This window comes from Balaenoptera acutorostrata, chromosome 5 (genome assembly GCF_949987535.1).
Source record: "Balaenoptera acutorostrata chromosome 5, mBalAcu1.1, whole genome shotgun sequence".
In the NCBI taxonomy this organism is placed as follows: Eukaryota; Metazoa; Chordata; class Mammalia; order Artiodactyla; family Balaenopteridae; genus Balaenoptera; species Balaenoptera acutorostrata.
The window spans coordinates 51985670-52046617 of record NC_080068.1 but is presented as its reverse complement, the minus strand read 5'-3'; the positions used below and the strand labels follow the sequence as shown (position 1 = coordinate 52046617).

General features: G+C 37.4%; 1 protein-coding gene across 1 annotated transcript; it reads left to right on the top strand.

Moving 5' to 3' along the window:
- Positions 1–7231: 7231 nt before the first annotated feature.
- EREG (epiregulin) lies at positions 7232–26561 on the top strand. The gene is made up of 6 exons (XM_007179824.2): positions 7232–7358; positions 7753–7986; positions 19714–19800; positions 21345–21468; positions 22097–22246; positions 23988–26561. Exons 1-6 carry the CDS (start codon positions 7232–7234, stop codon positions 24067–24069), a joined length of 804 nt encoding a protein of 267 aa, XP_007179886.2. The 3' UTR covers positions 24070–26561.
- The last annotated feature ends 34387 nt before the right edge of the window (positions 26562–60948 follow it).

The following is a 60948-nucleotide window of genomic DNA, read 5'->3' as shown; positions in this document are numbered from 1 at the left end:
GGCCAACCCAATATCTCCCTGTACCCCCTCACCCTCACACACAAATAGTGGAATAGGGATAGGTAGGAAAGGAATAAGAGGAGAGACCAATACATTTAAATAAGGAGTGAGTGAGATAGTATGTATAGAATCTCAATATGTATGTATAGATCACTTTGTCCCTAATCCCTCTATTAAAATATATAAGGATACCTTCTTAGAGCTATGTAGAAGTGAAGAAAATTATTTTTGATATTTCCCTCCAAATTAAATAAGCAAGAGATAAGAAAAGCATGTTATAGTAAAGCCCACCATAAGCAGCTTCCTTATCTCGTTCATTTGAATACTACATGAGTTAAACAGAGGCCTGCCTGGAAGAATGACTCATCTCTACTACATGAGTTTTACACTTAGTTTTGATTACTTTTTGGGAGGCCTGTGCTATGAATGTTCCCAAGCTGAGGCTCACTGATGACTCCTCTGATAGTAATATTTAGTATTAGAAGAAATACAGGACATTATGTGCCTGTAATCTGACTTCTGTCCTCTCCATTCCACTGAACTTTCTCCTGAAAGGTTACCAGTGACCTCATTCTTGCCAAACCTCTTCCTCCATTCCTATTGTCTTGACCTCATTGTTCCACCTGTTACTGGTACCTATGCCTCCTCTTTGGAACGCCCACATTTTGCTTTGGGAATCCAGCACTATCATGGTTGCCCTTTTAAATTTTTGACCCTCTTATATATCTTGGCACTAAATAAATATCTGAGATGAATGAAAGGAACAATTATTTCCAGGTTTTACAGATGAGGCTACTGCAGTATAAACAAGCTCATAAGGTCAAAAGACTCACGAATGATAGGAGCCAGGATTGCAACTTAGTGCTTCTAACTATTATTGATTTAGTGTCTTTCTTTTTCTTTCTTTCCTTCTTTTCTTTTTCTTTCTTTCTTTCTTTCTTTCTTTCTTTCTTTCTTTCTTTCTTTCTTTCTTTCTTTCTTTCTTTCTTTCTTTCTTTCCTTCCTTCCTTCTTTCCTCCCTTCCTTCTTTCTTTCCATAAATTTTTTTTTTCTGATTTTTGGCACATTTATCATATACCCTTTTTTCTCTCAGAAAAAGTGAAATTTTTGTCATAAATGTGATTTGGTTTATACTACAATACAGTCCTCTTCATCTGCAACAGGATCAAGATTTTCAAGTTTCTAAACCCCACGTAGTTTTTGTGGAGTTTATGATTTGTAAGTTGTAAGCAAGGGGAAGAAAATGACCAAAACACCTAAGCAAAAATACTACGGGAGATGAAGGCAAGATTTAGAGAACTGGAGTAGCCCGTTTAGAAGATAAACTACTTTTTCAAATCCTGAGGACATTATCTGTGCTATCACTCTAGGATAATTTAGCCAATGCCTAAAATTGCTCAATGCTTAAAGCACATACAGTCAAGAGATAAAAAGCTGCGGTTGCATCTTCTCAGTACCAGATTCAGAAGTCATAGAAAGCTATACCATTGGAGATCATGTGGTTCAAACCTGCATTTTACGAATGAAAAAAATCTAGCCCAGAGCTGTTCAATGAGCTATACAAGATCACACAAGAGTTTATGTTCAGTCAGGACTAGAACTTGGATCTAAGCTATGTGGTTCAGTATTCTTTCTTTTTTCCATGTTTTGGTTAAAACATCAAGCTTTCTGCTTATAAGAATACATTCATTTGAAGCCCTTCCCAAACCAAATGAATCACAACCTTTGGGAAAGTAAGACCCAGACTTCAGGAATTTTTTCTGAAACTGACTAAGTGAGTTTAAAGTGCAGCCATGGGTGAGAATTGGTGTCTAGCCAGCCGTACAATAAATTATTAGCAATTACATAAATCATTCCTTACAGAGTAAGATGCATTGCAAGATAGAATACAATCTCATTTGTGTGTAATTTTATTGGGGATAATTTCTAAGTCAAATAGATATTACCAGCAATATCCAATGCAATAAAAATGGAGGCTTTTAATAGCTATTGTTTTATTGCCCTCACTAGCAGGTTTTTAACCTGTCTGTTAGTGGTAGTGATAAACTGAGAAAAAATATTAATCATAAAACAATTCCTAGGATTTTTAGGGTACTCTATCTTCTAGATATTTTTACCCCCAGGGTCTGCATAAATTAAGCAATCCTAGGTAATGTTTATTGAGACATAGATTTAGAAAGCAATTCAGATACCTTTGAAGAGACTGACAGACAAGAAAGTTTCAAGCTCAAGTATCTACTGTGTCCGTTTTGTCCTTTTTCCACACCTGATAATGACATTAACATTAAATATTTATGAAACTACATAAATCCATAAGCAATCATGCAATAATCATGCAGATGATTTAGAAATAAATTGCAAAGTTTCTCAAAGGCTGATGTGCGGTTGTATGAGACATAAAATACTCATTGAATGATTGTTGAATCAATGACTCTGAAAGTTAACCTTTTAACTGTAAAATGTTGTTTAAGGAGTAGAAGCACCAACGTAGGCAATGTATGATCACATCCTACTAGGCGTTAGCTAAACACGAAATAGCAGTGCTTTAAATAGGGATAGCTACATTCCTAATTCATCATCACTACGTGTGTAATTAATGCTCTGTGGGTATAAGCGACAGAAGGGGAGGCTCTTCTATTACTAGGGCACAGTTCACGGCAAGTACAAGAAGCAGCAGCTTCAGATATCAGGTTCCTAATATCATGTAGTATCTGTCTTTTTCTTGCATTTTGCGATTACTGAATGATTTTTTCAGAGGATTCTGTTGATGAAATTCACAGGTGACATTTCTGATGGGACATTTGTAGAATAAAATGTTTTACATAAGCACAATGAACCATAAAAAAGTAAGATTAACAAATGCTTTGGCAATGGAAGCTGGGAGGCTGGCACACCTAATTTTCTTCCTAATAGGATAACAACAACATAGGACATTCATCTTAAGGAAGTATAAAAACTATCTGCAAAGGGATGTGAATGCTCTTTGCAAATAATTTGAGACTAGAAAACTCCAGAAACGTGGATTTTAATGACAATATCTGAGAGCGGCGCACATATAACAAGCACTGCACTTTCAGTGAACCAGGTGTTGCTATGGGTCAAAGCAATACAGTGCGATGGTGAAAGAGTCTGGTACCACCTGGAGTCAGGTTGCCTGGTTTGAATCCCGTCTCTGTTGTTTATGAGCTGAAGGGCCTTGAACAAATTCCTTACTATTTTGCCTCAGTCTCATCTGTAAAATGGAAATAAAAATGTACTGACCTCACAGGGTTATTTAGAGGAATAAGTAAGCCATTATATTTTAAACTACCTAGTGAGTTAAAAATGTTAGGTATAAATAGTAGTTGTCATTATTATTATTATTATTATTATTATTATTATTATTATTATTAGGCACATCCACATTTAGAGTTAAGAACAAATATCCACTACTTTCATGTTCCTTTCCACCTATAGTTCTGAATCTAAACAGAACCACAAACAGAAGATAGCGTCTTTGAGTGAATTCACTGATCTAATCAGTTAATCAGCCATCCACACCATTCAGTCAACATTCAAATGGTACATAAATTTTTAAATGTTTTGGAATCTTTTTTGGTTTCAGAAAACTCCTCAAATTATCAGGTCAATCAGTAAGAAATAATAATTTACTATTTACTGGACTTTAAAGCTTTCTAAACTTTTACTTTCCTCTACCTCTGTATATACTGAAAGAAAAACAAGGAAATTTTCCTTTTTGAATTCTTATACTAATTCTCAATTACGAATGGATTAGTCTAGAGGAAAATGACTTTTTAAAAAAAGTTTATCATAAAGGCTATTTAAAAAAAGGGAGGATCACTACATTCAATATATGTTCCTCCTTTCTCTATTTTTGTCTCTAACTGTATATGATATGAATAAATAAATCAATGAGAGATGGCATGGCAATCTGTTGATTTTTGGTCAAGGAGAAAAGCAAAGCAGTCACTTTCCCATAAAGGTGATATATGGGGATATAGAGAGCCCAGAATTTTGCTTGGAAATCTGTGTTGTATTTGTAGTTTATAAGACACTATTTAATTTAACACACGTTTTAAAAATTATCCTGAAGGACATAAATTCTTCATTCAAGTGGAACTTGCTAAAAAGTTCCCATATGGTTAATATTTGGCTAAATTTAGAATAAAATCAGGTATTTTTTCAGAAGTTAGCATCTGATAGAACAGAATCACGTTCTAGGACTCATATTTTGAATGTCAAATTTAACAACTTGATCTTGAACACTTTCCTATATTTTTCAACACCTTCATTGTAAAAAAAAGTAATCCAGCACCACTCCATTGTAGCAGTTCTTGCTAAGGATTAGCTAATAAAAGACTTTAAACATTTTGTGTTATATAAAAGCTAATTCACCAAAGCAGGTATTATCTGCTGTTAGTTTGAAAGGCAGTAATTTCATAATAAACAAGTGCCCATTGCAGTCCCAAGGAGCACTGACTTGAGGAAAAAAGCAAGAGATGGAAGAAGAATTGTGAGGTTTTATCCATTCTTGTCTGAGGCTAGATGCTAGTTTTTTAGGTCTGGCCCAGGGCTGGATTTGGCTATGGTCTGTAATAGGTTTACTGCTGATACCCATTTAGGCCTGTATGTGGATGCTGCCAGCCCAGGGTTTCCTAACTCCCCTAAGAAGACCCCTTTCAATGTAAAAAGATTATTTTGCCACATCTCCCCACCTTACAGAGGTTACATGTCTGTTACGTATCAATTAAACTACCGGTGCCACCAAGCCACCTTGAATTCATTATCAATTTAAAATGAATACATTTTAATAATCACAATACTCAATGTATTAGATAGATATTTAGACTATAAATATTATTTCTATTTACAAACCATTTGACAAAGAAAATCCCCAAACCTCTCAGATTGGGAATTGCTGATCTGGTTGATGTCTTTAAGTCATTTCCTAGTTGGAAAATTCTCTATGACTTGATTATTTTCTTCCCAAACTGTCCTATCTTCAAATATATTTTGTGCCTTTAAGAGGAATTATGATTGTACTTCATACTATGATACGTTTAAATGAAAGATTAATGAAAATTGTTTCCAATTATTAAAAAAAAAAAAGAAGAAGACGGCTATTTCGCGGATGCAGTGGCAAATCTTCCCTGATGTATCATGATGGAGTCATTCTCGAAAACTAATGGCTAGAAAATTGAGTAAACATAGGACCAATAAAGAAAAGATTTCTTCACACCATGTGAACTTAACCCGTAGAGGAGTTCCTTGCTGTGGAAAATTTTGGGATAAGCACAAGGATTTTTTTTCACGATGATGATACCTCATGCTTGCCGGCATTAGCTACAAAGTGCCAAAAAATTCCTCTTCACATATCAATACCAAAGAGTTGACTGTTGCTGCATGACCCCGTTTTCCCCAATGTGTTCCCACCCCCTCCTTCTTTTGAGCACAAACCACAACACTGTATTTGTTGAAATACGACATTAATTAGGACTAAGACATTCTTCTTCCTGTCACTCCTCGTAGGTAAATGACAGGCCATTGTGCAAAATAAGGAAATGCTCCCAGTTGACCCCTCATTCTTTCCAATGAATTCTGTTTTAATTTTTCAGACACTTGAGTTATTTCTTTTCCAGATCCAATTTGTAAAACAAAAACTATTACGAGCCAGCAGTCCCTTTTCCTAATTCTAATTTACCAAATTTGTGAACCCTGTCAATTTTCCATAAAACTAACCCATTGCCAGGATCATCTTTCTTGGTTCCATTTATTCTTTTACAAAAGAGCAATTAAGTGACAAGTTACTTACTGCTTGTTTTCCAGCTGGATTCAGAAGTTAGACTTAGGAACCCATAATCCTACCTCTATCTTACCATGCATTCATTCATTTAGCTCATGAATACTGCCAACCTATTAAGTACCATCATCCTAACACGTATTTACATATCATAACAGGTATTTTTAATGAGTGCCGACTCTGTACTAGGCATTACGGAAAGCACATTCATTATCTTCCGATGAGTTAGATACTGTTATTATCCCTATTTTACATATGAGGAAACAGAGAGAGGTTAAACAACTTGTCCAAGGATTCACATGCAGACAATCTAAATCCAGAACCCATGATCTTAACCACTGAGGGAAAGATGAAGTGTTTGTTTGCAACATGAGAGTTCTGGTGAAGGAGAAAGAGGGAGAAAGAAAGGAAGGAAGGAAGGAAGGAAGGAAGGAAGGAAGGAAGGAAGAAAGAAAGAAAGAAAGAAAGAAAGAAAGAAAGAAAGAAAGAAAGAAAGAAAGAAAGAGGAAGGGAGGAAGGGAGGAAGAAAGAAAGAAAGAGAGAGAGGGAGGGAGGGAGGGAGAGAAGAGAGAAAGAAAGAAAGAAAGAAAGAAAGAAAGAGAGAGAGAGAGGGAGGGAGAGAGAGAGAAGAGAGAAAGAAAGAAAGAAGGAAAGAAAGGAAGAAGAGAGAGAGGGAGGGAGGAAAAGGAAAGGAATAATAAGAAGAAAACAAAAGTAGAAAGGTAAGGAGTTAACCAACATCCATTAGATTCCATTTTCTATTCAACTATGCTGTCAGTACTGCTGTATTGACACACTGTTTTCAGGCCCTACAGGGGAAATACAATAACAAGTAAGGCAATTTATGTATTCATACAGATCTGAACATATGACTGACAAACAATAAAAGTTAAACAATTCAAAGTAGTTTCATCAGGTATGAAGTACCACATCTAGAATTCTGAGTCTAGGGGAAAGATAAACAATACAAGCTGTAAGAGATCAGAATGGAGAGAGATCCCTGTAGGGTCAAGAAATCCAGGCCCTTGAGGAGAACCAGGAAAGTGAGTAGGATTTGACCAGCTCCAGTAAAAGGCATCCATTTCCCCAAACTGTGACTCCGCCAGCACAGGGAGGAAAGTGGGAATAAGCAAAGGCAGAGTGAGTTTCCCAGCCTGGCTGGGGCGAGAAAATTTGTCCGGTGAACTAGTGGGAGCTGAGGTTGAAAAGACTGTTGGCTTTACATTTGCGTCTGGCCTTGTCCAAAAGGCAACGGGAAGTCACTGAAAGATTCTGTACAGCGGAGTGACAGGATTAAGGCAAAGTTCAGGGAAGTTAAACCAAAAGCAGCAGGCTGATGGATGGGGGAAACATCATTTAGGGGAAGAAATGATGATTATGAAGAAATAATTATGATTATTTCTTCATAATCACTAGATTTTGAAGCCATAAATGCCTGTACCACGTAGGAAGCGGAGGGGCTTCGAAAGAAGCTGTAGACACAAAAAGCAACTCTGGGCAGTGGTGGGTGTGAACACAAAGAAAGTCCTTGAGCCACTGACAAGTTTCAAGAATGTCCGTAAGTCACTCACACACACACACAGCTCTCCAAATGCACGTACTGGGAACTCCAGCCCTGGCTGGAAGACTGGCTGACTCAAGTTACGCCTGTCACCCAGAGCAACTAAAACCACCCACTATCCAGCAGGTGGTCCCACAGAGCAAACCGACCCGTCTGGTCCACGCTCCCCACCTCCCCCCGCAGGAGCCCGAGAGGGAGCTGCAAAAGTTTGGGGAGTAGTCCCCGGCTCACCCGAAGCGCATTGTTTCGTTCCTCAGCCACTCGCAGGTGTTCGGAGAGGGAGGATAACTTCCGGACAGTCCTCCGGCCACTCCTCCCCCGGGGGCGATTATGAAACTCCGGACACTCTAGTTAGTCCTCAGTCCCCAGGCCCCTCCCCGTACTTATAAAGGTCTCGGCGCGGGGCTGTGGAGCTCACTTGCCCTACAGACCGGGTGTCGGAGGGAAAAGCTGCCGACGCGTGGCCCCCGCAGCTCCAGCAGCGCCCGCAGCCGCCGCCGCCGCCGCAGCCCCGCCGGCCCCCGCCCACCGCCCAGGCCACGCCCGCGCCCCGCACACGCTGACGCGGGGAGGAGGATGGAGCCGCGCCGTGCCCGCCGGGTCCCCGCGCCGCTGCTCTGCTTGGGTGAGTCCCCCCGCCCCTTCCCGCCGCGGAAGACGAGACTAAGGCGGCCCCGGGGCAGCTGTCCTTTGACAAGTACCGCGCTTTCCACCAGACTCAAGTGTACTCCGTTTCGAACGACGTCTCTCGTTAAGCGAGCCCGTCTTTCCCTCCAGCGGGCGATGGAAGAGGGTGGGGTAGGGGAAGGGGCTGGTGTTAAAAATAAATACCTTGCACGGATAGATGAACTTGGTCTGTGTGTTCTGCATGAAGTAATATAGCTCCGTATCAGGCGAAATAAAAAGTTGAAAAGATTTCGGGTTTGTTGTTTGTTTCCTTTTGAAAATCTGACAGTTCTAGAAATCCAAAAGACGGGAAAACCGGGCTGGGGGCGGGGACAGGAGGCGGGAGTAGGGACAAGACCCGCGCCTAGGAAAGACCTTTTGGAAAGAAACGCTGTTCCGCCTGTCTTGCCTTCAGTTTTCTAAATCAAGCCGGGTTAAGCCTCCGGTGGCGTTGGCGTGCGGCGGTGCCAGCTTCGCTGAAGCTCCAGAGGATGAAAAGGCTGTTTGCGTAGCCGGAGCGGGAGGGACACGCGCAGGTCCGGGTGCTCCTGGAGGCCCTTGGACGCCAACACCTGCTGCTTCCGGTTTCCCCCGCGGGCTGGTCGGGCTCTGTTCGCTCGCTGCTACTTGCACCCTTGTATTCTGTAATGGCTGAGCGTACTTTAATGCTTGTCTTCTTATTTGAGATAATTTAGTTCTTGTGGACAGGGAAAAAAAAATCGTTCACTTTCCTGGTTTAAAAATATATATTGCGAATTCCTAAACTTCAAGAGGAATTTGGAGCTGTATATAACAATTTTAATAAGGAAATAAAGGTTGCCAATCTCGCTTTTTTTCTGGAGTTGCAATGAGGCGAATTCCCCTAACTCACTCTACCTGTGCCGGATGTGACAGTTCAATTATTATTTCGACAGGCCTTATCTTACGGGTTGGGAAACCTAATGAAATGCATACTACGCATAGGTGTAACTTACTTGTCCAACTTCAAGGACATAGGTGGAAACTGGATCTGTGGTTTCTACCAAAACTGTACTAAGAACGACGTGCTAGAAGGTTCTCAGTAAATAATGTGGCTTTGCTATCTTTGTTTTGAAGTCTCCGTGAAAAAGGTGACAGTCTTCCTAAAGTTAGAAATTAACCTAGAGATCAGAATAGCTTAGCACTTTTTTTTCCACTTGTAAGGTTGCTCTGAACAATGCGAGTGTCTGTTCTGGGCCACTCACTGAATATGCTAATTTGAGACAGGAAGAGCCTCTGAATAACCTGCTTACTACCTACCTAGCATATGTGTTGTGTGTTTTTGTTGTCATAAAAGTGCTTAACTCCTTTATTGCATTACTTAATTATAGTTCACCTATTTCATCAGCTGCCAAGCCCATTTCCAAATGAGCTAGGTCAGTTTCTGTTTTCCCAGTTTGTTAAGATATTTTCCTGCCACTAGGAAAGTTCCTGTTTGAAGTTCTGTATCATATCTCTGTACTCTATTCAGGTATGCAAGTTCAGTAGTCTTATTCCAAAGCACATGGAAAAAAGGCAAGGCCACCTGTTACTTCTGAAATTGCCATTTCCCCCCCAAACAAAAGATTACCTAGGAATACTTTTCCCATATGTCTAGCCTTCAAATGAAGGAAAGAGTTATTTTAGATTTCAGCAAACATTTTATTATCGCTTTTTTTGTGGAATTCACATGTATTTATATCTGTGGAAAAAATACAGACACTTTCATTTCCATCCTCTGTCTCCCACAGATGCAGATTTAAATTGCTACACACACCCCACAATCATTTGGTTACCTTTACATTTTATAAATATTTGATATTGATGTTCTTGCTTTATATATGGGGAAACTATTACCCGGTGTCCCATAGAAAAGCAAAGCTACACTGAAAAAGTTCGCACCCAGGTTTGCTGGCACTTTTAGCTTACTCAACGTTAAGTAAAAGGGTTGAGATACCTCAAACTAGATAATGCATTTCTAAATAATAAATAATTTTAGAGTTAAATGATCATTTCTAATCTTTGATTGTTGCAGGATGAACAGGAGAAATTTTTCTCTTGAGTTCTGCAATTAATGTTTAGGGGCTCTTGATCTAAAAGTCAGACATGTTCATTGATACCCAAACGGGCTTTTGACCGTGTTCCTGAATGACAGATCCAAGACAATTGATGCCCACTTCATTGCACAATGACAGAGAATTGAGCAGAATAAGCATTCTTTCTTGAAACCTGAGAAGCGCGGATCTCAATGAGGCAATGGCTCGCCTCAGATCTTTTCTTTTGACCCTGAGAGTTTACGAGCTGCCTGGTGCTGGCACAACCTGAGATGACACATCATAGGTAGAAACAGGATGACAGGCCTCTCCGGTCTGGGTTTTGGTCCAGGTATTCTAGCTGCCTTCCGCATCATCTTGCCACATGAACAACTTGGGCAATTGGGGTGTGTGGTTCAGCACTGAGGCCCAAATCCAGGAGCTGGGAAGGGAGCTAACAGTTACCAAATGCCTCCTGTGAGCCGACCATGTCGTGTGTTAGGTGTTCTCCACGTATCATCTCCTTTGCTCCTTAAAACACTATAGGAGGTAGGTATGATTAGACCAGTTTGACAAATGAAGAAACTGAGGCTCAGTGAAGTCAGGTACCTTACAAGGATTTAGAGATGGCAAATGTCAAGGTCATTCTGGAGCAATGTGTAAAGAGCCAGAGGTTCTCAGAGTTATCAGAAGCATAATAAAAGTAACAGGTTCTAATAGAGATGTTCCAGAGTAGTCTCGGGACTGCCCCAGGGCTTAGAATCTGTTATGGGGACTGGTATTTGTGCAAAAATGGTACTTTATGGTATCAATCACAATCAAGCACAGAAAAGATACAATTATTTCCTTAAGCTCTACTGAAATATGTTAAATTTTTACTTAACCTATATTCAGCATGTTTAATACCCAGGAAATGACTTTTATTATGAAGCCATCATTGACATCAGTTGACTGAGGCCTTTGTTTCTATTTTTATACTTTCCTAGATGTATAGTAAGTAAAGCAATCAAGGAGAAGGAAACCCACATCCTTTTTGTTCCCCAGATCATTCACAATATTGTGAATTGAATGTAGTATTGATAAGGGATCAAGTTGGAATCTACAGCACACTTTTATTAACAGTGAGGAAATAGACATACTTCTTCTTTGGTTAAAAAAAAGTGCAATATTCACATAATCACTTTGGAAAAATTGAATTTGAATGTCTTCTGTTCATTTTTTGCCCAAGAATCTCCCATTTCCTGGTTAATAATCACCCAGGAGATGCAAATGTCAAGTAAGAAATCCTTTCTAAAGAGACTGTAAATTAAGGTGTGGCTTCCTCATCTGTCAGTCTTCACTCTGAATATAGGCCTATGCAAATTGTCTAATTCATATGGCTGTAACTGCTGTTGAGAACATTCCTTCAGAAGACAATGGGAAGACTCCCTAGAGCTGTAATAGGAGAGGTCCTCAGGGAGGAGCAGCCTGACAGCCATTGCCTTGGTATGGCAATTCTGGAACCTTTGGAAAAATGAAGTAATGCGACAGACTCAGTGTCCTCTGGCAATGCAGTTTATGTAAGAGTGCATGTCTGGTTATAGGGCAAATAAAGGTTCAGTGACATTCTAGGTTAAAGTAATGATTTAATTAACTAGAACACTATTTATAACACACAAGACAACTTGATAATTGTCCAGAAAAAAATGTTAACCCTTAATTACTTAGGTCCAAAATCCTGAATTTTAAATTTGAGGTGTGAAAGTGAGTTAAATACAAATCCTCTTGAAAGTCCTCAGGATAAGGGGAAAAGCCTTTCTTCCTCATATATATGTATAAATATATATGTGTGTATATATATATATATATATATATATATATACACACATATATATGTATATGTTTATATATACACACACACGTATGTGTGTCACACTGTATATATTTTTTTAACGTTTTTATTGGAGTATAATTGCTTTACAATGATGTGTTAGTCAAACTGTATAGTTTTGAATCAAGAGACATAGTATATAGAATATAGGTTTCACACCCCAGTTCTTTTATTTCATACTTTTGGAAGGATTTATTCCTCTTTGAGCCTCAGTTTTGTCATCTGTAAAATGGAGATCATAATAACTATGTTGTCAGGTTATTATATATGGACATTATAGATATCATAATATTAAAATAATAAAAAACACTTTTGAAATTAGAGCTGTTATCAGTAGCAGCAAGTGCTTTTTTAGAAAAATGCCTCATTTGATCTTTATAATAACTCCCTTAGCCAGGAAAAGTGTTACTATTCCCAGTTTACAAATGAGAAAACAGACTTAAAAAGAAGTGAGTTACCCAGAGTGTAAGTCTCCATTTATGAATATGCTGTATCGTCTACTGTGGACGCTCCCAACTCACTCTTCACTTTCGGTGAAATTTCCCCTCATCCTTTAAGACTGAAGAGAAGTATCAAGCCTTCTCTGATAACCCCTTTCATCTTTCCCTCACCACTGGAAAATAAATGTGCAATCTGCCCCCCACCCCTTTGCATCCCTCTGAATCCTTCGGTGCTACCCTTTTCACGTCACACTGTAAGTGTGTATCTGGCCCTGTCTCTCCTAACTGGTGCTGTACTTATCTTTTATCATTCACATTGTAACAGACTTACGTTAATCACTCAGTAAATGTTGTTGGATGGGTGATTAGAATGGTACTTTATTTAGAGTTCTCAGCACTATGTTTTGACTCAACCAGCTGTTCTTTGAAACTGTGCTTGAGAAGCAAAATATTATGGCTGAGCAATAGTTTTTGAAAATTCAATTCTATTTAATAATAAAGTTGAATACCTTTTCTTCCCTGTTTTTCCCATTTCTATCTCTTAATGTAGTCTGTATTCACTGATGGTATGCCTAACAAAATTTAAGTATATCACAGTGTGTGTGTGCATGTGTGTGTGTGTGTGTGTGTGTGAGAGAGAGAGAGAGAGAGAGAGGGAGAGAGAGAGAGAGGTCGGGCAGTGATATGACTGAATGACGGATAGTCAGTAAGAAAAAGAAAAGTATTGTTTTAGAAATGAAAGGAACCTTAGCGTAATCTAATCTAAATTCCGTCTCTGCCTCCACTCCACCCCAAGCCTAGGTGATATTTTCAGAGATAAGGAAACCTAGCTTCAGAGGGATAAGCTTAGTATCTGAGCTAGAACTGGACTCCATACCTCACGGGTCTACTGCAGGGTTTTTCAGCCTTGGGTCTGTTTACATTACAGACTGGATAATTCCTTTCTGTGGACTGTCCTATGCATTGCAGGGTGTTTAGCAGCAATCCTGGTCTCTACCCACTAGATGTCAGTAGCACCCCACCCACCCCGAGTGGTGACAACCAAAAATGTCTCCAGACATTGCTCAGTGCCCCTGGTTGACAAAATTACTCCAGGGTGAGAAGCATTAGCTAATGTGTTTCCCATTGCTATAACGCATTGCCACTCATAATTCACAGTTTGAATAATCAGTGCTTGAGTTACCAAGACAAATAAAATTCATATTAATGGTAAGCTGGATGCAAATATAAAACCAATTCTAGTGTTAAAAAAATCAACTTAGCAATTTTTATTGCTGATTTTAACACTATTTTCCCTGAATAATGGTGAATCTTATTTACGATGCAGTCACTCATACTTTCTTCAATCATTGCATTGCTGACCACCCCATGCCTCCTTTTGTAAATCTGCTCTCTTGGCTCCCGCAAGACTGAACTTCTTTTTTCCCCAGATTCCTTGGCCATTTCTATCCACTCCTTATCACCTATTTCCCAAAGTTCTATTATTTTCCATTGCATACTATTTCCCGTGGAACATTTGAATGACCCCTATGCCTTTAAAGATGATATTTCCTCATACGATTTTCAAATAGACTCCGTAACTCCATTCTTACTTTTTTACTCAAGATGTGTTTTCCCAAGTGCCTCATAAATATAAATAGATGATATATGAACTAAAAACTCAAATTCCTTCTCTTATTATGTCCTCCTTCCTGTCTACTAGCTGCAGATGCCACCACAAACCTGCTGTCCTGCCTATGTTATCGACTCTTTTAATGACACCACCTTCCTTGGTATTTTCTGGCCAGAAACTTGGTGTCATCTATGAATTCTCTCTCTCGCCACCACCTAGAGTCTATCCTCATTAACTCTAGTTAGAACAGGAGCTATGTGCTTTGCATCAGTTTTCCTTTCAGCAGCTCGTTCAGTATCTTGCATATAGAAAAATCTCAGTAGATATTTATTGAACAAATATTCTTAGAGACATGTAGTTACTAAAAGTAAGTATAAGAGAGCTAAGCTGCTCTCCTTCTTTCCCATTTATCAAGTATAATTAAGCCATTCCCACCCTACCATCATACTACAGATGAACTTGTGCTTCTCACGAAAGTTGAAGTCTCCAGTGTTAACCAAAAGAATATATTTTCACAAAATAAAATTTCTTAGCACCTTCCATTATGCTAGGTGCATTACACAGATTCTCAGAATGAAGTGTAATTAACTTTAAGGCTTTTAAAATTATCTTTTATATACTCATTTTCTCCTCTTTTTTTTTTTGATGATTACTGATTAAAACTCTATCCTTTTGCAAATTCATTTTTGGCAATAGGCTTCTATAAAGAATGAATGATATCATAGACAATATGCTTCTAAAAAGTCATTAAGTTTTCAAAGCTGTAGTCCACAATATGACCATAATGAAAAAAGGCAAATGACAAACACTTATAATCCAAACTGTTGCTCCTTTAGAAGATTTTTTTGAGACAATAATGTAATAGTAATTTAAATTTCTGAATTGGATCAATAGGGATAGTGTGAGAAGCATGATGGAAGGGAGTGAAGACAGAAAAGGTTCTAAAAAGACCCTCCTGTGTAACATTATCTTAAAGAAAAAAAAAAGTTTCAATAAATCATTTGAAATAATACTATAGAGATGAATCTTTGGTTTTAGGGGGGGCAAGTTCCATATTTAGAGCTTTTAGTCACAAAATTCCAAAACACCCAGGTTAGTACAAATTGTATCCTTTATACAGTAGTTGATAAGATTTCTCCTGCATTATGAGAACATTAAGTATAGTATTGTATGGTCACTAAAATATATGAGCACTTTGAGGTATGATTTAGAAATTACTACCAGAATTGAAGAGTTTAGTTTAATGTCTCTGAACTGAAAAACATGGCGTATTAAATCTTTTCTTGACACTTGACAAGGAAGATCTTATGGCTATGTTTGAAACTCAAACTTAAAGACTTATTTGTAACCCATTATTATATCAACCTCTGGTTTCACCCTGTTATCCTGTTATCATCTCAAATAGTTGTTGGCTTTTACTTTAATGAAGCTTAGTGATAAGGTTAATGTTGAAAAACTGTCGGAAGAAAATGATTGCTGGTAGGAAGCAAGATTTATGATATATAGATATATATTATGATATATATGTATATACACACACATATATATACTACTCTCTGAAAACATAGGCTGTTACTAGAAAGTACTGACAATAGTTATTTTCAGCGTCTGATGTGATAGTTTACAGTTATTTTAACGAAGTGGAGCAAGACTTTATCTAATAGTGGATTTGAGACAAAAAGGCATCTGGAAGTGGTAAAGGCATATTCACTCCTTGAAAGTATACAAGACCTAACAAGCCTACTATGTTACAGACAAATCCTAAAATTCCAGACTGCCCTGGAAGAAGGTAGAAAACTAACAGTCCATAAAGAGGTAGGCGTGTGACCACAGCAAAAGTGTGAACAAAGCAGATTTTGCTGCCTGTTTTGGGGTTGGGCAAATACTATGATTCATTATGAATTTGCTGTTCCAGTCTAAATAGCCTAAAAGGTGAAATTGGGAAAATAAGGTGCATCCTTTTCATTCTGTAACCTATCTGATTTTATTTGGGGTCGTTTTTATTTGCTTGATTGTTATTCAGGAAAGCCACTTTATCTCTGAGAATTGCAGTTGATTATTGAGGAATAGGCTTGGTTAGCCAGTCACCAAATCTCAGCCTCCTTCGAGATGGCCCCTCAGTGTGGCCGTAAGGAAGCAAGGACAAAAGAAACCATATACAATAAAAAGGATGCTTTCTACATCTGGCATTCCTCCTGACTATCAGGCAAGCACTTCTTACTTAGTGCCCCGAGGCCCACGACATTTAGTGCTCCCCCCACTGGGGTGATGCTACTCAGCCCCTCCCACGCGCTGTCCCCAGTATCGTGTAAGGTGTAGGCTCGGCCCTGACTCACGGAGCAGAGGCGATATGTGTCCTGTGAGTCACCGGCGCCACTTCCTGCTGGCACATTTGAGGTTTCACGGAAACAAATCTCTGAAAGATGAAAGTAGAGAGATGAACAGGTGAGCTTCAGATTCCTGAAACCCATCTGGAAATTTGACAGAAATAATGGCCTCCAAAGGGAGTTTTGTTTTCATAACATTATTGAAACAGAAGTTCCAGTGGCCAGTTTTGAGTTTACAGATTATCATTTAGCACGGAATTCCTCTGTATCTTAGCTACCAATGTAGAGCTTGCTACCAGATCTGTTTTCTGACACACTGACCCTAACTAAAATCTTTAATATCACAGGGAATTATTTTCTTAGCAGGGACCCATGGTCAAGATTGAAAACTCAAATATAAGATTTGCATTTGAATTACAGAGAGATCATTATGTTCAAATAACACTAAAGTCATGAAAAACTGAAAGATTAAGGAAATATATGGATAGGACTTTAGCATCTATTCCTTCCCTGTATGACTTTAATGAGTAGTGATTTATAAGGGTGACAGGGTGCTGCATATCAAAATTCTCCATGGGTGGACTTTTTCAGTCTTTTGATCATTCCCACTTACTCCTCTACACCATTTTGCAAAGCCCTGGGCCAGAGGTGAGGTTGAGAAAAACTTGAGGACCACTGCTTTTAGGCAATAGAGCTGTGTGGATGGACACACGATTTAGAACCAATTTTGATAGTTTATTGGCTACATACATCTATGATGGAACTGTAGTGTAAACACTTTCATTTGAGAATAGCATTTAAAATTATTTACAATTCCATCTGTAAAATACCCGAATGTTGGATTAATGTACCAAGTCTCACAGAAACCATCCTGAGTGATGGACTATGTCCAAGAGAGTGTCATAGGTTAGGATAGCCCAGTTTTTGTGGAGGCAGGCCCTGCCCTGAATATTCTTTAATTCACAAAGGCAAATATTTCACTTGTGGCCTAACTGGAACAAAGTTTCCAACAGTGGAAAAACTAACAATACGAAAAATCTTTGAGGAAAAAAAAAAAAAAAAGACTAATAAACAACACCTCTAAGCAATTAGCTGGATTCTATAATAGTGGCAGGTTGCATTTGTAAGCAATTCGGAACAGAAAAGGCTAATATCTGATTTCTGCAAAGGATGAAGAAACGATCCTTTGCAAAGAGAGAAATGTGCATTTGCACAATGGCCCTTTTGCAGTGGGAGAATCGGTAATATCTCCTCTCATTAGTTGAAGAAGCATGGAGGCATAGGAGTGTCAGTGATATAAAAACACACATCTAGAACTCCACTTCGTGTTGAGCAGACTGTATAAATTAAAGGGGGTAATTCTTCAATAGTGAAAGTGTATGGCAAAATTATATTGAGAAGTAGAACAAAATTGGCTTGGATGAGAATCTAGCTAATTCACCCTAGAACGCTATGTGGACAAAGTTATTCTTTTCCATCTCTGTTCAACTGACAATGGAATCCAAACTTTAGCCATTTTTTTGTCATTTAAAAAAGAAGCTTTTTTTTCCCAATAAGAGCAATTGAAGCATCATTTATATTGTAGGAGAACTATGGAGTGGGGAGGAGATAGTTCTAAACTTTTCAAAAGATATTTTCAAATCACTGAAAGGTTATGAGGCCTGATGTCCAAAGATGGACTCCTAACTCTTATCTTCTATGGTCGCTAGATGATTGGTCTTGGACCAGACATGTAATTTAACACTGAGGTTGTCTGGGGCTAATAACTACTTCACGGGATTGTTATCAGTGTCAAGTTTGAAACATTAAGAAATTGCAAATTCTGATGCTTATGTGTAGTTCAGTTTTTAATTTTAGTTTTACCCAAATCATATGCAATTTGCTTAACATATACATACCTCCTCTGATTGTGAAAAAATAAAATAAAATTCTTTATTACACGGATTAATTATCCTTTAAAATACCAAAGTACAGAGAGATTTACAACATTGTTATAGACCAGTAGAGGCCACTACCCACATATACTACTGCTAAAACCAGAGGCTACATGTTGAGTGGCATGGAACATTCATGAGTCTCTGGTATGTTAGATGTTTCAGAAAAATATAATTTCATTTAATTCTCCCCAAAACTCTATAAACTAGGGAAAATGGAGATCCAGAGAATTTAATTAATTTGTCCAAAATTACATAGCTCAAGTTTTCTCCCAGATTGCCTTTCCACATACTTTGTTGCCTCCTTATGGGGTTAAATACTCTGCTTCAGTTACATTTATCTGAGTTTGTTCCCTGTGATGTCCATTATACTCTAGTATTATTGCCTGTTGCCAGATTCTGTAATGCAGCCCATTAACAACATTGTTATGTAATCTTGGGAAAGTTACTTAACTCACTTTTCTCATATGTCTAATGGGGAGAACAGTAGTATCTTCTTCAAAGAGTCACTGAGTGGATTAAATGAGATAGTATAGGTAAGGAGGGTAGAACCATGCCCACATACAGTACGTGGGCAAGAAATGTTAACTGCTACCTACTACTATCACCATCACCAGTAATGTTTCCTATATAACAGTTACTCATATAGCCTGGAAGAGTGAAGAGCAACTACCTGACTCCTAAGAAGAGTAAAACTCTCTTCAGTCAACATCCGTGCAATTAAAAGGATTCTCTTATTCTTTCTACGCAATTCAGAAAACTACTTGAATCATTCTGGTGCCTGTTTCCCAACATTTATCTTTTCAGTGGGGAAACACCATGAAACTCCTTGTTTAAACTCTTACTGGGCTGACAGAAACTGGATTCTTGGTCACAGTGTGGTTCATCGAGCATGTGTGTTCCTTTCCATATCAGATAAGATATATTCTGACTTTACTTAGATTACATTTTATTCATTAAAATGGATTTTAATGTGTAATGCAAAGAGTAACTTAGGTACTTAAATCAACAACTGATATATCTTAGGTTGAGAGTCCTGTTTAGTTGTGACCATAAATAGAAGCTGAGTTTTATTTGAAGCCTTCTTTGTGATTGTTTCTACCTTGGAGCATTGCTCTGAGCACATCATGAAGTAAAACGGTGGAAATTTTCCAATTTTCCAATTGCTAAGCTTCTTAAGAAATCAGTCTTTAAAATCAGGTCTTTGAAAAGGTTACCGTGAAATGTTTAGAGTAGGTCAAATCTGTAACTCTGAATGTAATGCCAGGGCTTTTACCCTTGGACAGAAGAGCTGGGGGTTCATTTATTTTCAATGATATGCCTGTTTCCATGAATTATTTTTTTATGGTTTCAATGGCTCAAAGACTTGAAATAATTAAAAGAACTTTATAAATACTGTAATTATGTGGAAATCTGGTTAGGGTTTCTTTCCCTGAAGCATTAGTTATATATTTGATTTTTCTCCATAAATAGGTTTCCATCTTCTACAAGCAGTTCTCAGTACAACTGTGATTCCTTCATGTATCCCAGGAGAGTCCGAAGATAACTGCACAGCTTTAGGTAAGCCCAGCTTTGTCAATGTTGCATCAAAGAATTACACATTCTTAACAGAAATGTAACTCAAAGACTATAAATATGTGATAGTGGAAAAAAAAGGGGGGGAAATAGCTGCTGTATTAACAAAAGAACCCAGTGAACTAGCGATCTGGAAAAATTATATAAAGGAATAACTGGAGGCAGAGGGACTGAGCACCTAGTTATATATATAAAGATTTGATCTTAAAGAGACAGGGAACAAAGAAAATCAGATTCCCTTTGGTCATTTCAGAACGTTGCTGAGAAACCATTGTGAGGAGCTGGATCCCAGGCAAAACAGGAAAATTTAAACTTTGTACACAGTAGACAGTCAATATATTTTGTTGTTATTTTTTGTAAAAGGAGAAAATGATGTCTTTTATTTTGAGTTACAGCATTCATTCAGAAAAATCTACAGAGTCCTTAATACATGCTAAACACCGTGCATGGTCTTCTCTTTGGGGCCCAGAGGACTCTGAATGTGGTTTAAGAGAGATCCGCTTTAGAGCTGATTCACTTCGCTGTACAGCAGAAACGAACACAACACTGTAAAGCAACTACTCCAGTAAAAAAAAAAAAAAAAAAAAAAAAATTAAAGAAATAAAATTTAAAAAATAAAATAAAAGTAATAGCACCCAGGCACCAAAAAAAAAAAAAAAAAGAGAGAGAGAGAGAGAGGTCTGCTTTATATTCACTCTGAGTTATTGAGTCCAGAGTTTTCCTGAGGAACCAGAGTATTTCCTGCAACAACTTCATCTCCATTCTTGTCCTTCCTCTTTGTGCTCTCTAGAGGTTTGGTGTGCTTCACTCCCTATTTTTGGCTATTTGAACAAGAGTATTACAATCAAGATGATTTGTTTGGTTATTTCATAAAGATCCTTCACATTTTAGTAATTAAAACGTTCTAAAGTGAATTTTATGTGTAGGTTGCAACACTATTCTAAAGAGGCTACTATTTTCATTGTTGTATTTGTGTAACCGAGACATTTATAACTCAAGGTTGGTCTAGTTCATGTCCAGGTCTCATCGTTAGAGACTGTGATTGATTTCCCAAACCCGAAAGTTTGGGAATGCACACCAAAACAAGCCTTGCTGGCTTAAAACCCACTATAGATTTAAGCTCTCTTAAATTAATTAATGGATTCAGTTTGCAATTGCTTTGGGAATAATGAATGTCAGAATTATTTTGAGATTTGAAAAAATTATACACACTTTGGATAAATGAATAACTGTGAAGGAAAATGATTTGTGTGTGTGTGTCTTCAGCTTACCCTTTCTATCCTTAAACATTGTCGTTTGGGAATTTTACCCCCAGGTTTTATTTTGTTTTGTTTAGCCTGTTGGCCATTTTCCTTTGGGGGTCCAGAGTTTGTTTATTGGTCTAGGGAACGTGACAACTAGAGTGACTTTTTGTCCTGAAAATACCTGACCTGCTTTGTTCCAGTAGCTCAGTGGTTACTATTATGAAAGGGTGATTAATTCTTCAAAGAAAACAACAGACTATATTCCACTTTCTATTTCTTTCACAGTTCAGACAGAAGATAATCCACGTGTGGCTCAAGTGTCAATATCGCAGTGTAGCTCTGACATGAGCGGCTACTGTTTTCATGGACAGTGCATCTACCTGGTAGACATGAGTGAAAATCACTGCAGGTAATATGCCAAATACAAGCAAACAAAAACAGTTTTTTAAAAACCCACATTCTCTCTCTTTTTTATTTTTGTAATAATTACTCTATTGTTTCCATGGGCTGCCATTTATATGTACTATTAGCATGCAGTTTATATGTACGATTAGAAACTTTATTGAGTTTTTTTTAAGTTAGGGAACAAATGGTAGAACGAACAGCAGTTATCAAATTGTACGGATGCTTCAGGGCTGCAGAATGGGGAGGGCTTCACATGCCTTCCTCTCATACTTACTGCAATAGCAGCTTAGCCTTTAATCTTTTCACTGGACTTATATGTCAGCCATTGTTATAAGAATCGATTCCACTGACTTAGACAAAAAGCACTTCAAACTTACAAACCACCATTGTCAGCCAGCCTGGCGGCCGAACCAGACTATCATTCTAATACAGCAGTTGAGCTTGAGAGCAGTGTGGGCCTCTTTTATCCAAGTTGGGCCAGCTTTAAGGTCAGTCTCTAAATTCATCTTTACAACTTTTGGCAAACCTTGTCAATATCTTGCATTTCATTGTAAGATTAGCTCTTACAAAACTAATTCAGAACCATGATTTCTTTCTTAAATAACTGATCCTTCTCTTGCATTGTCCTTTAGGTGTGAAGTGGGTTACACTGGTGTCCGATGTGAGCACTTCATTTTAACTGTCCAAAAGCCTCTGAGCAAAGAATATGTGGCTTTGACTGTGATTCTTGTTATCTTGTTGCTCATCATAGTTGCTGGCTCTGTATACTATTTCTGCAGATGGTAAGCCAGTGTTTTTGTTTTTGTTTTTTAACACTCTGCTTTTGTAAATTACCTTTATACAATCTACACTTACAAACTGGGTAAAAATATGGCAAAGTATTATTTAGTGGGATAAGATAGACTCTGCACTAATGATATTTATAAAGAAGTTTAAGCAGCAGAACATCTGCACTAGTAGAAATGAGTGTCCAGATAATTATAAGAGCTGACTTTTAAAAATTGGTTCATGTCAGTCCCCCAAAATTCCATCTTCAACACTCCATCTTCATGTACAGTGCTGTACTGATATATGCTGATAACTGAGAAAATATAGAGTGGGCACTGAGCTACTGACAGTATATCATATTGGCCATTTTTTAGGCTTAGGACCAGGGTATAGGAATAGAATGAGTTAGTTAATAATAGCTGCCTTTAAAATGCCTCCATGAAATCCTTCTTATTTTGGAAGTGCTGCTGATTTTTCAGTGTAGATTTGAGTGAATTTTATTTTATTTTTGCTGACAGTAATGCACTCCTACTTTTGAAGCTCCAAAAGTGTTACTTTTATAAGATTAAATTTATTTGGTCCATGCTTGAGTCTAAGTATTCACCAAATTATAATGCCTTTTTAATTGGTTATGATCACATAACTGAATATTATTAAAACTGAAATGCACCTGAAAGGTCTTTGACTACAATCCTATCTTTTATAAAGATGGGAAAGTAAGATCCAGAGAAGTAAATTGACATGTCCTGGCTCATCTAGTTGACAAATAGCTAAATCAAGGCTAAACAAAGGTTTTCGAATCATATTCTTCTACTAAGCAAAAACATTATGCAGTTTCCTTAAGGCTACATGCTTCATCTTCAAAATGGGTAGAAAATGAACTCAAAATTTTAGGAAGATAGCTTTAATGAATGAGTGAATGAAGATTCTGAATCACGATAGATTTATGAATCCTAGCTGGGAGAACTTGACCAGGTTATGTAACCCATTTGTACTTCATTTTCTTCATCTGTAAAATGAGGATGATAGTGGTAAGTGTGAGGATAAAATAAATAATGGATATATAACATTTAGAACATTGTCAGTCACTTAATAAGTGCCTGATTTATTTTCATTATTATTGGTGATATCATTATATCAATGTGATGGGTAGAATGTAAGAAAGAAAGAAAGAAAGAGAGAAAGAAAGAAAGAAAGATAGGGAGGGAGGAAGGAAGGAAGAAAGAAAGAAAGAGAGAGAGAAAGAGAGAAAGAAAGAAAGAAAAGAAAGAAAGAAAGAAAGAAAGAAAGAAAGAAAAGAAAGAAAGAAGGAAGGAAGGAAGGAAGAAAGAAAGAATGAAAGAAAGAAAGAAAGAAAGAAAGAAAGAAAGAAAGAAAGAAGGAAAAGAAAGAAAGGAAGAAGAAAGAAAGAAAGAAAGGAAAGACAGAGGAAAAACAAAAGGATAAAACAGACCAGGATTAAACGTGGTCACATGCTCTCCTGGAATTTTACAATTTTCATGATCATGTGAAAGCCTTTGAGAAGTCCTTTCACAGCATTTCACCATTTCCTCCCAAAATTATTTCTTCAGAGCAACTACCCCTTCCTCCCTCATTCTTCTCTAGCATCCAGCCTAAACCTATTCACCTGTGTCATTTTGGAAACACTATGCTAATATACCTTTAGCGTCCATATATTTGTTTCTTTTGTTAACATACTTTGATCCTCATACTGTTAACTTCAGTGTTAACGGTTTAATTTCTGAATATTTCTAGGTACAGAAATCGAAAAAGTAAAGAACCAAAGAAGGAATATGAAAGAGTGGCCTCAGGGGATCCGGCATTGCCACAAGTCTGAATGGTGCTATGAAGCTTATAGGCAGGGATGCACTGCATACCTGGTTATGGTAATATTCCCATTTTATTAATAATATTTATGTGGGGTCATGTGTTAAGTCAACAATGATGTATTTTAATAGACTAAGAAGAGTTTTTATTTTTGTTTTATTTTTGACAGACTGTTTGCTAATGTATAATGTACACAAAATATTTACTATGGAAAGAAAACGGATATTTTTGTAAGAAATCATTTCCTGGGCTAAATGCTCTATTGAAAGCTTTTTTGCCTTCTGTACAATGCATAGGAGTGAGCAATGCCCAGTTCATTGTTCAGGAAGTGTCAGCAAGTGACAGGTTTCTGTAAGCCTAAATATATGGTCGAATCAATTGAATAAGTATACATTTCTACTCCTCAAATCAATGATAGTTGGTTTGACTATATCATAGTCTGATGTTTGAGTTAGCACCACTGTGCCTGTGCCATGTGTCAAAACAGTAATGCTGTGGGAATTGGGGAGAAGCAAATATAGATCACGCGCTAAACACTACATATTTGAAACAAACTAAACCCTGGAGGGCTCTGCTCCCTCCACACACATCCTTAGCTATAACTCACTCTTTCTTTGCCTGGAGAGAAGGTGCACGATTCCCTATTCCCAACCACAACTCCTACAGATACTAGTCATCCATCTAACAGATTCTTCTTAAGAAAATGAATTGAGAACTTAATTTTATACCATCTTTTATGTAAATAGTAGATAATTTATAGCTTCACAATGTTCTCTGTTTTAGTATGACATTTATGCTAGGTAACTGCTCATGAGGCAATTACAGAAATCCACACGTGAAGTCAAAATCTATGCTTCTTTTCAAGAGTATTTATTTCTGTAGGGACTTGGCTGAAGATTTCTAAGATTAAATCATAGTCCAAAATTTGATGGACTAATTACTATTTTAAAGTGTGACATAAGACAATAATTCTATACACGGTCTAAAGAGATCTAAAAGGATATTTCTGTTTCCCACTAATACAGCTGAAGTCAAATGTGCTGTGTAAAAATACATTTTAAATCCTACACATACTTATTGACATCTACTGTATGTAAAGGAGGTCTGCATATTTGAGTGACCTTGATTGCTTCAAAGAAAATTTATTGACTAACCAAGAAATCAGCTGCAATCCATTTATTTTGTTACAAAATGGAGTCATATTGGTTTATCTTAAGCATCTCAATTCATATTACATAACTAATTGTAAATAATAGTTTGGGGTGTTTTTTAATCTTTATTTAAAACCTAACCCCTGTAAAAGTTAAATTTTTATTTATAAATGCATATTAAATAATAAAAAAGGTATGACACAGATTGCTTTTATGGGAGGAAATTAGTAAAAAAATAATTGTTTTAATGAGGTTGATGCTGAACAAACATAAAAAAATGATTGCTAGCAACTCATGTTTCCTACAAACAATGGAAACATTTTGGCTCACATTTAGTCTATCTTCCTTATTTTACAGATTTCTCGCTGTATATATTTCTAGAAAGGGCTATCTATACCCACCGTATTGAGAATAAATGCAAACCCAATGCATAAATTCATAGTTTGTGGCTTCCCACCAAGGCCACAAAGTAAAGTTCTAAGATTGGTACTAAAGATATAACCTCATAATTAAGATTTGTGTAATATATTAAATATTAAAAATACAATCAAATGCTACTATTCTTTTGGACATTCTTTTGCTCTTATCTCTCTGCCAGAGTCAATGCAAGGGGAGAAATGGTGCACTGGTAGGACAGATTTTTATTTTTGAGTCCTTGAGACGAGAATTAGCTAAATTCAACTGCCGTGAGGTATCAAATCAATTTTTATGTAGCAAATACATGATACTAGCTTCTAATTTCTGTTGAATTCAGTAATGCAGTTTAAAAAACTTATGTCTGATCCATTTTGCCAGTTTTGCAGCAATAGTCTGTCAGTAGACTTTTGGAAAAAAATGTGTTTAATTTGCTGCCCAATACTTCTGATTTTTTTCTACTCTTATTTGTATGGGAAAAAGGGGGAGTAACAACTGGTATATGCAGTGCTGCTGGAGTACATTTTACTGTTTTGACTGAAGAATAATTTTATCTAAAACATATCTGTTATTCAAACTGGATGAGGTTAAATGTAAGATAGTGAATTTCTCTCCTCTTTTTTTGCACTCTGTAATTGCACTTTTTAAGTTTGAAGAGCCATTTTGGTATACAGTTTATATTAAAGATGCCATGGAACATAAAGTTGTATCGCATGCAGTTTAAAGTAACTTATTTGACAATGAATTTTATCAGAGTACTGAATTGTATCAATTTGTTTGTGTTCAATATCAGCTTTGATAATAGTGTACCTTAAGATATTGAAGGAGAATATAGATACTTTACAAGATATTATTAATTTTTATTTATTTTTGTTGGAAACTGGAAAAAAAACAAAATTGAAAAATAAAAATGAAACACCTTGCATTAAAAATGTCACTGATAAGTTTAGTCTCTTTCTTTCTTTCTTTTTTTTTTTTTTCCATACTACATTAAAAGGCTTAAAAGCAGTGACAGGACTATAATGTGGTTAGACATAAAGACATATGGTTTTAGTTTGGGAAAGCATTATATAAATTTATCATATTCTATGGCCTACCATAGTGAAGAATCTCTTTGAAATATAAGGAATCACATCAATTATAAAATTCTGGGGGTTAGTATTTTTTTAAAAGAATATTTTTAAAGAGTATTTTAAAAAATATTTCTAAAAAGAACAAATATCCTATTGAGAAATAACTTTTGGAAGGACACATCAGCCAGAAGCATGTCCCATGGTTCCCTCAGCATCTGCCAACCAAGAGGCTTGGCTTTCCCAAGCCTTCAGAGCAGGAAACATCATTCCTCTGAACCTCCATCACAGTAATGGTTTCCGAAGTACATGCTTCAAAACCTATAGAGTACTTTGCCCATTTATTAGCTCCTTGGACCACTTCATTAGCCTGTGGATAGGGCAGGTAGGCATAGCTATGACCATTTTCCAAGGAGGTAAACCAATTTGTCCAGGGTCACAGTGGTAGTAAAAGATGAAGTTGGCATGAGAAACAAGGTCTTCTGATCCCCAATTCTACCACAGCCCTGGCCATGTCAAGGCAGCAGAACAAACCATCATGTGGAGTTAGTCTGAGATTTAGTTTGGAATTTTGTGGGGGAGAAACAGAAATTCCTGTAAAATGAAATTCCTGGGATCTCACAGAGCCATCCGACTGACTCTATTTGAAGTCTGAGAACCCAGAGGGTTAATTAAGGAAAAGAACTCCTTGAAACACTTCTCACTCGGCTTACAGGATGTCACACTCATCTGGTTTTCCACCTGTTTTCAGTCTCATGCTGGATCTTCCTTAATATGTTCCATCCCCCACCACTGATTTGTAAATGCTGGAGTGCCCCCAGATCTCAATTTCAGAACTTTTTCTCTGTGTATCCACTCCCTTCTTTATTTCATACAGTCTTCTGCCTTTAATAGCCGTCTATATACTGATTATTCCTAGGCTAGATACTTTCCCTGATTTCCAAACTTCATTATCCAATGACCTATCAAACTACCCATCCACTTGGATATACACTGGACATTAAAACATAACATGTTCAATAACTGACAGTCCCCTAAAAAGTCTTTCCTTCCACAGTGTTTCCATTCAACTAAATTCAACTCCATCCTTCTTGTATCTCAGACCAAAAATCTGGTATCGTCGTCTGGAAGGTGCAGAATGGCTCACTTTCAAGTGATTTCAGAGAGGATTACCCTAAACTTTTTACAACAGTGACAGAATTGGCCATTTTGAAGGCATTATGCAGAAGGAAAACAAATTCCAGAAAACCAGACTTCGAATATCACAATTTTTTAAAAAGAAGAAACTGTAGGCATTGAATTTGGTCAATTCTAGAACATATTTCTCCCCAAATGGTCACAAGACGTTATAAAACATAAGTGCTGTTCATTAGGATCCAAACATGGATTCATTAAGGAGGAAACATAAAATATGGATCTTTTAAAAAAATCCTGTCTGATAACCAGCTAATGGTAACTACCCATCATATAAACCAAACACAGGTACGACATTCAGTTTATTTGAATTCAGAGAAATATTTGGGAAAAGTCTTCCAAAAATTTTGTATGAGCCTGCAGTACCATGTGCCTATTAAGAAATAGGCACAGCCGAAGCTAATATAATGCAGGTATTGTTAATGGATCCAACACATGCGAAATGGAGGCCATGTGACAGGATGATACAAAGCTTTGGGTAAGGGCGTGGTTATACTCATTGGAAATATAGAAAATATACCTTAAAATATCAGTGGAATGGTGACTTTTCCAGTCAATCTATCAGAAGGGAGCAATGATTTTCTATTTACTCTCTTTTTCTCTGGATGGCAGGATAGATAGCAAGGAAATATATGTCATATTCCTGGCCCTCAACTTGCCATCAGGAATAATTCACATTCTGGGAAAAAATGATAAAAATTAATAGTTTAGGGCTTCCCTGGTGGCGCAGTGGTTGAGAGTAGGCCTGCCAATGCAGGGGACACGGGTTTGAGCCCTGGTCTGGGAAGATCCCACATGCCGCGGAGCAGCTGGGCCCGTGAGCCACAACTACTGAGCCTGCGCGTCTGGAGCCTGTGCTCTGCAACAAGAGAGGCCGCGATTAGTGAGAGGCCCGCGCACCGCGATGAAGAGTGGCCCCCGCTTGCCGCAACTAGAGAAAGCCCTCGCACAGAAACGAAGACCCAACACAGCCATAAATAAATAAATAAATAAATAAATAAACCCAAAAGTTAAAAAAAAATTAATAGTTTATGAATCAGTCAATCAATATTTATTGAAAATCTTTTTTTTGTATCTAGTAATGTATAAGGGGTATAGATATTCAAAAGAAGTATAAAATGTACTGTGGTTTTCAAGAAACTTAGAAGAGGAATTTGAAGTTATGGGGATATATAAAGAATAATGCAAGTCTTTAGTAGTTACAGTTCTTTGGGTTTTAGGGAACAAAAACGACTCTCACTTAACCAAGAAGAAATTTGTGAGAAAGATATAGGGGGTTCGACAGAGTTAAAATAAAAGCCAAAGAATCAGAGAAGTTCTAGTGATTTAGTCAGCAGTGCACTGCTTCTAGAAGGTGTGAACTCCAACTATTTTTAGTTCTTGGCTGCATGTGGTCAAGGGAGACAGCGTCTGATTACTTAGCTGGGATCACAGGCTCACCTCTTGGCCAGGCGACCAGTACATTGTAGTTGAAAAGCCACCGAGTTTGTATCTAATGGGAGAAATTTTTCTCACAGAGGAAAATCAGAGAGCTATTACTAGAGGAAGGATAAATGAATTCTGAACACGCAAACAACAGAAGTCCACCATAGATACTAAATAGTATCAGATCAAACAATTTAGAGAAAGGTGATGTCAATGGGGAAGCTTTTATTGAGGAAGTGAGACTTTAACTTGACTTGGAAGATTGACAGGACTTTGATAAGCAAAGGAGGGACTGTAGGACATTTCAAATGGAAGAATAATCAGGACAATCATAGCAAGTTAAAAGTATGTAAGGGAGACCACCCTGACAGTAGTATAGGATCTTTATTTGGGAATAGTTTAGAATTTAGTTTGAAGGATCTTCAAAGCCATACTGAGAAGATAAACTTCACATTAATGGGTAAGAGGCAATCATTTAAAGTTCTTGATCAGGGGATCCATACCATAAATTGGTATGATAAACAGAATAATGCCCCCCGTGCCCCAAAGATGTCCATGTCCTAATCCCTGGAACCTGTGAATATGGTGCCTTACATGACAAAAGGGACATGGCAGATGTGATTAAATTTACAGACTTTGATCTGGGGAGATGATTCTGATTAGCCCGGTGAACTCAGTCTAATCACATGAGCCCTTAAAAGCAGGGAGCTGTCCCAGCTGTGGTCAAAGCTGTAGTCTGAGAAGGACTTGGCCCACAGTTACTGGCTTTGAGACAAGGAAAGGGGCCATAAACCATGAAATGCAGGTGGCCTATAGCAGCTTGAGAAGACAAGGAAATGGATTCTCCCAGAGAGCCTCCAGAAAAGAATGTAGCCTTGCCAACACCTTACTATTTACTCAGTGCTGACACCCTGATCTTAGCCCAGGGAAGCCTAAGTTGGACTTCTGATCTACAGGATTGAAAGATCACCAGTTCTATTGGTTTAAGGCACTGAATTTGTGGTAGTGTGTTACAGCAGGAATATAAATTGAAGATAAATGGTGTTTTGGGAAAATTGAAATGAGCTTATTTGAGAAGACTGATTGAGAAAAAATACACTGGTGACAGAGATCCCAGCTAGTAGAGTGTTGTAACAACCTAGATATAAATTGAAGAAAGCTTATGTCTGGGAGAACAGAGAGCAGGAGGAAAATTTTAGACACATCACAGAGAGAAAACTGGACGTGTTTAGTGATTGAATATGCGAAATAAGAGAAACTGGAGTCAAAAAGAATTCAGTTTGGGAAAAAGGAAGTTAATTTAGTTTAAATATGTTGAATGTAAGAATACAGCAGGGTATATTTGTAGAAATAACATGTTCAAGGTATTTGGTAATACCTCAAAATTATATATACTATTTTACAATTTACAGAATACTTTCACATCTGTTAACTCTTTGTTTAAATGCACTCTCTGAGATGGAAGGAAGAGATTAATAACTATTACCTATAAGAGAATATAGTCTCCTGAAAGGTTGTGGTTTGCTCTGAGTCACAAAACAAGTAAAGTCACAGAACTTACATGTTATTCCAGGTCTCCTGTGCCCCAAATTTCCATCTGCTTAAAGATGCCTCCTTGATGTGGAACTTGGGGGTGTGGTGTGAGCTAAAGATGTAATGGGAACTCCCATCACAGAGACTACAGTTGATTCCAGAGAAACGGTTCAAGTTAAAAACTTCAAAGGAGTGAGGGTAGAGGAAAAATGCCAAGAAAACCAATGATGGACGCCAAGGAAACGTCTTCACCCGAGGAATTGGTAAAAGGAAAAAGAGCCAGTGAAGGCAAAAGGAATAGTTAAATATTTCATTCATTCATTCAGCAATTACTTACTGAAGGCTTAGTATGTGTCTTACTGTTCTACATCCCAACAGTAAGTGATGAACAAGACAGATAATGCCTGGAATTTGTATTTCTAGTGGGAAAAGAAAGAAAATAAATAAATACTAATAACAATAATAGTATCAAACACATATAGGGCTTACCATTTACTGTAAAGCTTTTAAAATGTAATAACTTATTAAATACTTATAACAACCCTATGAGGTATGTAACTACTTTTATAAGACTCAGATGAGGAAACTGAGGCAGAGAGTAACTGCCCAAGGTCTTGTGGGTAGTGATAAAACAAGGTAGTAATACATAATATACTCTGGTTTTGGGGCTGCTTTAGCTAGGGTGGCCAGGGAGGCATCTATATGGAAGTAATATATGAGCATAGATGTAGAGAGATGTGGCAAACTCGGCGATGCAAATTTGTGGAGCCAAAGTATTTTGGACCTGGAGCAGGAAATACAAGGACTCTAACGTTCAAAAGACAGTAAGATCAAGGAAGAACTTCAAGATGGTGGAGGAGTAAGACATGAAGATCACCGTCCTCTCTACAAATACATCAAAAATACATCTACAGGTGGAAGAGCTCCTACAGAACACCTACTGAACGCTGGCAGAAGACCTCAGACTTCCCAAAAGGCAAGAAACTTCCCACGTACCTGGGTAGGGCAAAAGAAAAAAGAAAAAACAGAGACAAAGAATAAGGACGGGACCTGCACCTCTGGGAAGGAGCTGTGAAGGAGGAAAAGTTTCCACACACTAGGAAGCCCCTTCACTGGTGGAGACAGGGGGTGGGCGGTGGGGGGGAAGCTTCAGAACCACAGTGGAGAGCGCAGCCACAGGGGTGCGGAGGGCAAAGCAGAGAGAGTCCCGCACAGAAGATCGGTGCCGACCAGCACTCACCAGCCCGAGAGGCTTGTCTGCTCCCCTGCCGGGGCGGGCAGGGCTGGGAGCTGAGGCTCGGGCTTCGGTCGGATTGCAGGGAGAGGACTGGGGTTGGCGGCGTGAACACAGCCTGAAGGGGGCTAGTGCACCACAGCTAGCCGGGAGGGAGTCCGGGAAAAAGTCTGGAGCTGCCAAAGAGGCAAGAGACCATTGTTTTGGGGTGCGTGAGGAGAGGGGATTCAGAGCACCGCCTAAATGAGCTCCAGAGACGGGCGTGAGCCGTGTCTATCAGTGCGGACCCCAGAGACGGGCATGAAACACTAAGACTGCTTCTGCAGCCACCAAGAATCCTGTGTGCAAGCACAGGTCACTATCCACAACTCCCCTCCTGGGAGCCTGTGCAGCCCGCCACTGCCAGGGTCCCGTGATCCAGGGACAACTTCCTCAGGAGAACACACGGGGCACCTCAGGCTGTTGCAACATCACACTGGCCTCTGCCGCTGCAGGCTCGCCCCGCATTCTGTACCCCTCACTCCCCCCTGCCTGAGTGAGCCACGGCCCCCTAATCAGCTGCTCCTTTAACCCCGTCCTGTCTGAGCGAAGGACAGATGCCCTCAGGCGACCTACATGCAGAGGCGGGTCCAAATCCAAAGCTGAACCCCAGGAGCTGTGCGAACAAAGAAGAGAAAGGGAAATCTCTCCTAGCAGCCTCAGGAGCAGAGGATTAAATCTCCACAATCAACTTGAGGTACCCTACGTCTGTGGAGTACCTGAATAGACAATGAATCATCCCAAAATTCAGGCGGTGGACTTTCAGAGCAACTATAGACTTGGGTTTTGCTATATGCGACTGACTAGTTTTCTGATTTTTATGTTTATTTTAGTACAGATTTTAGCACGTGTTATCACTGGTGGATTTGTTTATTGGTTTGGTTGCTCTCTTCTTTTTTCTATTACTTGTTAATTTTTTTTATTTTAATAACTTTTTAATTTAATTTAATTTAATTCTATTTTTTGAGTTATTTATTTTTCTTTTTTTTTTTCTTCTCCTTTTTCTTCTGAGCCGTGTGGCTGACAGGGGGTTGGTGCTACGGCTGGCTGTCAGGCCTGAGCCTCTGAGGTGGGAGAGCCGAGTTCAGGGCCAACAGAGACCTCCAGACCCCACACAATATCAATGGGCGAGAGCTCTCCCAGAAACCTCTGTCTCAACGCTAAGACCCAGCTCCACTCAATGACCAACAAGCTCCACTGCCAGACACCCCATGCCAAAAAACTAGCAGGACAGGAACACAACCCCACCCATTAGCAGAGAGGCTGCCTGAAATCATAATAAGTTCAAAGACACGCCAAAACAAACACCCCACCGGATACGGTCCTGTCCACCATAAAGGCAAGATCTAACCTCAACCACTAGAACACAGGCACTTAGTCCCCTCCACCAGGAAGCCTACACAACCCCCTGAACCAACCTTACCCACTGGGAGCAGACACCAAAAACAACAGGAACTATGAACCTGCAGCCTGTGAAAAGGAGAACCCAAACACAGTAAGTTAAGCAAAATGAGAAGACAGAGAAATACGCAGCAGATGAAGGAGAAAAGTAAAGACCCACCAGACCAAACAAATGAAGAGGAAATAGGCAGTCTACTTGAAAAAGAATTCTGAATAATGATAGTAAAGATGATCCAAAATCTTGGAAATAGAATGGATTAAATACAAGAAACGTTTAACAAGGACCTACAAGAAATAAAGTGCAAACAAACAATGATGAACAACACAATAAATGAAATTAAATATTCTCTAGAAGGAATCAATAGCAGAATAACTGAAGCAGAAGGAAGGAAAAGTGACCTGGAAGATAATATAGTGGAAATAACTACTGCAGAGCAGAATAAAGAAAAAAGAATGAAGAGAATAGAGGACAGTCTCAGAGACCTCTGGGACACAATAAACACACCAATGTTCGAATTGTAGGGGTGGCAGAAGATGAAGAGAAAAGGAAAGGGACTGAGAAAATATTTGGAGAGATTATAGTTGAAAACTTCCCTAATATGGGAAATGAAATAGTCAATCAAGTCCAGGAAGTGCAGAGAGTCCCATACAGGATAAATCCAAGGAGAAACATGCCAAGACACATATTAATCAAACTATCAAAAATTAAGTACAAAGAAAAACTACTAAAAACAACAAAGGAAAAGCAACAAATAACTTAAAAGGGAATCCCCATAAGGTTAACAGCTGATCTTTCAGCAGAAACTCTGCAAGCCAGAAGGGAGTGGCAGGACATATTTAAAGTGATGAAACGGAAAAACCTACAACCAAATTTTCTCTACCAGCAAGGATCTCGTTCAGATTCAAGGGAGAAATTGAAACCTTTAGAGACAAGCAAAAGCTAAGAGAATTCAGCACCACCAAACCAGCTTTATGACAAATGCTAAAGAAACTTCTTCTCTAGGCAGGAACCATAAGACAAGGGAAAGACCTACAATAATAACCCAAAACAATTAAGAAAATGGTAATAGGAACATACATACCAATAACTACCTTAAATGTAAATGGATTAAATGCTCCAACCAAAAGACATAGACTGGTTGAATGGATACAAAAACAAGACCCATATATATGCTGTCTACAAGAGACCCATTTCAGACCTAGGGATACCTATAGACTGAAAGTGAGGTGATGGAAAAAGATATTCCATGCAAATGGAAATCAAAAGAAAGCTGGAGTAGCAATTCTCATATCAGACAAAATAGACTTTAAATAAAGACTATTACAAGAGACAAGGAAGGATACTACATAATGATCAAGGGATCAATCCAAGAAGAAGATATAACAATTGTAAATATTTATGCACCCAACATAGGAGCACCTCAATACATAAGGCAAATGCTAACAGCCATAAAACGGGAAATCAACAGTAACACAATCATAGTAGGAGACTTTAACACTCCACTTTCACCAATGGACAGATCATCCAAAATGAAAATAAATAAGGAAACACAAGCTTTAAATGACGCATTACACAAGATGGACTTAATTGATATTTATAGGACATTCCATCAAAAACAACAGAATACACTTTCTTCTCCAGTGCTCATGGAACATTCTCCAGGATAGATCATATCTTGGATCACAAATCAAACCTTGGTAAATTTAAGAAAATTCAGAATTGTATCAAGTATCTTTTCCAACCAGAGTACTCTGAGACTAGATATCATTTACAGGAAAAAAGAGCTGTAAAAAATACAAACACATGGAGGCTAAACAATACAGTACTAAATAACCAAGAGATCACTGAAGAAATCAGAGGAAATCAAAAAATACCTAGAAAGAAATGACAATGAAAACATGATGACCCAAAACCTATGCTATGCAGCAAAAGCTGTTCTAAGAGGTAAGTTTATAGCAAAACAATCCTACCTCAAGAAACAAGAAACATCTCAAATAAAAAACCTAACCTTACACCTAAAGCAATTTGAGAAAGAAGAACAAAAAAATCCCAAAGATAGCAGAAGGAAAGACATCATGAAGATCAGATCAGAAATAAATGGAAAAGAAATGAAGGAAACAATAGCAAAAATCAATGAAACTAAAAGCTGGTTCTTTGAGAAGATAAACAAAATTGATAAACCATTAGCCAGACTCATCAAGAAAAAAAGGGAAGAGACTCAAATCAACAGAATTAGAAATGAAGGAGATGTAACAACTGACACTGCAGAAATACAAAGGATCACGAGACATTACAACAGAAACAATATGCCAATAAAATGGACAACCTGGAAGAAACAGACAAATTCTTAGAAAAGCACAACCTTCCGAGACTGAGCCAGGAAGAAATAGAAAATATCAGACCAATCACAAGCCCTGAAATTGAAACTGTGATTAAAAGTTTTCCAACAAGCAAAAGCCCAGGACCAGACGGCTTCACAGGCGAATTCTATCAATCATTTAGAGAAGAGCTAACACCTATCCTTCTCAAACTCTTCCAAAATATACCAGAGGGAGAAACACTCCCAAACTCATACTACGAGGCCACCATTAGCCTGATACCAAAACCAGACAAAGGTGTCACAAAAAAAGAAAACTACAGGCCAATATCAACGATGAACATAGATGCAAAAATCCTCAACAAAATATTAGCAAACAGAAGCCAGCAGCACATTAAAAGGATCATACACCATGATCAAGTGGGGTTTACCCCAGGAATGCAAGGATTCTTCAATATACGCAAATCAATCAATGTGATACACCATATTAACAAATTGAAGGAGAAAAACCATAAGATCATCTCAATAGATGCAGAAAAAGCTTTTGACAAAATTCAACACCCATTTATGATAAAACCCTCCAGAAAGTAGGCATAGAGGGAACTTACTTCAACATAATAAAGGTCATATATGACAAACCCACAACCAACATCATTCTCAATGGTGAAAAACTGAGACCATTTCCACTAAGATCAGGAACAAGACAAGGTTGCCCACTCTCACCACTATTATTCAACATAGTTTTGGAAGTTTTAGCCACAGCAGTCATAGAAGAAAAATAAATAAAAGGAATCCAAATTGGAAAAGAAGTAAAGCTGTCACTGTTTGCAGATGACATGACACTATACATAGAGAATCCTAAAGTTGCTACCAGAAAACTGCTAGAGCTAATCAATGAATTCGGTAAAGTGGCAGGATACAAAATTAATGCACAGAAATCTCTTGCATTCCTGTACACTAATGATGAAAAATCTGAAAGGGAAATTAAGGAAACACTCCCATTTACCATTACAAGAAAAAGAATAAAATACCTAAGAGTAAACCTACCTAAGGAAACAAAAGACCTATATGCAGAAAACTGTAAGACACTGATGAAAGAATTAAAGACAATACAAACAGATGGAGAGATATACCATGTTCTTGGATTGGAAGAATCAACATTGTGAAAATGACTATACTACCCAAAGCAATCTACAGATTCAATGCAATCCCTATCAAACTACCACTGGCAGTTTTCACAGAACTAGAACAAAAAATTTCACAGTTTGTATGGAAACACAAAAAATCCCGAATAGCCAAAGCAATTTTGAGAAAGAAAAACAGAGCTGGAGGAATCAGGCTCCCTGAATTCAGACTATACTACAAAACTACAGTAATGAAGACAGTATAGTACTGGCACAAAAACAGAAATATAGGTCAATGGAACAGGATAGAAAGCCCAGAGATAAACCCATGCACATATGGTCAACTTGTCTTTGATAAAGGAGGCAAGAATATACAATGGAGGAAAGACAGCCTCTTCAATAAGTGGTGCTGGGAAAATTGGACAGCTACATGTAAAAGAATGAAATTAGAACACTCTGTAACACCATACACAAAAATAAACTCAATATGGATTATAGACCTAAATGTAAGGCCAGACACTATAAAACTCTTAGAGGAAAACATAGGCAGAACACTTCATGACATAAATCACAACAAGATCCTTTTTGACCTACCTCATAGAGAAATGGAAATAAAAACAAAAATATACAAATGAGATGTAATGAAACTTAAAATCTTTTGCACCACAAAGGAAATCATAAACAAGATGAAAAGATAATCCTCAGACTGTGAGAAAATATTTGCAAATGAAGCCACTGACAAAGGAGTAATCTCCAAAATGTACAAACTGCTCATGCAGCTCAATATCCCAAAAACAAACAACCCAATCCAAAGGGCAGAACACCTAAATAGATATTTCTCCAAAGAAGATACACAGATTGCCATGAAACACATGAAAAGATGCTCAACATCATTAATCATTAGAGAAATGCAAGTCAAAACTACAGTGAGGTATCTCCTCATAACAGTCAGAATGGCCATCATCAAAAAATCTACAAACTATAAATGCTGGAGAGGGTGTGGAGAAAAGGGAACTGTTGGTGGGAATGTAAATTGATACAGCCACTATGGAGAACAGTATGCAGGTTCCTTAAAAAACTAAAAATAGAACTACCTTATGACCCAGCAATCCTACTACTGGGCATATACCCTGAGAAAACCATCATTCAAAGAGTCATGTACCACTATGTTCTTTGCAGCACTATTTACAAGAGACAGAACATGGAAACAACCTAAGTGTCCATTGAGAGATGAATGCATAAAAAGATGTGGCACATATATACAATGGAATATTATTCAGCCATAAAAAGAAAGGAAATTGAGGTATTTGTAGTGAGGTGGATGGACCTAGAGTCTGTCATACATAGCGAAGTAAGTCAGAAAGAGAAAAACAAATACCGTATGCTAACAGATATATATGGAATCTAAAAAAAAAGAAATGGTTCTGATGAACCTAGGGGCAGGATGAGAATAAAGATGCAGATGTAGATAATGGACTTGAGTACACGGGGAAGGGGGATTGTAAGCTGGGACGAAGTAAGAGAATGGCACTGACATATATACACCACCAAATGTAAAATAGAAAACTAGTGGGAAGCAGCTGTATAGCACAGGGAGATCAGCTTCGTGCTTTGTGACCACCTAGAGGGGTGAGATAGGGAGGGTGGGAGGGAGACATAAGAGGGAGGGGATATGGGGATATATGTATATGTATAGCTGATTCACTTTGTTATACAGCAGAAACTAACACAACATTGTAAAGCAATTATACTCCAATAAAAATGTTAAAAAAAAAAAGAAAAGAGACCCCAAAGAGCTCCCTAGTCCCTTCCAACATGAGAGAACACAGTGAGAAATTGGCAATCTACAACCCAGAAAATGCCCTTCATCAGAACCTGACCATGCTGGCACCTTGGTCTTGGACTTCCAGCTTCCAGAACTGTGAGAAATAAATTTCTGTTGTTTGTAAGCTAAAAAACAAAAAAGAAGAAGAAGAAGACTGTAAGATCAGTATGTCTGGAGCATGCTCAGTGCAATAGCAAGAGAAGTCAGAGAAGTAGGTGAAGGCATAAAATTTAGGAGTTTTCGGCTTTGGTAAGGTATTTGCCTTTTGTTAAAAATGTAACAACTCATCAAAGGTTTGGGAATAGGATGGTGATAAAATTTGTATTTCAGAATGTCATTTGCAGCTACATGAATGGACCTAGAGATTATCATACTAAGCGAAGTAAGTCAGAAAGAGAAAGACAAATACCTTATGATATCACTTACATGTGGAATCTAAAATATGACGCAAATGAACTTATCTACGAAACAGAAACAGACCCGAAGACATAGAGAACAGACTTGTGGTTGCCAAGCGGGGTTTGGGGTGGGGGAGGGTTGGATTGGGAGTTTGGGATGAGCAGATGGAAACTATTATACATGGAATGGATAAACAAGGTCCTATTGTATAGCACAGGGAACTATGTGCAATATCCTGTAATAATCCATAATGGAAAAGAATATGAATATATATATTCATATTCTGAATCACTTTGATGTACACCAGCAACTAAACTGACATGACATTGTAAATCAAGTATAGTTCAATTTAAAAAAATGTGCACTTCAAAAAGACCAGTCTATCTGCTCTGGGGAAAATAGACTAAAGAGGGGCAAAACAAGCCTGGAAGACAAGGTAGGGGGTTATTTTATTCACCCACTTAAATTATAATATGGCTAGGGCAAAGATAATAGTAGTGAGTGTCATGAGAAGTGGTTGAACTTGGGCTGTGTTTAGAATGAACCTCATATCAACAGGACTTGATGGTGGCTATAACCAGGAGAGCAGGTGTGGGAGCACAGTGGCATGAAAATCAGGAGAAAAAAATCTAAGACTTGTGGCAATAGCCAACACTGTCCAGTACACAAGAAACCCAGAAGAAAAAAAAACTGAAGAGTAAAAATGCCACTGGTTTTGACTTCTGAATGTCATGCATTTGAAAGAATGTTTTTAGTAGTTGTTGAAGTGGGTGATGAAGTTAGATTGCTCTAGATTAAAGGAGTTGGTGTTGGCTTCTGGTAGAAAATACTTATCCAGAATCTTGACTGTGAAAGAGAATGGAAATGGCAAGCTCTCAACTGTTCAATAATTGTATAGTTTTTTGATTTACCAGACCCTATCCTTTTCTCTTTGGCCTTTTCTGTGTTCATTAGAATCAGTAGTTAAAGAAAGTTGACATCAGGGAGGAGGTTAACATTATTGGTTAAAATGAAAGTTAGAACCAAGCAATGGATTTTAGTACTTCCAGTCAACTCTGGCATTTATAGCACAGGTAACTGAGAGTTGGCTCTCATCCCAGGTTTCAGGAAAGGGACCAATGCATATGAGTCATATGCTTACATAAGATGAAGTCTAGATTACTGTAGGAGAATTTGGCTGGGGATATATAAATAAGCCCCTATAACTGGGTAGGGCCTCTATAAAACATGAGTTGGACTACAGAACAGAAAGTTGAACTGGAGAACATACACAGCAGCTATATTGAGAATTTATTCCCCTCCAATGTATGTGATGGCTCCTGATCTGTTGATCATGTCATATAATTTAGAAATCATGAGTAGGAGATTTCAGGTTAGTGGATACAATCATAGTTGACTTCTCAGAGGTAGCAATCTGCTCTCCTTTACATGACTAGACTGGGAATCCTAGTGAGGTCTGGTAGTTGAAATAAAGTGCCACATTATAGCATTGTTTCTGCTTTTTTAATTTGTGCTTCAGAATCTCCAACAGTCCATAGCCTCCACTGTATTATTCCATAGCTTGGGACCCAATCTTCAGTAGTTTTTTTGTTTTAATTGAAGTCACTTTTACAAGGTTAGATTTTTTTTTTAATTAATTAATTAATTTTTATTTTTGGCTGTGTTGGGTCTTCGTCTCTGTGCGAGGGCTTTCTCTAGTTGTGGCAAGTGGGGGCCACTCTTCATCGCAGTGCACGGGCCTCTCACTATCGTGGCCTCTCTTGTTGCGGAGCACAGGCTCCAGACGCGCAGGCTCAGTAGTTGTGGCTCACGGGCCTAGTTGCTCGGCGGCATGTGGGATCTTCCCAGACCAGGGCTCGAACCCGTGTCCCCTGCATTGGCAGGCAGATTCTCAACCACTGCGCCACCAGGGAAGCCCTCTTCAGTAGTTTTTATGCTTAATATATATTTGCTTTCCAGCCATCTGTCATTCTGTGATACTTAGTAGAAGAGTTCAATATTTATTACTAAAATGATAATGTAAGCAATGATTTGTCATTAGGATCAATCTAGACTGTAAAAAAGCCCCAAACCAGGACTGTACAGACAGTGTCTGCCTCTTTAGGCATACACATACAGACAGACACACACACACACACACATAAAATACAGTTTGTTTTTAGCAATCTGCATATAAAACTACAAATAAACGCATCCAGAGTTGAATGACAAAGAAAAGATTTTTAAAAATCACAGAAATAGGTTCTGAATCTAGGCCTATACTATTGGAAATTTAAGTCTTAAAAAACATGTAAGAAACCAACCTTGGAAATCAAATCACAAGAGAATGGAATTCCTTTGAAAGTCCTTGACATTGAGAAAATGCAAATTTAGCATATAATAAAAAAGTGCCTTTTTCACAGATTTTAATAAATTTGTATTTTCTTATCAAAATGGGCAGCATTAGTTTCAGGCTTGATACTTCATCAGGAAACAAATCCAAAAAGCCATGGCCCTTAGAGCAGCCACAGGTCTGTTTACTATAATGGTAAAAGGATTTCCTGGTATTGGGTCACAAACTGGTCCCCATACAGGGAGGGCAAGGAGATACCAAAGAAAAGGGCAGAACACTCCAGATTGTTAGGTGGCAGATTGAATAAGAAAGGAACTTATATACGAGGGCTCGGGCAGTGGCAAGATGGGTAAATCTCCAACACCACCTGCCAGATTCTTAAAACTTTATATAGAGAGCTTAATGGGGTTCAGTCACATATACTTTCCAGATGGTCTCAATGACATGTTATTTTCTCAAGGCTGCATCCTTGAAAATGGCTCCCACTGTGGGAACAGTGGACAGAATATGCATTCCAAGGACAGGGGATGGGATGAGGAAACTCTAATTGCCCTGGTCCAGCTCTAGGGTCAACCGGTGATCATGTCCTTTAGCTGATCTCTTCCAACACCTGCATGTATCAATATATTCCACTAAAGGAAGAGGTTAGGGGTCATTCTCTAAATGTCACTCACCGACTTCAACTGCAAGATCTTGTGTCATTGGAAAAAATAATAGTATGTAACAGGTGTGTGTATAACAATAACAGAAATTTCATTAAAATTTATGGTTACTTATGCCTCTTTTAAAAATATGTGCTCTATATTTGCAATAAATTATTTGTTTATATAACTAGTTTTTAATTACAAAATAATATTATTTTTAGCAAAATTTTAAAGTACTATTAAGTAGAAATAGGTTTAAAGTTACCCCTTTTCCCTATTCCTTAAATTACCACATCTTGATTTATAGTTTTGCGGTCTTTTATGTGAATGAGATTGGGAGTATATTTATATGTGCAGGAATGGAGTAATTCTGTGTGTACCATTTTGCTTCTTGTTTTTAACACTTAACAATGGTACTTTCACATGCCATTAAATATTATTCGATAGCATTTTAATGACTGTGTAATCTCGAAGCAAAGCTATATTACTGGATGTGTAAATTGTTTCTAATTTTCCAAATTTGTACAAATTTTGATGAATATACCTGTAACACAACCATTGTTTCCTAGAATAAACACCGGAAAGTAAAATTACTGGAACAAAGTTAAGGATATATAAAATTTTACTTTTCATACAACTTGCAGCAATCATTCTCTAAGTTCCAGATGATAAAATAAAAGATACATTTTAATACCAATAAAACACTCTGGCAAATTAGTTGATCATGAGTTACCTATGAGGTTTTCATCCCATTCCTCCATCATTCCTTCCTTCTCTCTCTGCACAATTTGGGAAAAGTTCCAGATATCTGGAACTCTGCTTCTAAATACATCAGTATTTATTTCCTAAGAATTTGGATACTCTCTTACAGAACCACAGCAGGTTATTAAAATCAAGAAATTTAACATTGATATACTACTGTCTGATATTCATTCATATCCAAATTTCATCAACTGTCCTAATATGTCCCCACGTTTATCTCTTTTTTTTTTTTTTTTTTGGTTGAGAATTCAATCCAGGATCACATTTTGCACTTAGTTGTCAACTTTATTTAATTTGCTTTAATCTGGAACAGTTCCTCAGCATCTTGATCTCCTAAACCATAAATGTTCTTCCCAGAATTAACATCAACCCTTTAGATTAAGACAAATGACTCCCTTTAAAAGACCAGTGTCATGGAGGAGGGATAACTCATTAATTCATTAGCACTTTTAACTACATTAGCATATTTTCATGTGTCATTTTAGCAGTAAAGTGTGTAAAATCCCCACCAGAAGAGGGATTTTAATAAGAGGAGAGTGAAGGAAAATTGCAGAATATGGAAAGTTATTGAAGATGATGATCCTGGCTAAAAAGTTAGAGTGATTTTGTGAGAATTGAGACAACAGAAGGAAGGTTTTGAAGGCTGGAATTGTGATGATATATAGAGAAAGGGATGTTACACAGAGATATGGAGGACATCAACACATAGTTTCGGTCTTTTTACCAATTTCCCCAAAGATAAGAAAATTCTGTAACTAATGCAATGGAGTTTATAAAGTAAGCTAACTATATCATTCTCTTCTATCTGTAATTCACCTTTCTCCTCCTGGTAACTAATAGTACTTTCTCAAAGAGCAACAATATGATCTGGGACTGATTGTTTGCTTTTTAAGTCAGTTCTCAAGTACATTGGTTAAAAGGGGAGAATTCCCACTTGGTCAATTAAATCCATAAATACCTCACTGAACTAGTTAGGACTAACATTATTCAGTATAGTAAAGTTCACAGCATAAGCAACTAATATGAATTGTAGCAGTTTTATGGGTAACAGTCCTAACTTTCTGAGGTTAAATTCATTTCACCACAACTTTGCTAAATAACCCTCATTTGCTCTGTCCATGCTCACCTGTGAATGTCCCCTGGGAACACACATGCGGTCAGACAAAGCCATGTTTTTCTTAGTCTGCTGCGAGAATGCAATTCTTCTAAGGAGGCACTTTTTATAGGGTTTGGATCTGTGCTGGATGCTTTTGGAAAATATGAGGAAGCCAAGGTTTTTTCTGGATTGGGCGCCATCAGAAAGCTTGGGTAATTCAATTTAGGTACCTTAAATGTTTTTATTTAAGAGGCAGGAGGAAGTATGAAAGGCTAGATTTGCCAGTGGTTAGAAAATAATAGCCACTCAGGTTAGTGGGGATAGAAGGGCATTTGAATATTTTTGTGATTGCATTGCACCCCGTCTCTGTTCACACACAGTTGGGATGTGGTCTTACTTTTGCTATGTCTCACCATGGTCACGGTGTGGCCCTGTCTGACTCTTGACATTTGGTGGATGTAGTTTATATTTAGTGGAGGACATCATGGCCTAGCTGTGAGATGCAAGCTGCCAGGGCCTTTTATTATTTTATTTTATTTTATTTTATTTTATTTTATTCTTACTCTTTTCTCAGCTCATTTATTCCTACATTCAACAAACATGTATGAGTTGCGAGATGTGCCTGGCGCTGGGCAAGGTACAAGGTATGGATGGGAAAAGAAGACAATCAGGTGGAACTCAGGTAACAATAAAGTGCTCAAGGGTATGGCTTTGAGTTAAAAAGTCCCAGGTTTTAATCCTGGCTTTATCACTTACTGTCTCTTTGGGTAAGTTATTCAATATCACTAATTCTCAGTTACCTCATCTGTAAATAGGAATAATAATAGCTCCCTAAGGAAGTTGTTATTGATATTAAATAAATGTTATCATCATCATCATCATCATTAAGAAAGACAGATATTAAGTAAAAAATCGTAAAGTCATTAAGCGCAACAGAAGAGGAATCAGAGATTCTATGACGGTATATACCAGAAGGACCTCAACTCTGGGGAATCGGGGAAATGCCCCTGAGGAGGAAATGCTTAAATGGAGCTCCGAGCACAATTTAGTTAAGTGGAAGGAGCGAGGAGAAGGGTTTCCTATCCAAATAGAAGCAGGAATTTGAGCAATGACTGAGATGGAAGAGACGTGTCACATTTGAAGCCCTGGAAGAATGTCTATGTGGTCAGTTTAGCACAGAGGAGGTGGGTAGTGGGAGATGAGACAGTGAAGAGGGCAGTTAGGTAGGGCCTTAAGGCCATATTAAAGATTTGGGATTGTTCTAGGAGCAATGACACACCGCCACCAACTGTGTCCTGCCTCACCTTTTACAGGAACTGCTGTTAACAGCCACAATAAGGAACTTGAGTTTTAATTTCTTTATTCCCCTCTCTGGCTCCCAGACATGCTCCAAATGAAGGGCTTTGGATTGTCAGCTCAGACAACTAGCAAAGCCCTACTTATGCCCACCTCTGGGAAGAAGAAAAAAAAAAATCTATTTAAAAAGAAGAGGAAAGAGGACTATCAATGGGCAAGTTAGCGTCTATAAGTTTCAGATAGTAGAATATATGACACATGCTTTTTTTTAAATCCCTTTTTCCAAATATGTTTGACATTACGTGTCGTATTTGAGAGTCCAGTATTTCACAGATTTTCTTTTTTCCTATATCTGTAATCTTTTTTTTCAATGCCTATAATTCACTTAGCTGCCAAGTCATTTAATTGTTAGGGAATCACCTGAGTACAAACAAATAGTCTAAAATATAGATGTAGATTTTTTTTTCAAATTATATATTTACATCTATAAAAATGAACATGATGAAAAATTTAAAGACATAAATATTAGTTATTTCTAATAATTTTTGTTTTCTCCACTTTAAAATTAGTATAATTATCTCCCCTAACTTCTAGGATTGTGATGTGAATTACATGGGATAACATATCCAGTGGATATACAGTATGTGCTTGCTACCTTCCCTTGTGCTGAAAGAAGGACTCTCCTCGGCAAAAGCAGAGGATGACCAGGAGGGGCTGACCCACTAAGTCTGTCTTTCATTTTCCCCAGTCTGATTTGGAAAGTGTCACTGCCAGGGTAACAGTGGAGTTGACCTGAGGTCATGATCAGTTAGAGGATGTGTAATAGAGTTGAACAAAATCATCAGTGAATGCAATGCTGTCTTGCATCCCTTTTATCATCAAAATTGCTTTCCCCAAAGAAGATCTTTGCAGTCACGAATCCACAATAACTTGTCAGACTTTGTCCAGGTGGAGCTGAACTTAAAAAAGAAAAAAAAAAAATCTAGCAAAATTAACTGCCCTAGGCTACAATCCATATGATTCATTTGAACGGAAATGTGAAATTATTTGAAGGCATAAGGAAAACTTTATATTAAGTGATCTAAATAAAATGAATTAAATGTTGAGAGATGAGTCAATTCTTTTCTCCAGAAAGTGCTAGAATTACTGCTGACATCATTTAGAATCATTAGTTTTCCTGTAATTATTCCACCTTTTCCTTCACCTTGTATTCACCCCTCTGTTCTTCTATGTTTATATCACATAGACTCTCTCAAGATTGTAAAAGCAGCATGCTATTACTTAAATTTTGAAATTAAGGTTGATAATTTTGCCTTTGATGGAAGGTATCTGAGTTTTTCAATAAACTTTCAATTCTATAATACTTTCTTTTTATAAACAGTTGATATAATGCATCAGAAGGAGACACTTATATCAATGGTTCTGAGAAACTGGTAATTCAAGAGATTTCCAAACTGTGTCATGGATTATACAATAGAAGTATTTACAAACTAAGGATAGTTGAAATAACACAATGTTTTGTTTTATCCATGTAAGATGTGCAAGGGGTAAACACATTTCCTTCCCAAATGGTAGTTTGTATAGGTGGTGACATCTGTGTTGAAATGATCACACAGGCTTGCACGCTATTCATGCCCAGGCTTTTTCGTCAAAGAGAAATGACTAAGAGTGACCACACCAGCTCACAGGCCAAGAATTCCAGGGCAGTCTTCTTGCCTGCCCAGACCCAACCTGGCATAGGTTCAGGGATAGAAACCCTTTCTGATCATCCTCATAATCACTTATGAGTGGGAAAAATTAGTTAAACAGGGTAGTCCTTTAAACTGGATATTACTTCATTATTACAGATGATTAGTGACAATAGCCAGTGACAAAAACATATTTTTCCCACAATTAGATATAATGTTTTGTTATTCCCTAACTCTGTGTTTATCAACCCTGGTTGCACAGTACTAAAGAATTTAAGAGATTTAAAAAAAAATATCTATGCCTAGGTCCTACTCCAGACAAATTAATCAGAATATAGTGTTTTGTGTTTTTTTAAATTTTATTTATTTATTTATTTATTATTTTTGGCTGTGTTGGGTCTTCGTTTCTGTGCGAGGGCTTTCTCTAGTTGCGGCAAGCGGGGGCCACTCTTCATCGCGGTGCGCGGGCCTCTCATTATCGCGGCCTCTCTTGTTGCGGAGCACAGGCTCCAGACGCGCAGGCTCAGTGGTTGTGGCTCACAGGCCTAGTTGCTCCGCGGCATGTGGGATCTTCCCAGACCAGGGCTCGAACCCGTGTCCCCTGCATTAGCAGGCAGATTCTCAACCACTGCGCCACCAGGGAAGCCCAGATTATCGTGTTTTTAAGGTTTGGTTCTTAGAAGCTGCTTGTGATGCTTGCTTACGTACAGAAATGATTAAAAATAATGGTTTCAACCAATGGGATCAGTTGACATCCTACCCGTACAGATTCAGACTTAATTGGTCTGGGCTGTGCCTGAACATTGGAAGTTTTGGGAATTCCGAAGGTGATTCTAATGGGCAACTAGGCCAAGATGATGATCTTATAAACTGCCTGCATCTTTTGTTTAGAGATGTGTAGAAATCCACAAAGAAGAAGCCTTCTAAAGCAGTGGCACCAACATTGGATCTCTTCAGAGACAAAAGACATTTATAATTATAATAATTTTTCACATTTATTTAGCGTGCAGTACATTTCAGAGTGTTTCCCAAAGCATTAGATCATATTAAATTGGTATGGAAATATTTTGCAAATAACTTAAAAATATAAAACTAATACCTGTCTAATATTGCTTATCTACTTTGTATTATGAGTTATTTTAACTCATAGTTAGCTCCTCTGATAAACTAAAAATTCCTTAAGATTCACTTCTGTATCTTATTTATCTTTGTATTCCACACAAGTGTTCAATAAATATTTATACTTGGTAAGTATTCAATAAATTTATCTTGAATAAATGATTGGATAACTCCATTTGCTGGGATGAATACTAATAGGTACTCCGTGCTCGCCTCTACTGAGGCCTTCCAGATACAGTGAAATTTATGCTCACAGCTCCCGTTTTCATGGTGCTTACATTCCAGGGAATGAATGAACTCTTAAGATTTCAACTTCCAGAACTACTCCATAAGCCTGGCATCAGTACTGACATGCCACAGCAGAGTTCCAGACTGGCACAAGCCAAAAACTCAGGAGACACATGCCTTTTCCTTTGCTAACAGTCAAGAATCAGCCTGTCTGGAATCGCTGCAATTGTTCTATCATTTTAAATGAACAACTTCCTATTACTTTGAGCTTCCTCACACAGGGGTCTTGAAAAGCACAACCAAAGGAGGATATTGGCAATGTTTAGAACAGAAACCTGAAAGCTTAACACATGATGCAGATGCCTCAGGTTACCGAGTAATCTACGTTTAATTTCCCCATTGGAAGGACTGTACCTGAGGCTTCTCTTTGAACTGGTGATTTACACCTGCAATGTATAAAATGGATATATGTGCTAAGGAGAAGTCTTGGCATGGAGAGAACATTTAATATCCAATTAAAAATTATAAATATACATGTGTAATGATCCCATTGACAATACTGAAGAGAATAAGGGTGGCTTTTTCTTGGGAAATTGAAGAAGTGACTAAGAGCCTCCAAAAGCCTGCTGATAATGTAAACATTCCCTCTCCCAAATGGCTCCAGAGTCAGATGCTAGTTTATCATCCTTCTAAGCAAAGACTAAGTTCTATACTCCCTTTTCAAGGGAAATGGGGCATCACCATCATCATCACGGGATGGGGACTATAAATGATCTGAAAACAGGAGACAGTCTCATTGGCCCTTCTGATTCCTAAACTGCCCCTGAGAAGGAAGAGGAGTAGAACTTTACTCCTGATTCACCAGCACCTTGACTCTGGGGTGGGCTGGATGAGGTTTGACCTCAAATAAATTTGCCTTTAGCTATTAAAATTCTGCTTTGGATTTTAGAATTCAGGCTTGTTGGACTTATAATCAAATATATTTTAGGAGTACTGGCAGGCCTAATGGCGCAATGGCAGTAATTCCATTAAAAAAAAACAAAAAAACCCCAAAACCCTGGGCTTAACTTGGAACCAAGATAATATTTCAGTCAAACAACTGACTAAAGAATTATAATTTTACTGAGAACTGAATTGTGGAGGTAGAGGTGGGGAGAAAAGTTATTTTGAGTTTTTAATATTTAAAGGAAGAAATATAGTTTCGTCGGTTTTCTACTACCCAGCATTTTATTAACCAGAATTCTCTATTAATTGGCACTTCTGAAAATTTCCAGTACACATAGAGTTATTATTACAACACTGGGATATGAAAATATTGTGAAGAATTATTTAAATTCTATGCATATTTGTGTTCTCTAATATTGGAAAATAAACACATAAATCATATTTGGTATTTCATATAAACCACACCATTATTCCCTAGAAATCCCAGATATTTTGAAAATAACTTCTATTTTAAGAATTCCCTCCTAAGTTATATTAGTAGAAAAAGATTTGTCATTGAGGCCAATTAGAAAAGTGAGTTACATTGGAGAAAAATATTAATAAGTGTCATCAGTCTCAGACTTCAAGTGACAATGAATTTGAACTCATCGGTTTCCCTTCTCCATCAATTTTCAGATAGTAGATCGTTTCTCTTTAAGGTTGGTTCTTCTTGACTTGCCTGTCACTTTTATAACAGTTTAGGTCCCCATTATTGAGTTCAAGCACAGATGATCAGTGGTGACAGTGATTACAAATTGTAAGAGTTGTGAGACCTCAATCACTAAAAGGGATTAAAATGGCATTTTTCGAGGCACAGTCCTTGGACCACTTGCAAAAAGAAACCATCTGGGATGTTTGTTGCCCATGTGATAAGTAACTCAATTTATTCTTACTCATACGAAGACTCAAAATATCTGCCTTAAAAAGACTTCTTTTCCTAATTTTTAAGACCAAAGTGTTATAAAATCTGGGAGTACTTAAACATTTAAACTTTTGCTGAGCTTTAAGCTCTGCCTAATGTAAGACTGTTTCTGATGGAGCTCATCAACAGCAAGTCTTATGAAGCCTCTAGGATGCTCTTCCAAAGTTACATGATTATGATGGTGATGGTGATGGTGATGATGATGGAATCACATTAATTTTTGACCAAAATTCCAAGCTGTTTCTTGAAAATTTTAAGCACAACACTCATCTCAGGACCTTTGCATTTAATCATGCTGTCTTTGCCTGAAATATCATCCTCTAGATTTTAAGTGGCCTACTTTTCATTTGTGCTCAAAAATCACCATATCTGAGAGATCTTGCCTGACCACCCTAAACTGTACCTCCTTCCCTTACTCTCTGTCCTCTCACTTGGATTTATTTCTCTTTATAAAAGTATTATCATGCTATATATATTTATTTGTTTACTTGCTTAATTTCTTCTGCATTAGAATATAAGACTGATGAGAGCAATATCTTCATGTGTTTTGTTCACTGCTCTGTTCCTAGTGCCTAGGACAGTGACTGACACATGAGAAATCTTAATAAATATTTGTTGGAAGCGCATGAGCCCACATACACAGTTGTCAGTTAATCCCTCAGGAAACACATGTTTTAAAGTGGTTTAAAGGGGAACTGGAATGTGAGCTTGTAAAACCCTAACTTGCCCCATGCTTTTCATGCTCCAGCAGTTGCTTACACAAAGAGTGTGCTAAACGTAAATTTGTGTTCCAGTGTTTTAAGACACTCCCCTAATAAACTAGTCTCCTTGTTTCCAATATAGTCACATTCTATTTTATCCTCCATGTGGAAGCCAGGGCAATCAGACCCCATCATTCATCAGCTTAAACCCACCCTTCCCTCCACTCCTTGACTTGGCCAGCTCCTACTCATTCTTTTTTTTTTTTTTAATTTTTGTTTCTTATTTGTTTGTTTATTTATTTATTTATGGCTGTGTTGGGTCTTCGTTTCTGTGCAAGGGCTTTCTCTAGTTGTGGCAAGCGGGGGCCACTCTTCATCGCGGTGCGCAGGCTTCTCACTATCGTGGCCTCTCCTGTTGCGGAGCACAGGCTCCAGACGCGCAGGCTCAGTAATTGTGGCTCACGGGCCCAGTTGCTCCGCGGCATGTGGGAATCTTCCCAGACCAGGGCTCGAACCCATGTCCCCTGCATTGGCAGGCAGATTCTCAACCACTGCGCCACCAGGGAAGCCCCCTACTCATTCATCACGTTTCAGGGGAACTGCCATTTTGTCTCAGAAACATTTCCTGACCTTGCCATTTAAGTTAGTTCTTCTTGATGTATTTTCTGATAGCATCCTATAATTTTCTTCCATAATATGGATCACAATTCATATAGTTTTTCATGGTATAATTATTATTTAAAAAATACTTATCTATACTAAAATCTAAGTGTCATTTCACAAGATCTTTGAGTTCTTTTTATATCCCAACTACAGGCACAAATGCAGTGTGGACTCTCAATCAATATATGCTGAATGAATGAATGAATGAATGAATTGTCCCGAGCTAACCTCTGGGAAGAATGGAGTTAAAATATACCTATCATACATCATTGTGAGTGCTTTGAAGTTCCTGGAAAGCTGAATTTTTGTTAATAGTTTTATTTTAATTCTAGGGTCCTCTTTTATTGTTAATAGTAACTCTTGAATTATCTGATGATTTGATTTAATCCTTTAAAATCTTTCCGAGGTGATTATTATTGTTTACTCAGAGATGAAGCTCAGAGCAAATGATGGACACCAGTATTTGAGGCCGGTCCTATTGATTCCAAAGCCTGTGCCTTAACCTCTCCACTGTACTGCCTTGGCAATATTAGAGCCTTCCACAGGTTTCTGGTTCCTTCCTGAAGCCTTAGACACATCTATACTTGGGGAGTGCCCTGAGTTCACATTAGTGAAACTTAGTTCTTCTCTGTTTATTTGGGTATTTACAGAATCTAATAGAAGTAAGCTAAAACATCCTACTTCATCAATAGATACTGTAACCAAATACTCAATTGAGTAATCCATTTATGGCCTTGTGTTTTTAGGTTCTGGGTTTGGGGCCTTGGAAGGCAAATTTGTACCTTACCTTATTTTTCAATACTATAGTCAAAAAATTATAATGAATACAATGACAATTATATGTATTCAGGTTTGCCTAATGTGCAAGATTTGTATCTGGCAGCTACCTGGCATGCTAAACACTGAGCTTAAACATGCCTTGCCATGTAAGAATGATTTTGCTTTCTCTGACCTCTTTATGGCATTCTGGCTGATAAAGAAGGCCCTGGAGTCAATGAGAATGCCAGATCAACTATGGAATTTGTAGCATTATTTGCTTTGAATCAAAGTTCATTTGATCACCTCTGGCATTCCAGGTACTGACTTGGGTCCTCCTAAATTGTCTTTGTTTATTCTCAGTTGACGTTATAAAATCTTGATTAACAGGAAATCAATGGACTCTGGTGAAGTAAGTAAAAGGCAAAAATTCTTTTTGTGTGAAAGTTCACTGGGCCTTTGAACACATGCATAAATGACATGTGAGTCACCAATGTGAATGAGTTTCTTATGCATTACTATGATTTTACCTTTAATCACTAATTTTTTTTATGTGAGAAAATTGTGCTTATTTTAAAACCATTGCAGATTTTCAGTACTCTATATACCTTTATGTTTATTTTAGATTAGACCCCCAAATCTGACTATTCTTGCTTAGATTAGGACAACATGCCAAGAAAGGAAATCAGAAACCTAACAGAACTATCTATTTTGTTATATGATTTACAAGACCGAGGATAGCATTTAAGAAGTTTAGAATAACTGGCAAAATTTTCACCCACTTTTAAAATAGGAATTAGCCCATTTGATAGGCCATGAAGGTTGCTTAAAAGTGAAATGAGTATGAGTAGTCATTTAGCTTCTTGTTCTTCCAGGCTTATTACATAAATGTGCACCAAGTTAGTGCATTTGGACTTTAATGTACAATTGGGATCACCTGGGTATCTTGTTAAACAGCAGATTGTGATTCAGCAGGTTTGGACCTGAGATTCAGCCTTTCTATCAAGCACCAGCTGTTGCTGATGCTGAAGGTTCTTGAACCACTCTGTTCATGCCTTACATAGAGTTAGAGTTCAATAGAGACTGATTTTAATTGAATTCTTGAAAATTGATTTCATGAGGTCATGCTATGACTTTGTCATTCTTTTATTTATTGAACAAATGCATTGAGAGCCTACTATGTTCTAGGCACTGTGGTGGGCATGGGGTACCCATGGTGAAAAGACTAGATTCAGAGCAATGCTCTAAAGGCCATTGTAGAGGAACAACTGAGAACCAATCCTGTCCCTGCCTCAGAGTCCTGTGGAGAAGATAAATACTAAAGAAATAAATACATATGCAAATATAACATTATAAATCTTAACATTGCAATAAAGAGTGTAATAAAAAGACTAACAGATTTATACTGGGGTGTGTAGATGTGAATTTCAGCAGACTTGAACGATGCCTAAATGTTAACCATAAAAAGGAGAAATGTGTTCCAGGCAGAAGTGTGTCTTGGGTGGGGACCCTAAGACATGAAAGAGTTTTGCTTCCTCATGACACTTTATCTTTAAACATTTTTAGATGACCAGTGTAGCTCAAATGTAGTGAAAAAGTAGAAGGGGCAAAAAAAATGAGATTGGAGTTGAGTGACCACCTACCTAATTTATTATCAAACAGTATTTTGGAGAGTGACAGAATGCATTCTTAATAATGACTTTATGACAATTAGTTATACGCCAAGATGTATGGTGACCACCCTAGTGTGGACAGGCAGGCAGAGGTCAAATCACACAGGTGCTTTTGGCTACGAAATTGTTAGGGTTTTTTTGTTTGTTTGTTTTTTCCTCTTATGAGAAGAACTTCTAGTTATAAGAGTAACATAATCTCATTTATGGTTTAATAGATCATTCTGGATGTTGTAGGAGTATGATGGTAAAGTCAAAGTCTTTATATTTTATTTCCAAATATTTTTTTAGTTTACTTCAGAAAAAACAGTGTCAAAAAGTTAGAACATTAATTTCGAAAAGACTAAGGTCATGTTTTTATTTTGTCCATTTATTAGTTTCATGTGGGTACATAATATTTAGTTACTATATATAGCATATGAATTTACATAACATTTCCATTTGTTTAATTAAAAGTGAATAAGGATTAAGTAAGAAAGTCCTATAAAGAATTTTAAGAAATATCAAGTGTTAACACAAATGTAAAGAATTTTTAGATGCTTGGAATGTAAATATGGTGAACAGTGGTTTACCATATCTTTAAGTAAGGTTAGGAAGAAGTTGGAGTATGGAATGTGGAGAGGATACATTAGGAGGAAAGAATTAGGAGGTGAAACTTAGTTTTAAATGGAAAATTTTGTACATTAGATTCCCACAACTTATTCATCTTATAACTGGCAGTTTGTACCCTTTGATCAACATCTTCCCATTTCTCCCATCCTTCAACCCCTGACAACCACCATTCTACCCTCTGCTTCTATGAATTTGTCTTTTTAGAGTACATATAGAAATGAGATCATACAGTATTTGTCTTTATCTATCTGACTTATTCTACTTAACATAATGCTCTCAAGGTCCGTCCATGTTGTTACAAATGGCAGGATTTCCTTCTCTTTTGTTGCTGAGTAATATTCCATTGTGCTTGTGTGGGTCTGTGTGCATGTGAGAGATATATATATATATATATATATATATATATATATATATATATATTTACATTTTATTATCCATTCATCCATCAATAAACATTTGTTGTTTCCATATCTTGGCTATTGTGAGTAATGCTGCAATGAACATGAAGAAGAGATTTTTTTTTCAAAATAGTGATTCTATTTTCTTCAGATATATACCCAGAAGTGGGATTGCTGAGTCATATGGTAGTTTTGTTTTTAATTTCTTGAGGAACCTCCATGCTATTTTCCATAATGGCTCTTCCAATTTACATTCCCACCAACAGTGCAAAAGTGTTGCCTTTTCTCCACATCTTTGACAACACTTATCACTTGCCTTTTTGATACTGGCCCTTCTAACAGGTGTGAGGTGATACCTTGTTACAGTTTTAACTTGCATTTTCCTGATGATTAGTGATATTATGTATTATTTAGATAAATGTATACTTTAAGGAAAATAAAGAGTATAACCTCCTCTCACTATTTGATCCTCTTCATCAAGAATCAGGGTATTTATTTTTTTACTAATTATCATCTCCAACAACACTTTACCCCAAAACTAAAGCTTCCACTCTAATAATGTCAAAGAATTTTAAGAGTTAGAAAGTACCAAAGGCCACAGAGTTCTACTTCCACCAAAGACTGATCAAATTTTTTAACCTGCGTTAAGCATCATACTTGTCCTCTGAATTTTGTCTTTCCTCATTTCCCTTATTCACATTTTGACACTTTGATAAAAGTTCTGGTTTCAAAGGGTCTAATGCTCCAGCACAAGGCCATTTCCAGGCCATAATAAGGGGAATAAAAAACAGTTCACCGAGTACATAATGAGTCCCCAAGTTATTAAGAGCTGATCATAATAAACTAAGAATAGCATGTAACTAACTTCCAAGTCGTTGGTGTTAGCTCTATCATGCTGACAACGGGGAAAGTAAACAGTCAACAAAATGATTATGACTCAGACGTAGTACACAGTATGTTTATAGAAAGCCATGTCTGGCTCTTTCTTTGTATCCCACATAGTTCCTCCTTATCCTGAGTTCCTTTTGAAGTCAATTAAAGCTCTGTGATGGAAATGCACTAAGAAACATGTAGAAGAAAACAATAATGTGATGGTCAGTGGTTTAGATAACAATCATTTGGGAAAAAAAATTATGTCTGATTAGAAATGTATCTCAAATGATTTCTAACATCATGCAGATGACAAGCAATTATACCAAAACTAGAAAATGGATACACAAGTGTTCTCTCTTTTTTAACACTTTTTTGTATAATTCAATATACTTTATAAGTATGCTTTTGTTTATATAGCATATTTGATGATAAAAATGGAAAAAATGCATTATAACACATTTCCCATGTAAAGACACATCAAGAAACTTTAATGCTGTCCTGCGTTTCATCGTCTGCATTATTAAGCTTTTTTATTGGTTGCACTAACATTTCAGTTAAAATTACTTACAGCTGGAAAACTTAAGTTTACTTACACATGAAAGCATTAACAAGTCTTATTAAAAGAGAATGATAATCTTCTTTTTGTTTTAAAACTAATATCTAAAATCCATAACCATATGTCCTAAGAGAAAAATCCTAAAAGCTTTCACAGAGACAAATGAAAGGTGTCCTGAAAAGAGCGAGAGTCAGACTGATGGTGGTGAACCTCTCGGCAGCAACACGAGCACTAGAAGGCAAAGAGCAGTGACTATAATGTGCAGAATAGAATTATTTTGAAACTAGAATTTGATACACAGCTAACTATCAATCAAATGTAAAAGAAAAATACATTTCAAGATGTATAAGAATGTGGACAACTAACAGTTCACAAATCCTATGTCAGAAAGTTTATTGGAGGAGACATTCCAGGGAAAGAAGGAACTAAATAGAGAGAACATGAAAGAGGATGACACGTGGTTCAAGAAAGAGTAACAGCTGATTGTAACCTATAAGAAGAGAAGGAAACTAAACAAAAGACACTTTGAGACAGATGGACAGACGGAGATGCTAGGAAGGTCCTCCTTTGAGCAGCAAAATTTAAGTGACATCTCGTTCTCTACAGATGCAATATATGCTCAGTTCTGTAATGTCTCAAATACTATTCATTTATTTTCAGTTTTTAAATCATCTATATAAATATGCAAAATGATACTAATTATAGTAATAGAATAGGACCTCAAAGTTATAAAATAGGGTAAGCTTAAGAAGAAGCTAAGAAGTGAAAAAGAAGACTAAGAAGTGAAAAAGAGTAAAGTGAACTCATTTCAATTTTTTATTTGAAGGCAGTCAATATTCTCTATGTAAAGTCAATAAATGCAAAACAGTATTTTAAGTTTGTTGTTTAAAATCATAAAGGCAACTGATAAAAATACAACTACAATATAATTAAAAAATTGAGGGCCAAATATGATTGGGTGACAGTGTTATTATATTTCTTTTCCTTCAATGGGGGAATTAAATAATACCTAAAACTGGTAAGTCAAGAATAGAGTTATCACTGTATTGTATAAAGTTATAAAAAATATCAGAAGAGCCAAAAACAAATGGACACCAGTGATAACATCTGAGAAATGGCACTGGGGAAGTGGTAGTGGAGGTGAATTATTTTATTCACACTTTGACTCTTGATTTGATCTATTCATATCTAGTAATTATTTTGAAAATTTAACAATGAGATGAATAAAACAACTTGTTTTAAATTGTCATAAAGTCATAAAGTGTCATAAAGTCAGTTATTTTTAATTCATTGACATTCCAGAAAGAAATTTCTTAAAAGTTTTTTGTGTCATAAACAAAGCATTTTAAATTTGTTTGTTTCCAAGATACACTTTGGACATCTTGAGTATATAAGAAGTTGAAGGAAATGTTCTTAAAACAAATCCATGGTTGCTGCAAGGAGACATGTTAATGATTTAGGAGGCGTCAGAGAATCTCATCCTCATCATCCAACACTGACGTTTCTTGTGTCCTTGTGTTGAGAAGAGCACAGATCAACATTAGATGACACACAAGTAAGTTTTCTTTTTCTTTTCTTTTCTTTTTTTTTTTTTTGCTGCACCACACGGCTTGTGGGATCTTAGTTCTGACCAGGGATCAAACCCATGCCCCCTGCAATGGAAGCACGGAATCCTAACCACTGGACCGCCAGGGAATTCCCCCAGTAAGCTTTCATATGTAGGATATGTCAATATTCCCTATTATTCTATACTATTCCCAATACTATTCTATACTAAAATTCACCTTTATCATGTTGAAATCTTGAAGAACATTCTCTTCAGCTTGTACTGTGAAAGCCATTCTTTGATTCCTCCTATATTTTACAGAGGCTTCTAAGGGCAGGCTCCAAATCCCTGAACTCTGTGTCATTTGCAAACAGTGCACATATTGAGAACTCCTGAATGCATGAAGGGTTCTACATATATTAAAGTGTCCAGGATGACTCATGTTTAATAGAACTGCCACAGCAACTGTTCCGCAGTCTTTCTCAAAACATGAGGAAACAAATGAAGATGATGTCATAGAGGATCAAGTCCAGGGGTGTGCCACTGACTGCCTGGGCATTGGCTTCCTGTCTGTTTATGCGGCTCGTGCAAAAGAAAAGTGGTCAGAGAAGAAGAGTATTTGTTGTTACAAGGACGAAACATCAAATATGTCTTAGGTGATCTATTTCATCGTAATGTTGTAAGGCTGCTGACACGGGCCCAGACAGCTAATAGACAGAGCTGCCAGCAGCTAGTCCCTGGGTCCTGATGAGACACAGGCCTTTGCAAATGCTGCTAGCTTTGATTGGAATGCTAGCATTCTCCTCACTCTCACCCCCACTCCCACAATAAACTTAAATACACAATCATCTAATCTTCAGCTAACTAGGTCAAGTCATCCTTCCCAGATATCACTTCTCCTAGGAAGCCTTGCTGAATCTCCTAAGTCTAGGCTACATTCCCACACTCTGTAAATCTCAGGGTACCATGTCTTTTCCTTAGTACCATGCCACTTATCACAATGCATTGTAATCGTCTGCTTCTCATCTGTATCTATTTCTGCACTGTAAACTGTTTAGAAGAATTGTCTTTTTCATTTTTGCATTCCTAAGGCCTATCATAGTTCTTGGGATATAATAAGTAACACATAGTAATACATAATAGGTAATAGGTGTTGAATGAATGAATGAATGAATGACTTACACATTCAGAACACCATCATGGCCATTCTTTTTTTTTTTTTTTTTTTTTTTTTTTACCATCATGGCCATTCTTGAAGGATAAAGCTGACTTTCAGAGGTGGTCTAAGCAAACTTGCACAGTGTGAGGTAGAAATCCAGATGTCAATTTAGTAATTTGCAGTGAGAAATATGACTGCTGATATGCCTGGTTATAGGACTCTTTCTGGCCTGTACTGACCTTGGACAACTAAAGAAGACAAATTCTAATTAGAAGGTGACAATGGCATTAGATTGAATGAAATAGATATGTCTTTTTTTTCAATAATGATGTGTCAGCTACCAGAATAAAAGAGATGGACTCCTTGGGCCAGAGAAAATCCTACCTGGAAATGTGTTCCAATGGACAGAGCCAACTTTAGCCTTCTTAAACCACCCTTCTGATTGGCATGTTGGTCTTTCAGTTTATTAAAACAGTCAGTGTTTGTAGACCTATGAGTCATTTGAAATTTTAGAGTTATTTCACATCTACTCTGCTCTTAATTATAAACTTAGAGGTCAATTTATTTCTCAGTTCTCTTACACTATGATATCATTAGTATTTGTTTATCAAGCAATTAATTTCCATTTAAAAAGCATTTGTTTAGCATCTAATGTATGCCTAGTGCTATGTTAACCATGATATATAATAGTGATTAAATTCATGGGCTTTGAGTCAAAGAGACCAAGGTTTGGATCCTACTTCTATCAAATAAAAGTGTTACCTTCTAACAAGTCATCTGAACCTTTGACTTCCTCATCTGTTATGTGGGGATGATAACACTTACTTTACAGGGTTTTACAAAGATCTAATGACATGAAATCTAATAAGTACTTATAGTATAAACTCTCAATACATGTTATTTAAAATATATGATAATATTTGCAGGTCAAAGTACTCTTTCCAATGAGAGGCACTTCTTACTGTAAAGGAAATGGAAACTTAACCTAATAGTTTCAGTTTTTTAGAATGGGAAATACTTAATGGATTTCTGATCTTATCTCAGGACCTACATACAATGATAAATAATATTGTTTACTGAGAACATCCACTGAATTTAAAATTGTTCTAGGAATTAAGGGTGATGAACAGATAGAGAGAATACATCCCTGCCCCAGTTCTCACAAATTACCCATGTTGGTTATTGTTAATTCTCATTCCTGGCATTTTTTCAAGTATCACTTTCACTTAGCTTTGGTAATCATATTAACCTAGTCACTATACAGGTTTCCTATGAGAAAAAATTATTCTAAAAAATGATGTAAGTCAGAGAGCAGACAGCAGAAGCAAGAAGAACTACAACCCTGCAGCCTGTGGGAAAAAAACCACATTCACAGAAAGATAGACAAGATGAAAAGGCAGAGGGCTATGTACCACATGAAGGAACAAGATAAACCCCCAGAAAAACAACTAAATGAAATGGAGCTGATAGGCAATCTTCCAGAAAAAGAATTCAGAATAATGATAGTGAAGATGATCCAGGACCTTGGAAAAAGAATGGAGGCAAAGATTAAGAAGATGCAAGAAATGTTTAACAAAGATCTAGAAGAATTAAAGAACAAATAAACAGAGATGAACAATACAATAAGTGAAATGAAAAATACACTAGAAGGAATCAATAGCAGAATAACTGAGGTAGAAGAACGGATAAGTGACCTGGAAGACAGAATGGTGGAATTCACTGCTGTGGAACAGAATAAAGAAAAAAGAATGAAAAGA

Coding starts and splice junctions, on each gene's coding strand:
- EREG (XM_007179824.2), top strand. CDS start 7,232: ATGCCTGTACCACGTAGGAAGCGGAGGGGCTTCGAAAGAAGCTGTAGA. Junction 7,359..7,752: donor GACAAGTTTCAAGAATGTCC/GTAAGTCACTCA, acceptor GTACTTATAAAG/GTCTCGGCGCGGGGCTGTGG. Junction 19,801..21,344: donor AGATAACTGCACAGCTTTAG/GTAAGCCCAGCT, acceptor TTTCTTTCACAG/TTCAGACAGAAGATAATCCA.